Raw genomic sequence first — 60948 nt, 5'->3', positions numbered from 1 at the left:
TATTTAAAATGTCAGCGTGTTTATATAATTGCTTTTGCAGATTAACCAGTGCTGTGGTCCAACAAACATGCAAATTTAGGTAAATGAGATGGTAACGTGGGCAATAATAAATGGAAAGTTCCAAAACTCGTTCCAAATGACCACGCCTGGTTTTCCCTAAATGTACTTTCTACAGACAAAATATGAAATCGTGCAAACAAAATTAGGCGAACAATAAAAATGGAAAGCTACTGCTCTGATATTACAGCCAGCCAATGCTAAATCAAGCATTGTGGGAAAGAATTACAAAACCCTAATTTGAAAATGAGGTCTGGTCGAGGAGCTTGCAAATACAATTAAAGTCGGGTCATGTTTAATGGGCACGAAAATGAAAGCCTCCTGGTGTGGAAAGCTAGAAAAAAAACCCTCCTCTCTCTCTGTTCCCATTCAGGCATGTTCATGTTACTGCCTTAATTCCAGACAGCAGTCCTCTCCCTCCCATCCAAGGACTGCCCCACTCACAGGCTGACAAGCCTCAAGGCTCTGATGGGCCAGATTTACTTCATAGGGCACTTAAAGGATTCATCATGTCAGAGGAAAGATAAGGAGAAGTACCAGAACCACCAGCTGGTAAAACCTTAGGGCACCAGCAGGGCATCTTTTAGGCCTCTCACAGAACTAGTCATTGGTGGTGAAGTGGACTAGCTCTGTAAGTTGGAGGAAGCACCCCCCATTTATGAATTTCATTATATTTTGCAACAATTCCCACATTAGCCCAGTGAATAGCTCTATGTTCAGCACAGATAACGATGAAGTAAATTGTCTTGCTCAAGGGTCCTTGCAGGAGGACAGCCCTTAAGCTATATTAGCCAGTCCAAATGGGCTGTCACTAAGGTAAGGCAAAGTCTGCCTGAGACCTACAAAGTGAGTCAGTGAGTTTGTTGGGTTAATTGGTTTAGTAGAGCTCACTGAGCTCTGGCAATGTGATATGGATCCTGCTAGCAGCTAGTGGTCAGAAGGCCAGGATGCCTTGTCACCCAGAGAATGGTGATTAGCTCTGGGTAATGGCGCCTGCCAGCCCAATTAGCGGGATTATGTGTGACCACTACCCTGTGCCACTAATTACAACCAGGCCACGAGAGTGTGTGTGAGTGATTTAGAAAAGACAGGGGAGTGAATGTGTGTGACAGCAGAAGGTAAGAGAGCGAAGAAAAAGGAAATGTGTGCGCACGTGTGTTCCACCCGTGTGCGTGCAGGCGGCCGCCCATCTCTGCCACCGCATCCACCCTGTCATTTTCAATTACAGTGAGCCTCGGGTCTTTGCTACAGCGTCACCTAGCTCGCGAGACCTCATTTGCTCAACACCGAGCGTCAATCTCGCATTAACACGCTGATTCATGGCGAGACACGACCCACTGTCCTCAGGGTAATATTGAGCATCAGCTGAAAGGTACTGTGGGGAATAATTACTTGTGTCTGAGGAATGTAAGAACCCTTCTGTGCTTAAAATGTAGTCTTTATTTTAACATCATCAGAATTTATTACATTATTATTACAGCAGCTGTCCACATGAGCAAAATTACATCGAGGATGCTCCAAATGACCAAACTGTGCAACTCTGTGCTCATGGTGGCCTGGGGTGCAAAACATAAAAAAACAATCAAAACAAGAAAAATGGAAACAAAACAGACAACACAACAACACAACACTTTATGGAAAAGTTAATGTTCTTCAGTATGCTTGCCAAGACCTGCATGTGCAGTCATGGGACCTAGCCATGCGTAGCTTAGTTCAGTTTAGTTCCACATTAGCTACATCAATGCACCAATTGAATTAACCATCATTGCAACAGCACACAAACAAAAATCCACATTCGTGATTCAACAACTTCTAAACTGTGATCAAAAATCAGACCAAATCTGAAAACGGACAGATTAATTAAATGGAGCAAATGGGTGAATTGTGAAAGTTGTGCTGTTTTCTAAGCACAGATGCATTCAGTTCATTTCAATACAAAGCACAAAAAATAAGATATCTGTTTCTGGAGGTGGAGCTATATAACCATTAGCAGTTAGCAGGAAGTTGGGTCCAAAGAGTTATTACATTTAATTACTCTCCTCTCTGTAATTTGCACATTGAGAAACAGAACAGAAACAGATACAAAACAGTTCACACCTCTGCGTTCTCTTTGTAAATACAGACAGTACTTATGTACCAAAACCCAGCTTGTGCCGGGACTAGTGAATCAGGCCCTAACAGTCTAAAGTTTTGAAGCCCTAATTCTGAATATTTTCTCTTAAAATATTTCTGAAATGTCATGTCATGTTTTCCTGAATGTTGTTGTGTGTATCTTTTTGTTGTGCTATGCACCTCAAGGCCTTTTAACTTAAAAACATAATCACATGGAAAACAAATAAATGTAGTGCATCCCTGCTGACAAAGGCAACCGTGGCTTGGTTTATTCAAATTGAATTCACACACACACACACACACACACACACACACACACACACACACACACACACACACACACACACACACACACACACACACACACACACACACTAGAACGACATGTGGTGCCTTAGTCTGTTCAACCCTTTCACAGCTTGAAAGAGAAATTTTTTTAAAAGGTGTTTGTGTGTGTTTGCATTTGTGAGCAGTTTTTCCCTCTAAGCCAGCGGTCCCCAACCTCCGGGCCGTCCGTGAGTCATTACTGAACTTCAATAACTTAGTGAAACTTAGAGTGTGTTTAATATATAAAGTCTTACACTCCCTTGCTCCACCACCACTAAAGCAGTTCATTAGGCATAAAGAAAGCTCAGACAGGACCACTCGAGCTACAATCCGAGGAGACTTGTTTATACCCCCACAGACGGACAGCATTTGGGCAGAACGTCCTCTCTGTTAAGGGTGGCCATCTGTGGAACAGTCTTCCTCAACTTATTAGAGAATGCTCTACACTCAATTTGTTTAAGGCAAAGGTTAAAAACTGGTTATGGACAAATCAAGTGTGCGATCATGTATGAGTTGTATAGTTTTAATGTTTTATTTGGGAACAGAATGGTGTGTATGTGTAAGTTTGGTGATGGAGTTTTATTATGAATGAATGATGAATTTTTATGAATTATTATTTCTATTTTTTTATGTTTAAGGACAACAGATGGAAATTAGCCTTTGGCTATAATCTGGCATGTTTACATTTATGTAATTTTTTTTTTTTAACCTTTAAGTTCATTAACATGCACTGTCCTAAATAAATAAATAAATATTTGGTACCGGGCACGAGAGTTGAGGCTCAGGTGTGAAATGTATGGTTTTCAGGGTTTTTATCGTTTTTTATCGTTATTTTGTTATATCCTGCATCTATATCCTCTTTTCGTCTCGTGACTTTGCATCTATTTTTGATATTGCCTGTCCTACAGTCTGTAAACCACTTTGTTTGACTACTTTTCCATTTACAGTGCACTATATAGTAAATAAATAAGGCTGCAGCTGAGTTGTTTGCTTTCAAGGAAAGTTTTTATTAGATGATTAAATTGCCCCCACAAATAGAGCTGCTGCAGAGAAGGTGTGCCATTAAGCACCGTGCCCTCGTCAGCCTAGAAGGACTGCGGTGTGAATCACAGAGAGCTCCTTCTCATAAACCTGTGGCGGCGAAGCCTTGAAAGCGGGTGTATGTTCACAGTGAGTACCTAGCCAAACACATTAGTAGATGAAATTTTCCGCTCTAATTGCCGTTGCACATGTAGAGTTATTCATCTGTGTTAACGCACTCATTGAGGGATACAGGTCAGAACTTGGTGAAACAAGAAACAACACAGAGAAGATGAGAGAGGGAAGGCTAAAAAGAGGAGACAGGAAAATACGGTGCATCAGCTGATATCGGATGTAGTTTGCAGCAAGAAGCAGAAGCTACCTGACAGGCTCCCCCGCTGGGTTCACATGGACAGTGATGTGCAGATTGTTCCTGACTCGCTCCGTCAGGTAGCTGAGCAACTTTCTCCACCACATTGTTGTTTCTTGCAGACTCTGTGTAGCACTTACGTGGAGTTACATAAAGTACCAATGGATAATTACCAAAGTAATAAGTAATTTGGGCTAGTGTCAGAAGACTGAGAATGACTCTTAGAGCTCTGGTACACGAATGGCAGAGAAACCAGACAAACACAGTTGTGTGGCTTTTAAAAATACTTTAGTGATGTTAAGCCTTGTAAAATAAATTTGTAACCAACACAGTATCACAACAGGTTTTAACAGAATGTCAAGTATAATTTCCCCCAAAGTAGCAAAAAAAAAAAAAAATAGAATTAAATAAAATTGTGCACAAGTAAAAGAATTAGTCTTTTTTAAGTCCAAATGGTACCGGTGGGGCCCGTGACAAACAGGTGTATTCCAATAGAATTCGTCCGACAAGGAGTGTGTGTGTGATTGTCTGTCCTACCGTACTACTTGTACAGTAGAGGATTGTAGTCCATCAATGTGCAAATGAGTGTGCGTGTATATGTACATCGTCTCCTAGGATCTTGGGTTGGCTCGCCATCCAGTGAACACTGGAACACTCTGGGTTCTGGAATCGCTGACCTGGTCTTTGGATTCGTCCCATATAAAAACCTGACCTATAAACAATGGCCAAATATATGTCACGTGCCCTTTAAGGATAACTCTCACAAATTAAACTAAAGTAGTGTCACAGTGCAGTAACTACTATTCAGATCAGCTATCGTCAATTCAATCATCATCAGTTCAGTCATGTTGTACAACATTAAAATATCAAGTTTCAAAGGTCAAAGTATCAATATCCAAAATTTCACAGTATCAAGGTTCAATTATTTGTAACCTGCAGTAACATTAAAGATTATCTACAAGGTTGCAAACATGCAGGAATTATAGTCACCATATAATTCACTTTCATTGTAAACATTAATTACATCCATCAAAATAAACTCACTGTACATATATATCTAATCACAAATAAATAAGTATATTACCCCTTTTAAGAAATGGAATAATATGCAAATGCTTATCGGAAATTGAACAAAGTGCAAATAATCAATTTCAATAACACGTAAACACAAGGACTCAGTCCACAAATAGGAGTATTAAAATAGACGTGCTTAATCCCGCTTGTACCATAGGCCTACTAGTACAAGTGGAAATACACTAAAAATTACCTCCAAGTGTTCAATACTGAGTATTGTAAAACAACTGATTGACATCAAAATTAAACAGGAAGCAGGATAAAGTCTGCTTACAATTATCTCTCATAAAGTTATTTTTAGCTGCTTTAACCATTTACAGCTTTTCACATGTTAATGACTTAGTTAATGATCTAACTAGCAGTATGTCTGTGAAGGTTCTCAGTCATCCAGGTCATCGTAGTCAAAGGAGCTTGCAAAGAAAAGCGTCTGGACTTCTTTAAGTTGCTTGAAGACGTTTCACCTCTCATCCGAGAAGCTTCTTCAGTTCTAAGGTCAAATGGTGGAGAGTCCCAGATATAAACCTAGTGGCAGAAACTCCCCACAGAGGGACAAAAGGACCCCCTGATGATCCTCTAATCGCCTGAGCCAAGGTGGGAAACTGGGCGTGGGTCCCAATCAGCCAGAGTTTCGGGTGTGTTCATTGTGAAACCTGGCCCCACCTTATCATGCGAATTCCTGAGGTCAGATGGCCCAGGATGTGAGTGGGCGTTAAGGCGTCTGGGAAGGGATCTCAAAACTGGATTATAGATGGCAGACAGTTGGTGTGGTAAACCCCCGCCTCTGTTCAAAGATGGTCGCTCACAGTGGACATAGATGGCTTCTTTCACTCCTCTTTCAAACCATCTGTCCTCTCTGTCCAAAATGTGAACATTGGCATCCTCGAAAGAGTGTCCTTTATCCTTAAGATGCAGATGGACTGCTGAGTCTTGTCCTGTGGAGGTGGCTCTTCTGTGTTGTGCCATGCGCTTGTGAAGTGGCTGTTTGGTCTCTCCAATGTAGAGGTCTGGGCATTCCTCGCTGCACTGTACCGCATACACCACATTGTTAAGTCTGTGTTTTGGCGTTTTGTCTTTCGGGTGAACCAGTTTCTGTCTGAGCGTGTTGCTGGGTCTGAAATGCACCGGGATGTCATGCTTGGAGAAAACTCTCCTGAGTTTCTCTGATACACCGGCTACATAGGGGATGACAATGTTGTTGCGTCTGTCCTTCTTATCGTCCCTCGCTGATGTCTGGTCTTCTTTTCTGTGCCTCTTTGCTGACTTTAAGAACGCCCATTTAGGATAGCCGCACGTTTTGAGTGCTTCCTTTACATGTGTGTGTTCCTTCTTTTTTCCTTCAGGCTTAGAGGGAACATGTTCTGCCCGGTGGTGTAGGGTCCTGATTACTCCAAGTTTGTGTTCCAGAGGGTGATGGGAGTCAAAGAGGAGGTACTGGTCCGTGTGTGTGGGCTTCCAGTAAACTTCGATGTTGAGGTTGCCATGTACAGCATACACCACATTAACAACGTGGTGTATGCTGTACAGTGCAGCGAGGAATGCCCAGACCTCTACATTGGAGAGACCAAACAGCCACTTCACAAGCGCATGGCACAACACAGAAGAGACACCTCCACAGGACAAGACTCAGCAGTCCATCTGCATCTTAAGGATAAAGGACACTCTTTCGAGGATGCCAATGTTCACATTTTGGACAGAGAGGACAGATGGTTTGAAAGAGGAGTGAAAGAAGCCATCTATGTCCACTGTGAGCGACCATCTTTGAACAGAGGCAGTGGTTTACCACACCAACTGTCTGCCATCTATAATCCAGTTTTGAGATCCCTTCCCAGACGCCTTAATGCCCACTCACATCCTGGGCCATCTGACCTCAGGAATTCGCATGATAAGGTGGGGCCAGGTTTCACAATGAACACACCCGAAACTCTGGCTGATTGGGACCCACACCCAGTTTCACACCTTGGCTCAGGCGATTAGAGGATCATCAGGGGGTCCTTTTGTCCCTCTGTGGGGGGTTACTCCCACTAGGTTTATATCTGGGACTCTCCACCATTTGACCTTAGAACTGAAGAAGCTTCTCGGATGAGAGGTGAAACGTCTTCAAGCAACTTAAAGAAGTCCAGACTCTTTTCTTTGCAAGCTCCTTTGACTACGATGACCTGGATGACTGAGAACCTTCACAGACACACGTGTCTGATTAGCCACATTTAGCTTACCGCCGTCGAGTGGATGCTCAGCATTTACGTGGAGCCACAGCTCAGTAAACCTTCCGGTTTCGCTCTGCCCTTGACAACAACAAGTGCAAATACATAATTTGTGAAAAATATCAGTTTAGATCGTATTTTTTTAACTCGTTAGAGGTTAATTTCTCCAGCTTACCGATAACAGAAGTTTTAGTCCGTCTGCTCTGTTCAGCTGTAGAAGCAAGAGACTGAAAACTTGGGAGCTGGTACTAAGGAGGGACAAGAGCTGCCTAGAGCTTCACCGATTGGCTGACATGCGAGGAGTGGAGTAAAACAATAGGCTCTCATCAGAGCTCATCTACCCTCTGAGAAAACTTAACCCTTGTTTGACCAGAGCATATCATATATAATCTGCGTCCCATCTATGTTTAAATAAATATTTTGATCTCATTTCACTTTCATTAACAGGGACAGTAAGAACAGAACAATGAACATTAAATGTTTTAATTTTTCTTCTCTTTTTGTTTGAGATGATTTTAGGAACTGGGCTATATCTGACAGAGCAAAGTATGCCTAGAAAGTAAGCAGACAACAGTTATATGAATCAAAATGAATGAATCTTTCCAAAACAGTCAAGTTTCAGGCCCTCAGTCAATTAATACACTGAACTGCCCCTGGCTCCCACACACTCGCTGCACTAATGGAGCTAAAAGGAGGGAAAAAAATGCAGCATATGCCATGTATAATACTAAACAGCAAGCTGTTTTACCCAGTAATAAGTAGCTAGGTGCATTAAGATGAGTCACACCTGTCTCTATTAATTTTTAGCTCTTAGCATGCTTAATTCTTTTTCATTCATGGCCTTCTGGATAAACAGCTACATTTAAATAAAGGCTACATGAAACAAATTCAAAGTGGTTGCAGAAGACGTCCATTCGTTCAGAAAGCAGACAGTCTGAAACGAGTAACAACTAAGTTCCCGTACTGTGAATTTGTCTGGTTTCCCTCTCTGGCCGTCAACATTCATTGAAACACAAAACTGAATCCAGTAATAATCGTGCTACCAAGCGACAACCCCGCTGTTCTGAGGTTACAAGAAATCAGAATTCAGACTTGGAGAGTCACTCATGCAAAGGTCAACAGATTTAAATCAGCACTAGAATTAACTGTTCAACCTTGAAGCCCTGGATCCATAAACACTGTTCCAGGTCAGGAAAAACGAATGAAGAAATTAGTTATGTCGAAGGTTCAGGAAACAAAAAAATCTTCCTTTTGAAAAAGAAGCACAAAACTTACAGGAATTTCCCACCGAGGTTTGTTTCAAATACTTGTTCCTGTTCACCATGCGAACCTCCGACCTTCAGTACAACTCCAGGTCATGCCACCTACAGAAATAGTCTGACCATTCTGCAGCGGTTGGATGTATAAGTAATGTGCACGAGGTGGAGGAGGAGGAGTACAGAGCGCTAGTGGATGATATTGTGGAGTGCTCTGGGAGAAGCATCGGCGTCTGAATGTGAAAAAGAGCAGAGAGACGGTGATCAGCTTTAGGAGGAAGAGAGTGGCTACAGCAACCTGTTCTTTGTGTGTGCTTCTTCTCTGTCCTAACGCATCTTTTTATTTGTTTACCTTTAAATCTCAGAAAAAATAAGAAGGCTCAATGAGTGGATTTTGGAGACAAAACAACTGGATTTTACAGTTAAAGAAGGTCATACTGTTTCTCTCTCCACTACTAACTGAGAGGCTGAAGCATACCCGGGCTTTTAAAATGCCATTCACTAAAACACAGATTAACAACACTGTGATAAGCTCTGACACTAATTTGACAGAGAAACAAATGTAGTGCTAAAGAGCAGTTTCTTCCAGCTCAGAACAAAAAAGTCTGGTCTTGCATCTAAACTGGACCACTGTAAACATATACTGAAGTTAGTCAATCATAGCTTTTAAAATTCATTAAAAAAAAAAGAGAGATCACACTACTCCAGTGCTCTTTCTCTCTTGGCATTACAGAATCCAGTGTAATGTGCCACTGCTTGCTTTTAACGTCCCTATGCTCCTTTAGATCAGCCTTCCACAACCTCTGGGCCACGGACCGGTATCGGTCCATGAGTTGCTTGGCAGCGGGCCGCAAGAGTTAACGGCACGGGTGTGAAATTGATGGTTTTCAGGGTTTTATTGTTATTTTTTTAAATCGTTTTTATCGTTTACTCGGTTTCCCTGGGTCTTTTCCTGTTTGTTATGAATACGTCTTCTTTTTTTGGTACCGGTACTGGTTTCATTTTGTTGTATTTATCCGCGACACCTTAAAGGCCGGTCTGTGAAAATATTGTCGGACATAAACCGGTCCGTGGCGCAAAAAGGATTGAGGACCGCTGCTTTAGATCGTTAATGTCTGCTTCTCAGTCACTCCCGATGACCCCACAGTCAAAGCTTGTTGAAAAGGAGCTCGTCCCTTTGCTGTTTTTGCACTACAACTCTGGAATGACCTCCTGGGTGACCTCAGACAAGCTATTATTTGAAATCCGGGCTGAAGACAAACCTTTTTCTGTCAAGTTGGAAACTGCCGACTTCTGGAAGATTGATCAGTGTTGCATTGTTTAATGTAAACACTGAGAATGTGTGTGCCACCATGTTTTAAAATAATTTGTTTATTCTGTTTTATTTTAATGTAAAGAACTTTGGTTTTAAATGTGCTATAGAAATATGTCTATGCTGGGGCAGGATGTTTAAAAAGGGGTTCGAGTACCTGGGCATCCACATCGAAACAGGCTGAACCAAAACCAACACGGAGGCTGTGTTGCACAAAGAGGATGAGCCGGCTCTGTTTGCAAAGGAAGCTGGGATCCTTCAGTGTCTGCAGAAAATGATGAAGATTTGCTATCAATCAGCTGTGGCGAGTTCAGTGTACTTTCCTGTGGTCTGCTGGGGGAGCAGCATCAGAGACAGAGTGACTAAACCGATCAGGAACGCTGGCTCTGTGATTGGTTGCAAACCAGACACAGCTGTGGCAGCTGTGGTGGAGAGGAGGTCACAGAACTCACTGTTATCCATCACGGATCATGCCGACCACCTTCTGCACCGGCTGCGGAGCTCATTCGCTAACACGCCGATTCAGAAAACCTTTCATACATGCAAGAACTCTCTGCAATGAAACACATCTGCTGTCTAACTTTAACATTTTATTTCAACACAACACTCTTACAACACACACACACACAGGCTGCACTGCACTATTACACTGTTATTCTGAGCCACTGCTGCTTTTGCTATAATTAGTGAGCTATTTTTGCTTTGTTGACTTTGAAAAATGCACTTTTACTTAATATATTTTAATTAAATTCCTATTTTACTTTGATTTTTAAATTTCAAATTCATTTTTTATCTTATAGAGTGATTTTTATTGTCACATTGTATTTTATTTCATCAGTCGTTCTACTTTTTTAATGCATGTTTGTGTTTAATTTACTTTTTAAATTACTATAATATAATTTTTCCAAATCTGAGATAAATAAAGTGTATGACATTAATTATTCTCATAGTGCCGCCCTTTTTGTTTTCTCAAACAACACTATGTTTACTTGTTTTACAGGTTACCTCTCAACAGGCTAAAGTTGGCAGTGACTCAGCAGGTCTTAAATACGCTCAGTCCTTTAAATGCTAAGTACAGCTCATCATTCAGTAGCTTGTAGATTGCCCTTCTGTGACTTAATGAGTCGGACACATTGTTGTGGAGTATTTGTTCCATTCTTCTTTACAAAGTTGCTTCAGTTGATTGAGGTTTGCAGACATTAGTTTGTGACAGCTCTGGTTCATCGAAACACACTGGTTTTTTCGTTTTCAGACATTATGTTGTAGATTCTGTGAACTCTGGTGCGCTCGTGATCATTGTACTGTTGCATGACCCAGTCTGGGCAAAACTTTAGCTGTCAGACTGATGGTCTCACACTTGACTCTAGAATGCTTTCATATAGAGAGGAGGTCATGCTCGACTCAATGACTCAAGCCCACATCATCACCCCTCCATCACCAGGTTTGACAGTTGGTTTGAGGTGTTTGTGCTAATGTGCTGTGTTTGGTTTTCTGGAACTGTATTTTGGCCAAACATCTCCACTGTGGTCTTATCTCTCCAAAGGACATTGTTACAGAAAACCTTGGGATTTGTTCACTTGCAAATTTGCAAACCTAGGAGGTGCTGCCATGTTCTTTTTAGGCAAGGCAAGTTTATTTATATAGCACAATTCAATAAGAAGGTGATTCAAAGTGCTTTACAGAGACATTAAAAAACAAAAACAAATAAAAAGCATGATTTTAAAAAAAGGGAACAGCAGATAAACTCAGTAGTTAAAATGTAAGTTTTGAAGTTTAAGCTTAAAAGTGTGGATTTGGTGCTTTATTCAAATGCAGCTGAGAACAGGTGAGTCTTCTTGAGCTGATCTGAGGCTTTCTGGGAGTTTGTTCCAGATATGAGGAGCATAAAAGCTGAATGCAGCTTCTCCGTGTCTGGTTCTGACTGTGGGAACTGATAAAAAACCAGATCCAGATGACCTGAGGGATCTGGAAGGTTCATATTGGGTCAGGAGGTCACTGATGTATTTTGGTCCTAAACCATTCAGAGCTTTATAGACCAGCATCAGAACTTTAAAGTCTATCCTCTGACGGACAGGCAGCCAGTGTAAAGACCTCAGAGCTGGACTGATGTGGTCCACTTCTTTGGTCTTAGTGAGGACTCGAGCATCGAGTTCTGAATGAGCTGTAGTTGTCTGACTGATTTTTTAGGTAGACCTGTAAAGATGCTGTTACACTAATCAAGCCTACTAAAGAGAAGAAGCTTTCTGCTGGAAACGTTCCAAACAAGCCATGCTTATTCAGTCTCGCTCTAACTGCATTGCCATGAACTTTAACATTTAATATGTTAACTGAGACTTAACTGAGCACCTGGCTACTCCTTACCCTCTTGTTTCCTACTGAAGCAGTAAGAGTGCATTATGTTTTTCACATTTCTGTATATCTTAAACATAGATACGAGCTGTAAGGTTTTCTAGTTGTTTTCCATGTGGGTCTCTGAAAAAGATGAGAGAAACTAACTGTACCAAGGCAGATAAGTAGAGGTAATTAATCAAAATGTTAATGAATGCCTGAATCCAAATGTCTTTATCGTGTTTTTCACAGAAGAAATGAACAAGTCATTAACTGCAAATTGAGTCCATTGTCTTCCGAGCAGGTCTTCCAGGGATCTTTTAGATTACAGAAAAAATATATACATATTTGGGCCTTTGGGCTAGACAGCCAGCACCTTAAACATTTCCGTAGTCTCTGCTGCTGCTGTGAGGTAGGTCTCTACTGTGAATGAGATTGGAAGCCACATGCTTGTGTACAGCAGGAGTGTTTGCTGGATGACAAAAACATTAAAGGAAAACAAAAACAATGTGATTATCTCATAAAGATTAATACATGAGAAATACGTCTTTCCTCTCATTCAAAATTCCACTTTGTTGACATTAGAGGCTTGAACAGAGGTGCAGACAGGAGCTACCTTGTGCAGGGGGGCTAAATATGAACTGACAGCAAATAACTGTGACAAATGGCATCTATGTAAAGTGCTTCATTTAGTGAAGATAAGCAACATAAGGACGACAGTCTGAGACACTTAATATTTAATGTTCGGAGCGTCACGGCAACATAATTCACTGCAATTATGTGCAAAACAAACTTCCCCAGCACAGTCTGAGGCACGACAGCTTCCCTTTATAATATTTTTGAAAGTTTCACTTTAGGTTTGCATGGGGTCAGTAAAACGGCTTCGTAAAGCCGTGGTTTGTATCACCCACCTGTTGCCTACACCTAACCCAAGGTTTGATCCGATCTTGCTTAATTCGGTCCCTTTTCCTTGGTTCTTGGTCTCCTCATTGAAAATTCTCAGAGGTTGCCTGGAATAAAACCTAATTAATTTTGCAATTCGTCCATTTCGCCCTAATCAGCGGAACTGTCTGCAGTCTTCAGAATCGGTTCAGCGATTCTCTACTGTTTGAGTGAATGCCTTCAGCATTAATGGAAGGCCATTTATGTGGTAAAGAAAGAAATGCACTGTACACAAAAGCCATCAAGAGAGTGTTGATCCATGTTGTTTCTATAGTAATGCACTGGTATTGATTCGTGGTAGCATGTGGTAAAGTGGCACACTGACAGCAGTGTGCAGAGTTTGGTGCTGAGAGGCCCTCTTTCTTTCCTCTACAGGGTGGCTTTTAGCTGCACCGCATGCTGTGTGCTTTCAAAGGGGTTTCAAACTGGGCCTGATTCATAAAACTGGAAAACAGCAAATGCAGCGAAGACACATCAGAGCAGAGCACATGAGGACCTCTTCTATTGATTTTGGTAATGTACTGGATTGACTGGACTTGAATGTTCAGTGTGGAATTGATGCTGTGTCAGGGGAATCTGCTGCACCATGCATGTACCGGGGGAAAAGACAAGAAAACACAGGCCTGTGTTTCAAATACGTTCATGCGTATATGAGTGTTGAGTTATACAGCATCTTGGAGGAAAACCAAGCTCATGGGCACTAAGCCATGTGTCTCTCTCCAGCAGGTCTTTACGTGCACAAAAATCACACGTGAGTTCACTTCACCTACACGCAGAGACACAAACACACATAAACACATCCATATACACATCCTGCCGTATTCATCAATCTGTCAGTTAAGATATTACAATCGATCGACTTCAACCGCTTATTAAATCGCAGTCCATCATCCAATCCATCATCCTGTCTGTGAGGCCATCACTGCAATAAATGTACCAAATAATGTATCAACGACAAAACTACAACTACCAATGAAAACATGGATAATCCGCTGCATGCATGTACAACCATTCTCAGACCCAGCTCGTAACATACTGACAGTTGCGGAGGAGCCTTTTGTTGCTGTGTTTTAATGCAAAGTCTGTGTTATTTTCAACATGAAGGAGAACAAACGCACGAAAAGACAGGGTATCCTTCCTTCTCTTCAATCACAGCAATCCTCTGCATGTCTAAGGCCAAGAAGTGTCATGATTTATGAGATGAATCGTCATCATTTTGGCATATTCTGAACACAATTTGATGATCACTAGATCACTGTGATCTTTACTTCCCACAATACTTATTAAAAACACAACAAAACATACCTTTCAGCTTTTCATGCATTTTGAAACTGGTATTTTTGGAGCCCTGGCATGTAAATCTATCTTTGAAACACTTTCAATTTCTCTTGATTAAATGTGCTATAAGCTAAAAGTAAAAAACATGACAGTAACCATAAAACAGTATTCTAATTTATACATATTTACTAGGGGTGCAACGATACACAAAATTCACGGTTCGGTTCGATACTTTGGTGTCATGGTTCATTATTTTTTCGATACAAAAAAAATGTTCATGCCTTTTTAATTTGTCATTTATTAAAATTATAAATATATATTTTAACTCAAAATTACAGTTTTTAAATTTAATGTTGCTGAAACAACAAAATAATAAAAAAAAATCTATCTGATCGAGAAATCACTCATCTTTGGAAAAGAGAGTTATTACAGAGAAATGGCTCTTTCCAAAATAAAAGCTATACTATACACTTCTTCTGGGCTATATTCTCAGCAGCAAATTAACCCCTTAAAGCCGGTTGGAGCGGGCACGCTTTTTTAAAATCCTGGTAGCACTGCAACCACGTAAGCTAGCGCAATAATTATTTTTGCATATGAAACCGGAGGAGTTGTACTTACATCTTATTCCAGAAACACGCTTTGCCAATCCGATCAGCTGTTTGTAACACTTCCTACATCCATCAGCGCAAACTATGGCATGTCCGCCATGACCTGCTCGAAACCGGAAGTGACGTCATTTTGTGGAAATGTAGTTTTTTTACCATCAGGGCCTTATGAGCCTATACTTGTGTCTTTAAAAGTTATGTTTGACTTTATGACTTTCTGTGTCGTTTCTGGGATGCTTAGGACTCATATTGCACTGCTGAAAAAAGTTTATTTTGATGCATATTCTGTTTTTTTGCAAATTTGCACTATAATATTTATTTTCGTTTTTCCTGCAGTATATAAAAATTGGTGTATTTCAAAAATAAAACTATGAAGACACTCAAAATAAATTTCCTGTGGTGGGAAACTATTTTGTGCAACTTTTTTGTATTTACAGTTTTGAGGGACAAGCCTCCTAAATTTCTCTAACTAGAATTGGGGGAGGCTCAATTTGCCATGTTGCAACGAGCTTAGCTTCTGTCTTGCTAGCTTGCCCGGCGCTCAGTGGATCTGCGCTCGACAGTGCAGCCTAGGCGGAGTAGTCGAACGCAGATCCACTGAGCGCTCAACACAGACAGCATCGTCAGAAGAAAAGTTGATAAAAGAAATGAAAAATTTTGTATTGTTCGATACATATGCATACGGAACCGAAAGCACTGTATCGAACGGTTCAATATCGATACGAGTATTGTTGCACCCCTAATATTTACAGATCATACAATAAAGACAGGCTCATCTCAACCTTGCTTCTCTAACTTGATCCACGTTATCAAAATTCACGACCTATCATAAACCCCCTTCAGATAAATGACATATCCGGCTTTGCACGTCTACAAGACATAAGTGAATTATTCAAGTTTAGAAACCTCCCAAATCTTGAATCATGTAATCAGGAAAGTACACAGTACAATAAGGTTTACTGAGTGTGATCAGTTGTCACTGCGTGGGAATTACTTTCAGGCTATGTGTTTTACTTTGTACACCAGTCAAAAATCATCTCCACCTACGCAGGGAAACAAACCTGACAGCAGAATTTCATTTTAGCAGTCGGGGTGAAAGCGGGGCATTTTAATTAGAGAAAAGGATGTTCTTCTCTGCTGCAGCCTTGTTTCTGATTTAGGCTGATAAAGTAGGTTTATTTTTGCATTAAGATCTTGCCAAGTACAGCCTGAAGTTTATTTGCACAACATTAACACGTAGCTGGAATGATAAAAAAGAACGTATGCATATACGAGAGTAAAGCAGATCCAATCAATGGCACGCCATAAGCATAAATGAAAAGAGCCTAAGAAGATTATATCAGCTTTACGCTTCGACACAAACAACGACAAATCAGGAGGCAGTACCGCTGCCGTCCCGGTACCTACCAAAACCAAACGACTATCAACGACTTTCAAACAGTATACATTAAGAAGCTATAACAGTTTAGAAAAAAATTACCATATGAGGGACTGCAAAACTTCGTCCAGCTTGCCAAGCACCTATTCAACAATTTGTCTGGTTTCGAAACAACACAGCAAATGCTATTTGATGGGTTGAGATCCTAATGAGTGAGAAGAACACACTTGAGGATGGAAAATATTCGTGCTGCAGCTTGCAAAACAATCTGACATTTACAAAGAATGATTATCATCTAGTTAATAACAGGATGGTGCTCTCAGCCTCTGTGAAAATAACAGTCGGTGCTGTATTTAAATGCAGCTTTTATGATTTCATCGAAATGAGGACACAAATGCAGAAAACCAAAAGAGGGATGTGCAAAGGAAACAGGAAGAGCTTTAATAATGAAAGACATGCAGACATGCAAAAAGGGTAAACTCGAGGAAAAAAAAAAGAGAAAAAGAGAAATACCACGAAAGGAGAGGTACTAATATTATAAGATCAAACCAGGAATACTGAAACACAAGATAATCAAGGAAAGACAAAAACACCAGCATGAAACACGTCTGTCTGTGCACAGTGAAATGGGAATTTCACAATGAGAATCAGAATCAGGTTTCTTTATTAATCCCACGGGGGAAAGTGCTTCATTACAGAAACTCAATTAAAATATAAATATGAAAAACGCAATGCCTGTTCTTCAAAACGAGTAAAAATAAGGCGCTCCTTTCAAAGTGCGACGTCTTAAAACAAATACTCCAAAGTTAAATGATACTATGTCCAAAATCTACACGATGTAGCATGTGAAAATAGTCCACGTGTTCTGGGGAGGAATTGTGACGTATGATGGCCACGGGTAGGAATGATTTACTGCGGCGTTCTCTGGTGGAAGGAATCGTTTGCTGATCATAATCCTGTGACTGTCTAGCACGTCATGGAGAGGGTGTGAGAGTGTTGCACATGAGAGTCAAACTCCAGGCGCCATAGAAACATCCTGAACATCTTACAGCAGATATTGAGGAAAAAACACGTCTCTGACACATCCTATTACTGCCGAGTCATCAGAAAACTTCTGAAAGTAGCAGGTCTCTGTGCAATACCCAAAGATAAAGAGAGAGAGGGTGGTCCCCAGAGAGGCTCTGCTGTTGCTGACCACACTGTCTGAAGCACAGTGCTGCAGGCGCACACTGACAGTGGTCTTACAGTCGGGTAGCCAACTATCAAGGTCACTAGGGAGGCATCCACCTGCATCACTGTCAGCTCACTGAGCTGAAGTGGCCTGATGATGCTGAAGGCACTGGAGCAGTGCTCACTGGCTTGTGCGGGTGGATGCAGATGCAGCTGAGCAGTGAGAGAATGCAGTCCTCAACACTATTTGGGTTGGGGTTGCTAGGTGACCTGGAGGGTGTCTATGAGCGACTGACCATGGGAAGTAGCTTGACCAGTTTGAGTCTTTACAAGATGATTTGCGATGTCAGTGTTACAGGTTATTAAGACCGTCGGGCCACTGGGATGTGAGGCGTGGCCAGTTACACAGCACTGGGACAAAACAGGAAAACTGTTACAACACATGGAATCTTGCAAATATTGGAATCACCATTTGTATTTATCAAAAAATATCCCCCCTGCTTGGTGCCTCCAGTCCTTCTCCTACATATAACCAAGACGGCAGTTACTGCCAGTAAGAAGTGAACAGAGTGCCACTCAGTATTTGGACCACTGCATAATCCTACTGATACTGGTACTGTATTTGTCAGTGTGAACCTTTTTATGCAAACAGTAAAAGCGGTAAAAGGACACATATATGCAATTTGAGACACAGCAACAGACAAACAGGCAGTGAAATAGATGGCACAGACAGAGAAGCATTTAAGGTTTGGAAAAAGGTAAACTAAGAAATACAAACAAAACCATTGCAGCAGTAAATGTACAATTAATATGGTAAGGCCTGCGGTGAGGAATTTCAAATGTCTGCATCTCGCTCGGTTCATACTGGGCGTTCGAATACAAGGAAGTAGAGCTACAGAGAGGATAACACACATTCATTCTGAATTTTGGATACTGAGAAAAAAAGTAACCTAAAATCTAACTAGTAGGCCATTAAACAAATAAAAACACAAATTAACATTAGTACACTAATTATAGCACATAAAGTCAGTGGTGCAGTGTGTGATTATGGATAAAACCGAATAGCTATGCAATAAAACGAATTATTCAGTGAATCAGCCATAAAACTGAATACCCAATGCTGCTTGACAACACTATTATATGTAAATACTCCATTGAATCGTGCTGATTTCGCGATGCCTGCGTTATCGTACTGCTACATGATAAGGAGAAGGTTGGAGATTACAAGTAGTGATAAAAGGGGCTGCTGATAAAGTACTGATACTGAGATTTTCAGCTGACAGTATCACCAGTCTGGAGGGACAAGCGAGTGGAAGGAGCAGTGAGACAGGTGGACTGAGAGAGAGTGAGAGAATATTGTAGTCCGTAGCCTCCACACAAGGACTACACGTGGAGCTGAGCTTTAAGCAACACATGAGCTTCACCCTCTATAAAGATGGAGTAGTAATAGCAACTGAAATATATCAAATCAACTCTAAACAACTGATCCAGTTGTGCTTCAAATGGACAATGACTCAAAACATACTGCAAACGTGGGATATTCTGCTCTGTTGGGTTGACATCATCCAGCTGATCACAACCCAACAGAGCGAGCTTCAGCCTGTGACTGACTGGGTATTACAAAAACCAACCAACCAACCAACCAACCAACCAACCAACCAACCAACCAACCAACCAACCAACCAACCAAAAAAACGTCCTTACATTTCAAACAATCTAAGTTTGTGTAATTATTTTTGAGAATCTGAAAATGCAGAGACTGTGTGCAGACATGGCTGTCACTGTACTTACCTAATAAGCCCAATAAAATAATAAAGAAAATGACAAAACTCGTCATTGCTCAGACACCCAAGTGTGTATCTGGTAAACTAAATGTATCCTGTATTATTGAAATTATCAATAAATATTGTTTTAAGGGCATAAAAAGACAGACACATTGCTACTTTTTGCTTTGTTTTAGGCCCAGCATTCTGTGTTTTTGGACTTCTGAGTGTATCTCTGTTCCAGTTACTGCTGTGTTTACGATATTCCTCATTTCAGTGTACCCTGCCTCCCCGGTGTTCCCAAGTCTCCATCATTCATGTTCCCTTTGTTTAGTTCCTCCTGTTTTATTTTGGTAGTCTCCTGTCGTGTGCATTGTATTTAGTTTTGATCCATGTCTAGTTTTCCCGATTAGTCCCAGCTGTGTGTCCTTAACTCGTTGTATTTCTCTGTCATGTCCTGTTATAGCTCTGTTACTGTAGTCCTGCCCTACCTCCCTGTGTTCCCCTAGTGTTTGTATGTGTGTGGGTATTCATGGTTTTCCTTTCAAAATAAAAGAAAACTTTGCTTTATTTACTTGTGTTTTCAGAATGAAATTTTTTTTTCTCTTTCAGTTTAATACGTTATGGTAACACTTAAGAGAAGTGCTACAGCTGAATGTGACATTGCAAGCAAAGAAGGGTAATTATTCAAAGTTAATATTATGTAAAGTGTAATGCTACAAGTGTAAAGCAGTATCTTTGTAGACACAGGCAGGCTGCAGCTAAAATTATTTTGAAAAATACTATCATCAGTGGTATTTTTCTGTTAAAGTTCAGGGCTGAAAAATCAAACATGTCAGACAGAATTACTTTTAGCTCAAATTGTAAGATTACTCTAATTACTCTGACTCAATTTTTAAGGCACCTTCCTTGTTACAAATTTAATTTGATCTAACCCATCATCATTCGTGTTTGCTTGTTTTCACTATGACTGAGGTTAAAAAGGTAGATCGCCTCAGAGAAGCGGGAGGCAGTGCGATGCAGTTTTCAGTCTTCCACAGATTTCTCCTCCTTAAACCTGCAAAGCTTTGGGCTGATTGCGGCTCTGTGGATATCAGACCTTTGAATGTGGGGAGAACCTGCATCTGATCGCATTCTGCAACATGTTGTAAATTGCATATGCCTGTCAATTTGATGTACATACATACATATATATATATATGTATATGTATGTATACAAAAAGCACAAGAAAGAACATAAAGCTAAAGGAGACAAAGGGCACTAACAGAGCTGTTTCATGTTGCCTACTTCACATTTTCAAGAAGCAAGGCAACTCTATAATTATTTCCTGAATGCAATCTGGCTAAAAAGCACATTTATCTTGGTCCTTTGTGGGAGAAGAAAATGCAGGCAGGAGAGCAGAGGGGTAGTGAGAGGGAGATGAGAACAAATAAGGGCTGAAAGAGAGAGAGCGAGGGAGAGAGAGAGCTGGGGACAAGTGGCAGAGGTAAGATGGACCAGAAAAGGTTGAAAGGAGCACAACAACAGAGATGAAAGACTGCCAGAAAATTGAAAAAGACTGAAGAGAGACAAAAGGTGAGCTGGAAAGGGAGTGGGCAGTGAGTGGACAGAGGAAGGAAACTAAGAAAAGAAAAAAAACCAAATAAAACACAACAAGAAAGAAAGAAGGAAGAAAGAAACAAAGAGAGATTGCAGAGAGCAGAATGATGAGGTGGGAGAAACATTTTGCAGGCAGCCTTTCAATCATAATCTCCTGGGTGTTGGATGTGAGCAAAAGAGTGCAATTTTGCAGTGGTTATCATTATCATCACAGCTATAATCATAATCAGGGTAATTCCTGTGTGGCGAGATGGAAAGGCGGATGGCAAAGGGTGATGGAGGAGTATAAAATGTCAGACAGGAGGTACAAGGGCATTACCGAGTGTAACCATGGGGAAATGCACGAGAGAGACAGCGATACAGTAGGCGGATGAGAGCAGAAGAAGGACAGGGGTGTAGAAAACAAAGACACTGCTTAACTGAACATTAGCCTCTCCTAATTAAATCAGACAACCACAATTACCAACATTACAGACCCTGCGTACTGTGCGAGCAGTTTTCAGGACATGAAAGCGCAATGGCGATGTGATGAAAGAAAAATATAACAAGTATTTTTATCACGCTGTAGCAAAGGAAGAGAAAAAAAAATGACACTGTTGTCACTGCCCAATTTTTACTCATTTCATACAGCTGCGGCTGCCTGCTGTTTAGCTGCTGCTCCCACCGCTATCAAATGATAAAAAAATCAAAATAACAAAAATAATTGCAGCTAATCAGCGCCACGCTTTCTTTGACATATTCCTGCAACTTGGATCATGAGCTGGAACCTAATGTGGAGAGTGACAACAGAGTTTTGTAGAAAAAAAGGGTTTTATTTAAATTTTAAGTGAAAACACTGCTCAGAAAAATTAAGATAAAATAAAGGAACACTTTGGAAACATATCACATCTCAGTGGGATAAAAAAGAAATCATGCTGGATATGTACAATGATATGGACTGCGTAGTATGTTAGGAACGCCGCACTTTACTGGAAATTCATTGCATCGACTGAAAATGATTCACTCAGTAGTTTGTTTGACCCCCTGCATACTCGTATGCATGCTTGACAAATAAAAGAGCTTCTCAGGCAGCAGTTGAACTGCAGGGTCAGGCATTATATGAATAATCTTGAACAGTGAATCATTTAAAGCTACTCTGAAAGAGTCTGTTAAATATGTAATATTTATTAGACTATTAACTGTAGTAATATCGAAAATGAGCATTACATGATCCCTTTAAGTGACGCACACAAAACAAAATCTTCATGTGCTTTGTCACACGAAACCGCAGCGCACAATACAATACTTTATCAAACTGAACCGGAGAACTTTCAAGGCCATCCCTCTAAGTGCAGCGTAATGAATCACAGTATAATAATTACTGACAGTCAGAAATTATGGCTGTAGTAAAATAGGCCAAATAGGACTTAATTGGAAAAGTGGGAAATTAAAATGAGAGGCAGAGGATTGAGTGTGTGCCACCGAGAGGACAAGAGAGGATAGTCGGCAGAACCTCAATTAGGAAGGTAGTTTCATCAACTCCGGAGACTGTAACGCAACAGAGAAGTGAATACTTCACCCACCAGGGGGGCTTTAAGGATATCTGCAGGAATACATACCAAATATTAAGGTACATGCATATCTACACGGAAGGCAGATTTTAAACAGCACTGGTACACAACCTGGAAACAGTTTTAATTGCTAGATTTGTAAGACATACGAAGAAAATAAAAGTTTTTTATGAGCAAAGAAACTCTTCTAAATAAATAGTTCTTGACAAGAGACATACAGTGTAATAAGGAGCTTACTAAAGAGCATATCAAGGTAGCAGCAGAATAAACACCTTGCCTCAGTCTTACACAAACCATAGTCGCAGACCTTATGTGGCCTGAATCAAAATAGTCTTTCACCTTGACAAACGTTTGGCTCTATTCATGGCGGCTGCACCAGTAATTTCAATCCAACACTGGCTGGGAGCCAAAGTGGTCAGGTGCTGGTAGCTTAAGTTCATCCTGAAAGCACAGCCGGTGTGACCCACTTGCTGGCGCAAGGATTTTTTTCAGTTCTCTTTTCTATTTGGCTCTCTGCGATGACAATTGGTCTGGGCAGTGATGAAGACACAAAGAGAGGGAGTGAGCGAAACAGCTAGTTATAGAGCTGTTTATTATTTCACCAAGCAGCTGCTGCCAGCAGATGTTAACCCCCCTGACCACAGGGCAAGTTTTAGAAACATCCACTTGAGTAGGCTTCCAGGGATCCAGCCAGTAAGAGCTTCACAACAGGGAGCCACAGTAATGTCTCAAATTTGGGACTCGAGAAACTCTGAAGAAATGACGAGTGACACTACTGCTACTCAACCTGTTCAAAAAAATATGATGTGATGCACCAGAAAGCGGAGAACTGCATCTACTTTGGTCATAATTTGACTAGGAAACTTCTTTATTAAACATTTCATGCCCAGCAATTGTCTAAAAATAACTGCAAGTTGCATTTTAATAGCAGATGCAGCCTGGTTCTGAATCCTTCAGGGTGGAAATTGTTCAATTTGGCAGAAAGCTGCTTATGATGAGATTTATACATCACTGATTCAGCTGCAGAAACTAGTTTAACCACCATTGTTTTTATTAAGTTTTAGCATTTAGCAAAAATGTCATTTCAAGTTAAAGTTGTGCCATTCAGCTGCAAACAACCCATTTCAAAAGGTCAAAGTTTTACTTTGAAGGTGAAGTCTCAGTCCCAGTCTCAGTGTTGCAGACAAGTGGGAGTGTTCTCTACTAAGAACCTCAGGTGTCTGCTTCAATTTGTTAGAAAACAAAGCCCTTGCAAGGAGGATTTTGATGCAATAGTTTAGACCTCTTTCTTTGCTCTGCAACTTATTCGGGAATAAAGATTTTTCCCAGATGGTGACCAGCGGTTGCGAGGGGTTGTCAGCCAGTCTTTAAGCCTGTGTGACTGAGAGCTAACTTGTGCATAAAGAATATCTGACCAGTTCTGAGTGAACAGAAGAGCTAAATTGGACAGTTACCCCAAATTTATCATTTCCCTGCAACTTCAAACCACATAAACTTTTTGCAACTAAGTTTATTTGAGACAAATATTTGTTGCCAATTTTTTCCCCTACAATATTTTTGTGATCGTTGAAACTCGTTGAAATTTATGCACAGGCAAGGTGAAACAATCGGAAAAAACAAAACACTCCGTTCACAGGGAGATGATGAATATGAAATGAGAAAGAATTGGGATTTTTAAAAAGTAAACAAAAAAAACCTCATAATGATGTTAATAATCCCTGTGTGTGTGTCAGATGTCATTTTGAGATTTTTCCCACATTTGAAAAAGCAGAGATTTGATTTTGTCTTAAAATTTCCTACATTTAGCTGGCATTTTGTAGACCTTTTAAAATTTATAATAGAAAAGAATACAGATCAGAGACTTGGACAAGGTAAGTATTGCTTTTTTTATGACATCATCAAGTTGATCTGCTGTAAAGAGTGAGCAGTCATCATGCTCTAAAGATCTGAAGAGCTCTCTTAGCCCTTCAGGGAAAAAAAAAAGTCATGGATGTTTAAAAAGATTCAAATTATTAGTTAATTTTCAAAATCATTCCACTGTAAGATGAAGCATCTGCGTCAGATATAGATTTCAAATCGCTGTCAGTCTGTCAAAGACACACACACTCAAACACCTGTTGGAGTCAAAGTGCATGGAAAATCTTCACTGTCCATAAAGAATATTGAAGTGTGTCAACAAAAGTCCGACTAAATAAATAAAGAAATCCCTGCATGTGTATCTTTGTGTCTGGATGAAACATAAAATGATATAACATTAATGTAATTCACACGATCAGTGCAAAGACAGCTGTGCCCCATCAAAACTGGACTGGAGAACAACACTAAAGTGTTCCTGAAAGACATCGAACAACGTGGAACTCAGTAAGCACTGAAAACTGGAAATTGCTTATCACACCAGTACAAATGCTGTGCATGAACACCATGAGAAAGGTTTTGGCATAAGCCCTATCTCTCAGAGGTTCTGGGTGATTGAGGTGTAAGGTAATTTGAGTTTGGATAATCCCACACAGTCAGTGTGAAGTCTGGATGAGTAATTTGATGATACTGAAGTAGGTGCAATCAGCAGCGCTGGAGGGCAAGTAAATAGGCAGATTTAAAACAGGCACTAGTCTAATCCTTTGCTGTGGATAGATGAATCAAAGAGCTGTTGTCACAGTAACAATTCACATATTTGGCACAGACCGCTCGCTGCTTTTTGAGAAAAGAACCTCAAGAGTTTGTTTGCTGGAGAATGGTGGTAGAAATGTTACGGTTTCGTCATTGCCTCAGGGACGGCGAGGATTGCACTGATTCAACTATGAATTCTGCACTGCAGCAGTTTTCTTGAAGATAATATGAGGTCATCTGTTTGAAAGTTGAACCCGAAGATGACTTTTCAAGAGGATAAATACCGATCTAAGCGATTTAACAAATGCATTAGGGCATGGCTTGAATGAAGAAAGAGAGGGTTATAGAATGACCTGGTAAAAACCCAAAACTGCATTTCATTAAAATACTCTCAGGGTTTTTTGAAAAAGGCAGAATGTGAGAGAAAACCTGAGGAGATGTCAGAAAAGTCAACAATTAACACACATTTTCTGTCATGGCTGTGTTTACAAGATGACTCGGTGTTCTCCCGTAACTGACAACCGAAGGAACCGCGATTATTATAACTGGATGTACTGTGTGATAATTTGATTGACCTCAATTTATGCACTTGACAGCTGAGTTATTCAATGCTAAAATTTGCATTTACCAAACATTTCAGTATATATTTAAAAATGTTTGCAAGTAATTATATTCGTAAAATGACAAAGACACACTTTTATAAATTTAGTTAGAGAATTGGGATACCACAGATATTTGGTGTGGATCTGATACCAAATAAATACGTGGCTAATATTGCCAAAACTGATACAGGTACTATTAACTTGTGCAGGCAGTTTATGTAGGGGAGAGCAGTGGGTCATGACTCGCTGTGCTTTTTGTTTTCCACAATAATGACATAATATAAAAAAAAAAACTCTGCCTGTCTCTAAAGCACTTTGGGTTAGCTTCTATTGTCTAAATGTGCTGGTGGCTATAAATAAAATAGATGTGGCAGTCAACCTTCAGAAGGTTAAACCCCCCGAATATAACACATTTCAGTGGCTACATACTGAACTTAGAGGACAGAAACAAAGTATCGATTCTATCCTGCTTTATTTGATACCAATGCCAATGTTGATATTGATGATCTCAATATTTGTATCGATCCGCCCTCTTCTAAAATCAGTACTTGTATTTTTTGCTATCTATCTATCTATCTATCTATCTATCTATCTATCTATCTATCTATCTATCTATCTATCTATCTATCTATCTATCTATCTATCTATCTATCTATCTATCTATCTATCTATCTATCTATCTATCTATCTATCTATCTATCTATCTTCTTTTTTTTTTTACAGAGCTAACAGAAAGACAATCCAGATCATGCCATACCATAATCTTCTATTACAATAAGGATTTTGGGATTCAGAGTTCACAGACACCACACAATATTTTCATTTTCAGAGGCAAATAGAGGCTTTGGAGTATTAAAATAGGTGTGAGAGTAGTGGAAGGAGTAGATGGATGGATACAGGCAAAATGATTCAAGCCAGGTGAAATGCATCAAATTAGAGAAGATAAGGGGAGAATAAGAGAAATTGAGCTATTAAAATGGGAGCATGACTCTGAGAGGGGGAGGGGGGGGCAGAAGAAAGAGAGAGAGGGGGAGAGAGAGGAGCACTTACATAGACTAGAGAAAGGAAGATGAATAGACGTAGGGATGAACAGAAGGAAAGAGAGGGGATGGAAGACAGAAAGCTGGAAAAGGGAGAGAGAGCGAGCGATAGCGAAAGCAGGTGTAAGATTCATGGAGAGCACTTATCCCGAAATATATATGAATCTGTGGCAGGAAATGAGACAGATGCAGAGGAGAGAGGAAGAAATAATGGCAGGGAGAGAGCTGCCAGGTTAGAATGACTCTTGCTCAGAGAAGTTGCCTTGGAAAGTTTGGTGGTAATGGTGATGGATTTGGAGGAAGAAGGATGGGTGTTGGGGGCCATGGCAACGGATGCTGAAGATGGTGATGATGGTGTGTGTGTGCTGGTGGTGGTGGGGGGGATGTCTCTATCTTCCTTGGCCCTCTAATAGCCCTTCATCAGAGCCGTCCAGCACTGACAAGACTAATTGCAGCACCTTGCAGCAAGGACCATTTTTACTCTAATTGTAGTGAAGCTGAGATGGAAGTTATTCAGAAGGGTCACGTGGTTGGATGGAGGCAGATGCGCATCCAACACCTGTATTCATCCACCTTTGCATGGCTTGCATCTCGCGCTGTGCGAGAGAGGGCAGCCTGTCCAAAGGTATAATTAGCTGACAGGTGAATTATGACTGCCAGCCTGTGCTTATGTGGGTGAATGCTAACTGCACATTTGTCAATGACTGTGTGCCCTCTCTATTGGACTTATTGGAAACTTTGAGCAGTAGTACATCAGGAAATTCACACACTCGAGCTTTAAGTTGCGATTCTGCCCTGCTAGCAACACAAAAGTCAAGGGCATTGTGATTTTTAGTATTTGCAAAGCTAAGCTAAAACATTTCTCCTGGTTAACACCAAGCAACTAGTCAACCTTAGCTTAAGTAGTCCCAAGCCTAACTACAAAGAAGGGTGATACCTACAGTAAGACTGAGGAGAGAACAAGCACACTGACACAGTAAAATCAGCTTAGTCCAACTAAACCTGTGATGCTCATTTTCACCTGGAGGCTTCCTTCTATCTAAGCTGCAGGAGAGATCGCCATGTGCAAAACAAACACAAAAATTAAACTGGTTACACCCATTCATTACTCAGTGCTCCATCATCGCAGTCAGGTTCAACAGTAAAAGATGTAAATTTTTATGTTAGCAAGACAAGATATGGTCTAATTACAATCATTAAAAAAGACAATGAGACAATGATAATCAGTAAATTCTAGGTTAGGTGTCTAGTCATTGCAGGAGCACACCTGCACTCGCAGCCCCTACCTCTAACCCACAGTGTGCTAGGCAGATGAGCTCTTCCCCACTTAGTGCTGCAGCTGCAGGGCACATAGTGGTCTTTACTTTATCTGAGCCTTGAGTTTCTTCCTCATCATCAAAAGTATTTGTTTAGTTTTTACACCGACTTCGGCTCTAGAAATTTAGACAGTTTCATAATATAACCTGTTTAATTATCTTTTTTTGGGTTAATCTTTAAGTTTTATTTATGGTCAACACTGTTGTCTTGCAGCAATGCGAAGGTCATGTCTTCAAATCTGCTGGTCAGCTGGGGCTTTCCTATGTGGGGTTTGCATGTTCCCGCTCTGCCAGATGTTCTGGTGTCCTCCTCTAGTCCAGAAACACAACTGTCACGTTAATTTGAAATTGTCACTGGGTGTTTATGTGAGTATGTGGTTGTCTCTCTGTGTTAGGTAGCGTTTAGTCCCCCCGTGATGCTGAATGGTTAATTTGTTAAGAAGATGGATGGATGGATGGATGGATGGATGGATGGATGATGGATGGATGATGGATGGATGGATGGATGGATGGATGATGGATGGATGATGGATGGATGATGGATGGATGATGGATGGATGGATGGATGATGGATGGATGGATGGATGGATGGATGGATGGATGGATGGATGGATGATGGATGGATGGATGGATGGATGGATGGATGGATGGATGATGGATGGATGATGGATGGATGGATGGATGATGGATGGATGGATGGATGGATGGATGGATGGATGGATGGATGATGGATGGATGGATGGATGGATGGATGGATGGATGGATGATGGATGGATGATGGATGGATGGATGGATGATGGATGGATGGATGGATGGATGGATGGATGGATGGATGATGGATGGATGGATGGATGGATGATGGATGGATGGATGGATGATGGATGGATGGATGGATGGATGGATGGATGGATGGATGGATGGATGTTATTCCAGTGCTGAATAACCAAAGTTTGCACTTCAGGAAAAGGTCTTCGTCCATGCTGATACAGCTTACTTGGCATGTTTGTTAATATAGAGAATACAGAGGATGAAAATGAGCTTTGTCAACATTTCCTGAACATTTTGTAAGAGTGCTACCCTTTTACCTTATTCAGTTTTGGAACTATCTGACTTTGCTTAATCACCATAAATAAATTAAATGGAAAGGCACATCCTTTGAAAAGTATATTTATTGGCTGGGGACAAATGGAGGCGATGCTAACTTGGACTGCCCCCTCTGCTGTGCAGCTAGTTGCAGCAGTGTATATCTATGGGCCAGTAAAGATCTCGAAACTGTTTTAACTACAACAGCAGTTTGAAACATGGATTTTCGTTTTCAACTATCTTAGCATCCACCTGAAAATCATCAGGGTTATTTCCTCTGCCTTTGAAGAGCTCCTCTAGAGCAATATAACCATATATTGTACAACTCTTCACAAGCTGAGTGGTACTCTATACACTGAGCCAACCTGTACACCATATGAAAAAAAATCAGTGGATTTCTCCTTTAATATGTTCGAGCCATCCTTGACCATAAAAATGATTTAGCTCCATAATAAACCATAAAGACAGAGTATTATTTCAATCCTGTCTCTCTTATCAAAACACAATGGGCACCCCGAGTGCATTTCCTACCTCGTGTAAGCATCTGCAAATCCAGTTTTTATAACAACATCTTTTCTCAGCACAGAAATCCAAGACATATTTTCCATTTAAATACCAACCGCTTGCTTTGCGATGCCTCATTTAAATGAGCCTCCCACCTGTGCACCGTGCGCTCTGCACCTGGCACCGAAATATCACACAGATACACAAAGTGAATTCCAAGGTCAGGAAATTAAAACAGTGAGGGCTCTGCATGTGTTGGTTATTGCACTGGGCCCTTAGAGTCAAAACACTGGTCCTCCCGTAGACGTCCTTATTCCAAAAAGGCAGGCTCTTTCAGGAATTTAAGAATGGTGGACCCGACACACACAGACCCACACAGACACTTCATGCACACAGACCACCCTGAATCTTGATGACTGTCTGGACTGTGTGGTACTTTGCAGGACAGCCTTGACCAGCGAGATTTTACCAGCACTCAGCAGTCCAGTGAGCAGGACTGGGAACTGACCCAACAACAGGGAGGTGTCACGGGCTGGATGTGCTGCAGATATTAATGATTAGCTGCTATCATACCAGTGGGAACTCAATGTGGTTTTGACTGAAGAAACTGTTGCTCTGGGTTTTTGAAAGTGACATTTTGTACACTGTTTAGTCAAAACAGCCTCTGATAAACAGTCAGTAAAGTAACTAAAGTGACAGAACGGGAAATGGATGAAAGGTGCGAAGCGGGATGAGATGAGACAGGAAGGATAAGAGGGGAAGGGATAAAAGTGTGACAGCAGAGAGAAAGACCGAAGAGATAAGGGATGAAGGCTCCGAATGGAGACAGACAGATGAAAGGATTAGCGAGTAGCATGGATGACAGAATGAAGTAAGAGAGGTAAAGTGGAATGAGAAAATAAGGGGAGAAGTGACACGAGTATGAGGGGCAAAAGGGAAGTGAAAGGGGAGTGATGTACTTGGAAATAGAAAAAAAGGGAAAGGGTAAACTAGGGTGAAAAGGGTTACAAAAACTGAATACTCACAACTCAACACGGAGCAAACGTTTTAACAGGTAAGGACTATGAAATCAGCTTGGGGTTACTGATTAACTTGAACATTATGGACTGCATTAACTGGATGAAAACAGTTGTCAAAAGCAACTTTTTTTTATGACAAATGGTGATTTTCACATGTCTGCATGACTACAAAGCCTCCTACTTTGTATGCAATGCCAAATACATTGCACAGACACACAAATGCATATAAGCGAAACTGTAATGGGGAGGCTTGTGTCAAATCTGGCAGCAGGTGTCCACCACCTGAGGTCAGGTACACAGGGCCAGATGGTTACTTACTTTTCAGAGTAGAACCAGCCCTTTGGCAACAACTCTTCAAAAGAAAACCAGGTTTTGTTCTTTGTGACCACATAGTGCGGGAAATTAGTGTACTCCTGAAACACTTTCACTAATGTTTGATAAAAACTTTAATTTCGGTGCCAATGTTCAGTTTGTTGGACAAATAAGCAGCGGGGAAGTTGGATATTATTCTGCGTGTACTTACAACCGTGGTGAGTGAGAATTTGTCCTTTTTTAGTGGTAGATATGAGCAAACTCAGGTTGCTCTCTATGATGCCAAGTTATTAAAAGAGGGAGACAATCAACAATCTCAGAAATGTGATAAAGAACAGTAACACAATATATAAGACACATCACTACTCTTGTTTTGAGCCTTGAATTCAGCTCATTAGCTGTCTCCATCTTTGTGTTTGGAACCTGAATCAGACAAGTTAGTCTACAGTAGGGCTGCACGATATTAGGAAAACCTGCGATGTGCGATAACTGTGATCAATACTGCGATAACGATATGACTTGCGATAAAATAAATAGCAAAAAAAAAACAAAAAACAAATACATAATTTCCGTTTTACTGCACAGTTTTATTTAATGAAAGCTGCTGTATTAGCAGTGTAACAACAAAGTGCAGTCAAACATTGAAACATTGCCCCCATAAAAAAATTTCTGAGGCTTGAATTCTGAAAGACATCCTTCCCGGTCTCTATAATTAGTTTTAAATAAACATAACTTAAATTATACTGCAAATTATCTCTATGCAGTTGTTCATCATTTTACCACTCACCAAGTAGTTATGATGCAAGTCAAAACTGGAGTGGAAACTTTACTAGATTAAACTATAGGTAAGAACTTGTCTGCTGTGGGAACACACCAAAGAACAATTGTCTACCTTTGTGGTCGTACTGGCCAAGACTAATATTATCAACAATTAAGAACAATGTAGGTAGTGTGTTTTTGTAATTTTTTGAAAAAAAAAAAAGGTTTCTCTATCTTGCATTCATCCTTCCTGAGTGAATGTTTTTTATGGCAAGTTCTTGTTAAGGAAAACCAACATGTTTACTCTCCAAGGTTTTAAACATGTGCGCTGACATGTTACTATGTTTCCTGATGTACTAAAAAGTCTCTCTGAAGGTGAGCTACTTGCAGGTATGCAGAGATACTTCCTTGCAAGCTTGCTTAGCTGTGGGAATGTCATTTTGTGGAGTTTCCACCATGCCAAGGGGTCTTCCTCACTGTCTATGGCCGTGGATAGCAAGTAGCTGTTAAGCTCAGCTTCAACAGCTTGTGAGAGATGCATAAAAGAGGAGGTAGGGATTGGAGCTGCCTTGAAGAAACTGCCCAGGGACTTTTTTGCCTTCTTCAGGGGACGACTGGGTGGATCATCTGTCTGGGCCTCTGGTTCAGCGGAGCTTCTCTCCTGGAACAGAAAGCAGATTATAAGAAAAGTAAACATTTTGGACTAAATATGAATTGAAAGGTTTTATATATAAGCATGCATGAATACCTTCTGTGCCACTGCTTCCATTTCTGACATCACTCTGGTCTTGATGTCTGAGACTCGATCAGTGCTGGTGTAGCTGACTTTAAATCTGGGATCCATGAAGCACGCCATGTCCATAAGTTCCTGGGTAGCTGGATTTTCATATTTAGTAATCAGGTACTCGAGGATTTTCTTCTTAATTGATTTTGTCAAATCACTGTCTTCTTCCTTCTCTGCAAGCACCGACGTCTTCATCAGATGAAGGACTGGTTTTACATATGAAACACTAACGTAGCTCTCACCAGACAGGGCATCTGTAAAGTCTTGCAGGGGGTGTAATGCCTGGTTGACAGACTCCAGTACCTCAAGATCCTGCCAAGTAGGAATCAAGTGTCTTGATTTCTTGTCTGCTGAGATGACATCAGAAATGGCCCGCTGCTGCTCCAGGACTCTCTCAATCATCTTCTGCCTGGAACCCCACCTGGTTGGGCATTCTGTGATCAGTGTGTGCTCTGGGAGGTTGAGCTTCTGCTGTGCTTTTTTCAGAGCCATCTTTGCTTTCCAGCTGTGGCAAAAATGTCCAACTAACTTTTTGCAAAGTCCAATGGCTCGGGCAATGCGGGCATCATCTTTGATAGAATTTTCTGGAGAAATAAGAGGAAACAAAAAAACTGTCATGTTTAAAACCTTTTTTAAAAAAAAAAAAACTAATTGAAATTTATAACTAAAGTTGTCTAAAAAGGTAACATTATCCTTATCAATATCAATTTGATAATAATGTATAGCACATTTTCATTGCTAAAAAGATCTGCCTTGAATAAAACTTACCGATTGCAAGGTGCAGCCTGTGTCCAAAACACTGAAGTCTGACCCAGTTGTTTAGCTCCGTGGCTCTCACAACATTGGCACCGTTGTCTGTGGTGATGCACACTTGTCGATCTTCTTTAAGATCCCAGCTGGCTAACACCTCACGTAATACATGGGCTATATTTTCACTAGTGTGGGAGTCTGGAAAATACACAGTCTCTAGACACCGTGTTTTCAGTTCAAAGTCTTCGGTGAGGAAGTGCACTGTGAAACTCATATATGGTTCCGTTGTACGACTTGACCATAGGTCTGTAGTGCTTGCGTAGTTTTCAGCTTGGCTCAGTTCAAACGTGACGGTCCTGCGGCATGTTTCGTACATTTGTGGAATGGCGACATGTGAAAAGTAGTTTCGTGAGGGGATGCGGTATCTCTGGTCCACTTTATGTATCAGACTGGTGAAGCCCTCTCTGCTAACTGTATTTATAGGCATCATGTCTTTAGCCAAAAAATGTGTAATGGCCTCTGTTATTTCTTTGTACCGCTTCGACGTTTTCTCATAAGGAATTCCACTTGAAAAACTCTGATACAGAGACGGCTGTTGGACTGCTGCGCTCTTTGTCTTAACATTAGCAACCTTTGTTTGGCTAGCCCTATCTTTCTGGAACTCTTCAAACAGTTCTCTGTGGTTGTATTGAAGATGATGGTGGAGATTAGTCGTGTTTCCTCTGGTGGTTGCCACGAGTGTTCGGCAAGTTTTGCAGAGTACCTGTGTTTGGAGAACGTCGTCTTTATCAAATCCAAAGTACCTCCAAATAAGTGAGGTACTATTTTTTTTTTAGCCACGAGTTCAGTAGCATTCTCGTCACGCGTCTCGCCCTCAGCCTTTACAACTCTGACTCGTTGCTGCAGCGTTGTTCGCGCCCGACCTGCGTAGGAGGCGGGCCTCTAATCCATTTGATTGGTTAATGCCGTGAAGGGCTCTATTCGACTGGTCAAATGTGTAAATGGATTTCTTTGATTGGTAAATTCTTTACAGCACGTGTGTAAACATTTTAAGGTACCCAATTATCGCAGTTTACGCCGTCTTTTGCGATGGGCCCATCGCGCAGGCTGATATCGCGATGACAATAAATTTTCGATTTATCGTGCAGCCCTAGTCTACAGTCACAAACGGCTACAGAACAATTGTTAATCACCAGAAAAGTGTGTATTCCCCACCCAGTGTGAGTGATTGCCAGATGTGGGGAGCAGTCACAACATGAAATTGTTTGGAAAGAGTTATGGGGTACTGCGCTGACAACCTCTGTGGGACTGGACTGGTTGCTAGCAGATAGCTGTGTAGGCTCACACCCATCTATCAGAATCAGAATCAGAATCAGAATACTTTATTGATCCCTGGGGGAAATTATTTTTTGTTCTATGGGCTAAGTGATGGTGACACTGAGAAACGTGTAATGCAAACTGGAGATGAGGACTGTTGTTGTTTTCAGGGTAAGGCACAATGTTTACTTTGAAGGCAAACGTTGTCTAGTTCAGCGGTCCCCAACCTTTTTTGCGTCACGGACCGGTTTATGTCTGACAATATTTTCACGGATCAGCCTTTAAGGTGTCACGGATAAATACAACAAAATAAAACCAGTATTGGTACCGAAAAAAGAAGATTTATTCATAACTCATGGGAAAAGACCCAGGGAAACCAAGTTAACAATAAAAACGATAAAAAACAAACACACATAAAACCCTGAAAACCATAAATTTCACACCCAAGCCTCAACTATTGCGGCCTGGTAACAAATGACTCATGGAGTGGTACCTGTCTGTGGCCTGGGGGTTGGGGACCACTGGTCTAGTTTGTGTCACATGTTATCAAGATCCACCATCTCCTGGTGATTGGTTAGTGGATGCTTGAAAACAAGTGACCAAAGCAATGACAATCACAAGGTTTTTGGTGCAGTGCCCTCTTTGCGGTGAATTTCACCCATTAATGGCCAGCGACCTCCAGGAACCACTCTCCACTCAACTGGTTCCTGGACTACACATATTCCCCTAACCAGCAGAAGTTTTTAGGCAGTCACCAACCAGTCTCTGTCTTTTGTCTTAAAACTTGTGATATGACTTGAGTTAACATTTTCAGATCATAAATCAAGTAAACAGTATATAACTTCTTTATAGACTTCTTTAAAATCAGTCTTCTTTCTTCAATCTGAAGAGTTGAACCCTACTGACTATTATAAATTATGCAGGTTTAATAGTTCTGCATTGGCTTTTTGGAACTGAAGCCTTTGTGCATCCAAATATCTGGCTGCTACTGTATAATGTTGACTGTTGTTGTCTTTTATTGATGCTACAGCCTCCTGGTAATTCAGTACTTTAGGCTCTTTTTAAGTTCCTATTTGAACCAACTGAGTGGACACTCAAGGTTCCCAACACTTAACAGGACAGAGTACCTAAGACAGTTAACTATCGGTGTCACAGTGGTATTTCACCACAAAAATAAAACCTGCAGTAATACTGAAAAGGAAATTTTAAAGGATGTGAAAATAGAACACCAGGTAAATAAAGAAAAGTAAAACCTGGGAAGTTCAAGAGATTTTTATATGGCTTTGTTGTACAACCAAACCTCTGTAGTAGTGCAGGCTTCTACTAACCCACCGCTGGAATCAAAGACACAACGCATGGAAACAAAGAAATGCATGACAATATAGAGGGGGAAAAAACCCATCTCTTCATTCTTTGTGTATAGCAACCACAAAAAGTTTTTAACTTTTCTCCAAGTTTTTAACTACAGAAAGGAGGCGATGATTTAAGATTGACAATAATAGAAAAGGAACTAGATGAAAAATATTTGATGTTTATGTTCTTTCCAAATAAGACGCGTCAAAGGGGAGTTATTCAGCAGGACGCCAAAGATAAAGGGGTTGAGGGGGATACAGACACTGAGGTTATATGTATCACAGAGTTTAGGGATCAAATGAAAACCCTAATCTCTCTGAAGGGAAAAAAGCAAGGACAAGATTTACAAATATTGTTTATTGTTTTACTGAAAAATATCAAGAAAACATGAGCGACTCCGTTTATGACCAATCTGCAATGCTGAAAAAGAAAATCCTTCATGATCTTGGCTAACTAACTAATGCGGATAAAAGGTTAGTAGAAGGGTTAGTGTTAGGGTTACATTATAGGCAACTGTGGCAACAGTGTTACGGTGTTTACTTGCAAACTCTCGGGTGATAACGTCATGAACTGAAGGCAACATTTCAAATTGCTCCTTAATGCAAGACAAATGTTTATGTTGCTGATATGAAGAAGCGTGCACAGAGGAAAGATGAGAGCAGCTGTTGAACTGGGAAGCTGGGATCGCTTTTAGAGTAAACACAGGTGTATTACACATGTGGCTGACAAGAAGTTAATTTGCGTTTTAAACAATGAAAGCTCACTCACACGGAGAAATTATTATTGTACTGAGAAGGAGTACGTGAGTCTGCGAAGTAAGCTAAGTTTGATTTAATACACTCTCCATCATTTAATCATGCAAAACCCACAAACACGGCGGTGATTTGTTTGGCTGTCAGTTTGTTCCATTTCTAATGTGAGCCAGACTGTCAGGAGAATGGATCAAGCTCTGTTTTGGTTTTAAACCATTAATCCTGGCCTGTCTTTGTGCTTTCACCTTGATTTACAAGACAGAAACCAAACCGGCTTCAGTTTGAGCTCTTCTAGGCTCTAACCTTTAGCCGCTACGTAGAACAGAAGAGTTTCTGGTCCCTATACAAGCTCTTTGACAAACTTTCATGTTAGTCATGTGTTCATTCTATAGATTTTATCTCTGTTGATGACTGTGGGAGTTTTTTTGTCCTCGTGTAGCAGAGTTGTTATACTGCTTTACTCTTTTTTTTGTCACCTCTGCTTTCCCACGCTGTCAAACTGTCCTTATCCTCAATTCTGTCATCATCGCTCTGATCCAGTAATCTTCATTTTGCCTTCTCTGAGCCAATCAGTCTCTGTTCCACGTTCAGAACTCGTTGCTATTTTGTCATTCTGCCTGTCAGGCTGATATACAATCATCCTCTTCCCAATCTCCCCCTCATCCTAAATATTTCCATCAAAAGTCTCCAAGTAGTGGTTCCCTACGTCAACAACGTCTATAGACTCTGGAGTCATGTTCTTGCTATGCTGGTTCATCACTTTAAATTTCAAAAAAATATTTTTTACTCTCAAATTTTCACTACTTAGTAAAGTAGCACAATGATAGCTCAACACAGTTATTGTTAGCAGTTTCAAACAATGTAAAATGATATCATGTCATCGTCCCTTCGATAAACAATGACTATACCATTGTTTTGGCTAAGGATGCAAAATATGGACAGGATATGGATCAGGTGCCTTAAACCTGTTTTCTTTGCAATGGTCAGTAGGGGACTATGTTTCGCAGGAACCAATCCCAGCTGCTGAGTGGTGGGCAACAGGTAGGATACACCCTGGACAAATCACCAGTCTATCGCAGGGATAACACAGACAGACAAACTACCATTTGCACTCACCTTCACACCTATGGGCAATTTAGACTAATTTTAAACTAATTCTCTAACCCCACTAACTGCATGGCTTTAGGCTGTGGGAGGAACCGGAGAGAATCCATGGATGGTGGATTCAAACCCCAGACATTCTTGCTATGAGTCAACGTTGCTAACGACTACATCGGTGTGGTCCAGTTGTATGAAAGTGTATAGGAAAACAGACTTTGACTCCTTTGCTCTATATGGCTTATAGTGATGAGTATAGGGCCTCACCATAGAGGCAAAAGTATGTTAAGATTTGCTTTACTGTGTGGTCAGCAAGTTCCATGACAATCCATCAGGCTCTCAGTCAACTTTTCCATGACATCTGAATTCAAACAGCTAAAATAGTGAAAACGAACATGCTCAGTTTGAAGCTTAACAACAGGATGTCAGTAACCAAGGGGCTACATTATGTCTAGTTTTATATAGATAATCATTAATGACTTTTTTACTTAGCCAAGCCTTCCAGTAAGCCATGTAGGAACATTTAATGGTCCAGTTCTTTGCATTTAGCTTGCGCCAATGCTGTTTAGCCTACTCTACATTTTATGCTTAATATATTGGCTTTAGCACATTATACAGAACATTGATATTGGTAGGATATCCTCCACAATACAACTGCAAACACTCAAGAAAGCTGTTGTGGTTTCAGAGCTGTAGTACTCACTCTCATTCTTCTCCTCACCGGGCCTCACCACCAGCATTGTGGACGTTGTGGAAGTATTTCTTCAAATATGTAGTAGAATTCCTCAGCAGCTGACAGGCACGAAATACTGCAAATTCTTCCACAAAATAAATATTCTCGCTGACCTCAACATGCTCAGTGATGCAACCATAGGATTGCATATATTCCACTCATGCTGCAGTCTCTGGGGTTTGAAAATGAAGCTGTTGCAGAAATGCAAAAAACTGCAGTTCTAATGTCCGGTTAAGACTTGTTCCAAAACGGTGGCACAATGGTGGAGAAATTAGGACTATCACACCACACCCGAAGAAGCTTCCTGGTTTGTTTGTTTGTCTTGCACATGTTAAACTGGGGAGCTAAAGTGCATTAGAAAGCAACAATGCAAAACATTGTTTTGGCTTCTATGGACAGATTCCTCCTTCATAGCAAATGAACAGTGGGTAACTTTTTTTCATGACTCACCCATTTGGATCTCGTAATTCTTAAATTTAAGGACATACCCGGATTCCTCTTTGCCTTCACCTTTCTCTCACCTTTACTAATTCGATTCTCTGAACTTGACTTCCTCACAATGTTTGTGCTGCTGCTGCTTTTTACAGAACACGTTACCCAGCCTGCCCCAAGGCCTTTGCTTAAGATTCTAATATTACATCATCTCAGCAGATATTAATATTCTGAGTCAAAAATCCAACAAGGCAGGAGCCAAAATGCAAATTTGAGGGTTCAAAATGTATATTCCAGAAACCAATGAGTGATGGCACAGTGACTATGTCCATCTTTATATAGATTCTGTGTTTCGACTGCGCTGCTATTTGCTAAGGAGTCGGAGGGAGATTGAATCATTGAGAATTGGTGATTGTATAATTCTGTCACAATGAAAGTGACAGAGAAAAGCAGTATAATATTTACCAGTAATTGAATGATTATTTGAAAAAGCAACTGACCTGATAAAACACGTTACATCACAGTTAGAGCACTTGTTAGACTTTAGCACGTTACTTTGTAAATCTATGTTTTGTCCAATTGCACTAGAATGCAACAAAGAATATCAGGTAAATATAGACAAAAGCCTTCCTCAGCTTAACATTTTGAGCACTATTTACAGTATTTATCTGGACTTTTCTATAATATAGCATGTGACTTTACCAACCGAACCGGACCGAACCATCACTCTCTAATGTCTTAGATACTATAAACCTTTTTGTGCATGTTATATCAGATCGCTATTATTAGATAATTATTACTTTGTTAGTCCTCCCCCACCAGCCTTCCCACTTTGCTCCACTGAGGAGGCAGAAGTAAGACGAGTCACAGTAACTTCAAATTGTCTGTGACAAACAGGGACGAGACAGACAGACGCCGAGATGAGGAAATGAGAACACGCGTTTGACAAGTAAAACTGTCACAAGCCTTCTGGGATTGAGCCTTTTGGCAAATAAAGGTGTGGGAGGGTGTAAACAAGTGTAGCTGAACGGAGAAGCAGTTAAGCACTCAAACAGGCATATTTTAATCACACACGTCGAACATACATTTCATTCATTCCTATACACTCATCCGTCTAGTGTTGCACCTGTGTGCATGTTCACATAAGGAAAGACAACAAAACAGATGGTATACAAAGACTAGTACTCCACAAACCCTAGCAGAGTCAAAAGTGAATAAAAGAACGGGGAAGAAGATACTGAGGAAAAATGGAGGCAAATGAAAGGCGTGCCCATGAATACAAGCGCGCACACACAAGCTCATGAATACACAGAAGTGCCAACAGGTGACAGTGTGATTGATTTATAGATAGATTGGTGGCTGTGTCCCAGCTGTTAGAGACATCTCATCCCGGTGGATGGACTGCAATGCACAAACACAGCTGGGAACAGGCGGAGGCAAACAGGTGATCGGGGCAAAACCCCCCCAAAAAACAGCACAGAAATAAATATCAAGTCACTGTGATAAGAGATGGAAGCCAGGAAAGGGAATGAATTTGAAGGAAGAGGAATCGACTGAGCAATTAGAGGTGGGGGAATGGAACAGAGGGAAGCAAGGAAGAAATAAGTGGCATAAAGGGGATGAATACGATGACTCGATGAGTTAAAAATCGATGGCTTTGTGTATCTCTGTGCAGAGTAGCTATTGTGTGGTTTCACTTGCTTGAGAGTGATGATTAACAAGTATGTGTGTGTTTGCACACGTGACTAAATGAGAGTGGAAGGCCCACATTTGACTGCTCTGTGCAGACTCATATAGACTCAAGTACTGCATGTGCTGTAGCAGGTAACCTGTTTGATCTTTCTGCAGGCCAAGGTCATAGTGGTGTTATGTAGCAGTCTGCGACCCAGCATTTTGAGTTTATTTTGTGTCTGCTTCCTTATGATGTATTAGAGTAATGGTAAGTTCTACTGTTATAAATAGTATGTCTTAGGTCTGTTTATTTACATTTTCATCCATGCTCCCTTGTTTTGTGTCGTTTTCCGTTCCTGTGTAAGTCTCTCTTCCTCTATGTATGATTTTTAGTTATGTCTGTGCCTCGTTCCCCTCATCTCTTTCCATGTTCCTCTCCTTGTGTATCATTCCGTCTCCCCAGTCTGTTATGATTCCCGTTTTATTTTGGCAGCCTCGTATTTTCATGTTCAGTGTGTTTAGTTTTGCTTCCCTTGTGGCATTATGTTCATTTGTGTCAGCTGTGTTCCTCGTGTGTTTCCACTTCTCTGATTAGGGACCTCATCAGTGTGAGGTCGTCATGTTTCCAGGTTTTTTCATGTTCAAGGTTTTGTTCTTTGTCGCTTGTGTTTAGCATTTCATTTTTTCCACTTTAGTTTCCTTTTGTTTTGTACCTTTTCCCAGCCACAAATAAACAGCTCGTCTTTTGTTAAATTATAATTTCGTTCCAAGTGTCTGCATTTGGGTCCTCCTCCTTCCTCCACACGGTCTGCCAGTGCAAACCGTGACACATATGTAGTTACCTAATTTGGGCCAAGCCACACATTGGGTATGATTTTAATAGAAAAGCAAAGAAACACAAAAAGAAACCAAAACTAAAACTCAAAACTGGATAAGTGGAAGGAAATGGATGGATAGAAGCAAGTCCATTGTTTAACCGTTCTGTATAATTAATAAGACATTTAAAATTCACTGAAGTGATCCATATTCATAGGACACTACTGAACATACACTCTAAAAAATATTTTGTTGCCTCAACTTAAAAAAGTAAGGTAACAATTTCCACTCAGCTTTTTAAGTTACAAATTTTGCATATTATTAAGTAAATTCAGCAAGTAATTTTTAGGTTTGGCTAACTCAACTTGTTTAACAAACCAACATGATTTACCTTGACCTCCACAAGCATAATTAAGTTTATTCAACCTAATATTAATTTAAAATTTCTGGTAAAATTAAGTTGAGAAATTACATTAGTTGAGTTACACCAACGAACTTTTTTACATATATCCTACTCACAATTATCCATGCCAATTAGTTTAGGTTTCTATAGTAGCTTTTCTAAAAATCACACAAAGCCATTTCACTTATTCCAATTGATTATTTTATTACAAAACATTTTCAAAGTAATACACTTCTGTGTCAATACAACATAAATGAAACATTACAGCAGCCCTTTAATTATAAATGACTAAAAAAAAAAAAGTACTTCATGTACATTAACATTAACATAAATTGGTATCAACTTGTTCAACTTGTCGCAGAATCAAGGAAATGACAAAAGATTTTAATGTTCAACAACAGAACAATCCAAAGCTAAGATTATATGTATTACAAACTTTTCTCAAAACTACACTCATCTGGGACTGCATACAAAAACGTAAGAGGCACATCGGAATACTACAGTCCAATTCACATTCGTTTCATGACAGAAGTTTGCACTTAACAGACATTACCCGTGGACTGGTTTAAGCCCATCAAGTTCCAGAAATACCTCTAGAGTGTTCTTTACTTGTTTTGGGTAGCTCAGATTGAGAGTGTATATAAGCCCCATCATTAAGGCACACACTCTGGGCACATCAAGGTCTTCCAGGACTGCTGTTCCTTCAATCACAATTTTAGCGACAGCTTTGAGAGACACTGCTGCACGTCTGGTGACTACAATCTTTACCACTTCTTCTGGGAACTGTTGTTCACCATCCTGGCAAGTAGGTAGTTTAAATGGAAACATGTCAGCATTTTATGTGCCATTTAAAAATAAAACACAAAAGAATGCGAGATTCACCTACCAGCTGTTCTCTGAAGAGATCCTCTTCCTTCTCTTTCAGATACACCTTCAGGCAACGGATTGCGACCTCTCTCTTCATTTCCACCGAACTCTGGAGAATAAAAAAAGCAAAACAAAACTTAAACTTACAGTTTATTAGGTGAAAAGTCAAAACTATTACATTTATGTGACTTGCATTGTGCCAAATATTGATTTTAAATATGTTTTTAAAAGAAATAAAGATTTAATCTTTGTAACTTCAATTTAATAATAATAATAATGGATACTTTATTGATCCCCATGGGGAAATTACTTGTTTTTCTCTGCATTTGACCCATTCACTCAGTGAAGCAGTGGGCAGCCCACTAAGCAGGCGCCCGGGGAGCAGTGTGTAGGGACGGTACCTTGCTCAGGGGTACCTCAGGGTAGCCGTTAAGTGGATTTGAACCGCCGACCTTCCGATCATGGGGGGACCACTTTACCTACTGAGCTATCCCTGCCCCAATTTAAACTGTTACACACTGGCCTGCTTTAAATGCCCACTTTGCTAGCAATAGGATAAAGTGACTAAAAGTAAATGTAACCTAAATTTCATCAACAGCACAATTGTGCTTTTGATGAATAGGACCTGAATCAGAGAATGACATGAACTATAACTGTAACTGTAACAACTAATTCATCAATACACCTGCGAGGTACATTATATATACTTTCCAGTTTTAGTAGTAGGTGGGCTAAATGTTTCTCAATTAAATTAGGCAATTCCCCAATTTCTTCATCCTCTTCATTTGCTACATCTTCACACAATGGATTTTCATTATGTTCCTCAAGAGGATCATCTCCTGCATTCAAACGACTGACACACCTCTGTATCAGCTCAGGCTTGAAGTCATCCAATGAGTGAGGAGTGTGTTTTCGGTTCCTATGAGAAGCATATGTTCAAATGAGCAGTTACAATCCCAGTACAGGCAAGGCATAAACAGTCCACCATGGCTATGTTTAAGCCTGTAATGCTTTAAGAGCTCATTCCTTCTTGATGTTTCAAACTTGCAAATTTTGCAAGTCCAATGCATTTTGAAATTTACTGCAACCTTTTGTAATGCAAAGAATTATTGAAGCTTTTGAGTTAACAAGCTATTTTAAGTATAAAACCTTCTCTAAAACACTACAATGCAACACTGAAAAAGATTAATCATAAAGACTGAACAAAATTGAATTTTAAAATTGACATCTACAGACTGCAGTTTAAACTTGTAATAAGGTGTCAAATCCAAATGTGCAAGAGAAATTTCTTTTAAACCATTTAAATACCACTGTGGACATGCCACAATCCCACACTTTACATTATGCTTACAATTACAGAAAGCAAATGCAAGTCGTATGCACACACACACACACACACACACACACACACACACACACACACACACACACACACACACACACACACACACACACACAATAAATATTGTTTTTTGGGTTTTTTTTGCTAGGTCAACCAACTTTAATCTCAGGCAGAATTCCCAGTCGAGCTTAGAACATCAACACAATTGATAGAAATACTTTTAGTCAGGGATAAATTCACCACATTTTACTCTGTCAGTAATTAGTTACCTCACCCGAGACCATCTTGTGGAAACACGAATTTACTCTGACACCATGATAAAAATGCAGGCAGCTACTGACCGGTTAATTTGAACATATACGGGTTCAAATTGAACATGCTCTGCTGTCGACATAGTCTATCAGCTAACCAAATGTACCCTGACAAGTGACATGTTTTAATTGTATCTGTACTCTTTTATTTGTGAGGAACGTTTGCTAGCTAAAAGAAACGGCTAGCTAAACTTAAAAAAACAACAACAACTATACTCTGCTAAATTACGATTAAAACCATCAAATTTCAGTTTTTTTTTAAATATGACATTTTAGAGTGTACAAATATAACTTGTAATTCATCTATTTAGAATTCAGTACTTACTTAACTCACCGAACACAGTCGAGGGCAAACACACCTCTTCTCCCACGAAGCCACAAGAATCCAGAAACTGTTGCGCACGATACGAACATATGCTACGGGGTTGCCCTTGTCTGTCTGAATGGTCTCAATTCAAACAGGAAGGATGTTGAAACTCATTTTTACATGTTACACAAACTTAATATTTTCTGTTGTTGATTGATGACAAAAGTATTTTATTCAATATACTCAAACATTTAAGTTAAGGAGCTGTTTTTTAATTTTTGTGTTGCACTGACTTCTAACATTGATTATTCAACTCACTAAAACGTGTACATGTAGGCAACTTACTTTTTTTAGCAGAAAAATGATTTTTGTTAAGTTCTACCGACAAACACAACGAATATTTTTTAGAGTGTAGCTACTCATGGTTGACTGGCACGAGTATATGTGAATGAATGTTTGTAATTAGCAGGAATTTAAAACAAAGCTGATGAAAACAGTGGAAAAATGAAGGAATAGAAAAGGGGACTCACATTTAAAGCATTCTGGATTACCCAGTTGTTTGTAGCTGTGAATCTATTAAAATTTAAACAGAAGTGGGGGTTTGGCACAGATCCATGCTCTTAGGTGGACGGAAGCTTATTATTCAGCAGGTATTGATCTATGCGAGACTTAGTGTGTGTCTGTGTGTGTGTGGTGCCGCTGTGGGCACAAGGCTACAGGAGCAAAAGAAGGAAAGGGAGCAAACACGGTGAAAACGTATACCTCAGAGTGAGAAAACACCATCAACAGCAGCCAGATCCAAAGTATGGGCTATGGCAACCAATCTGATAGCAGCTCAAAGAGTCAAGCTGAAACAAGAGGGAACAGAGAGATTAGAGCAGCTGTCCCAAAGGTGGAGCAGACAGGATGAATGCCCGATAAAAACAACAGAAAACACAAAAAACACAAAAAAGAACATGAAACACGGGCAAAGTACACAAACAAAAAGCAGGTTTAGGTACTTATGAGTGCGTCTGATTATGGGTAGGTGTGGGAGTGAATATTTGGCCATGGCAAAATATGCGTTCGTGAGTAGCGTCCCAGTAGGATGGCACAATGTGCCAGCCCCGCGCTGGCTGAGGAATCTGGGCAAAGGCCCGAAGAGGAAACTTAGGATGGCAGGGACTTAATGAAAAAGAAATGAGAGGGAGAGGGAAATGTTCAGGTGTATACAAAAGGAGTGTGTGGGTGATGGGGAATGAGAGCAGAGGGGAGAAAATTGAAGAGGAGTGGAGGGATGTTGCGGGGGTTGCATTTGGCCTTCTTCTGTGTGTCCTGATATCTCCAGTGAGCAGCAATGGACCTCAACAGACCAGAGACAGAAGGGGAGGATGGGAAGGAAACGCAGGAGGTAGAGGATGAAAAATTTCTTGAGCTAGCTAGCTAGCTGGCTGTCAGGCACACCAGCGTATGACTCACAAACCTCCTGCAACTCTCCTCCACTCTGTCCAGTAGGGAGGGATGAGTTTAGGTAGGAAGAGAGGCTGTTAAGAAAGAAAGGAGTCAAGAGAAAGCAACAGGGTTTCCAGGTAATGATGTGTGAGGGCTAAACAGAGACACGGTTTTAGAGAGAAAAAGAGCAGGAGGGGGCAGATAGCTCTGATGGGCAGCAGGACACATCTGTCACACACACACTCTCTCTCTACCTGTTTGTGTGACGGCGTGCATGTGTGTGCTCTTTCAAAGTACTGCAGCAGATACTCCATTTTCAATTTCAGCCAACATGCCATTTCTGTCTCAATCTATCCGTCTGTCTCTCTCCGTCGTTCCATAAATCTCTCAATTTTTTTCAGAGGAGCTGTGGATCTTCTGTCAGTCTGCGTTCCTCACAGCACCGCTCGCTCACAAATAAACCCCTGTGACCAAATCCCTATTTGAACCCTGTTCTCCTGTCTAACTCACTGCAGCTCTGACCTCTTTCTTCCCCGCAGTGGGTCAAGATGTGAACTTATTCTTTTTGAATGCGGCTCTCCTCAACAGGCAGAAAGAGCGCTATCTCCCATGGCAACATTAAAGTGCAGCTCCATTTCTCGAGCACTGGGATGCACAGGACAAGTTTAAGAAGTACTGTGTGTACTGCAGAGCAATGTCAGCAGCTTTTGCTTTTATTTGTAAAAGTGGAGCAGTAGAACTTGCTCCTAGTTTTGTTTTGTTTTTTTCTGTGGTGAGTATTAAAGCAGTCTTTTGCAGAGGTTATACACTATCCTGTGGCATTAAAATACTTTTACCTTAACAAATTTTAAATATGCATGGTGGTGTGGGTTCTCTCTGTGTTCCTCCCACAGTCCAGAAACATGCAATAGGTTAAATGCTGAATCTAAATTGATGTGAATATGTTAGCCGTTAGCTCTGTTTTTCTGCAACTTGTCTGTTAGACTTTTGGAAATAAATTATCCAAGATACACAGGTCTTTACTCCACACTCGTCTAGTGGAATGACATGTCTTAATGTGAGCTATCAGATGAGGAGGTTTTACCCATAAATTTTCCATTAACCAACTTTTTAAATCATACCATTAAAAAGTATTTTCTCAGAACAAAGACTGTTCCGTCTAACCAAGTGAAGAACACTCTTGAGGAGGTAGATGTGTCACTGGCAAAGTCTATAATCAAGAGATGCCGAGAGTTAACAACAAGGTGCAAACCGCTGGTTACACTCAAGAACAGGAACAAAACATCTAAACAGCCTGCACAGTTCTGAAAACAAAACAAAAAGCACCTCAAAAATACTTTGGACTGATGAAAACATGATGAACTTGTACCAGAATGATAGGAGGATTCAAAGCATACAGCTTTATCTGTCAAACATAATGGAGAAAGTGTTATTGCACGACTGCCACCAGCGGGCCACTAGAAGCCGATAAAACAGCAGGAGGGTTTCTGAGTGTACAGGGCTACTCTGCACAGATTCAGATCAGACAGATCTTCAGTGCAAATGGATAATGACCCAAAGCATACTGGAAAAGTAACACATGATTTACAAGAGTACATCAGAGTTTCCTTCAGTCTGATTTTCAGTTACTGAAGACGACCTGGAGGCAGAAAGACCCACAACAAGCAACAGCTGAAGTTGACCGCAGAAACCACCTGGCCGAGCAGCTCAAGGGAAGAAAAACATTTCTCACTGGTTCTAAATTTTAGGCTGAAACTGACTGCAAAGGATTTATCCGAGCATTATACATAATCCTTGTATTTAAAATTATGTTGGTTTGTCAGATTAATCATAAAAATGCTGACTACATACTGTATAACCAGAATGTTGAAGATTGTAGACACTCATCTGGTTCTGCATCCCAGTCCATCACGATTCCCAGAATATTGCCTTAAACGAAATTAACTTTGAACTTAAGCACACCACTTTATGCATGTTTGATTAAATTCTGACCAGAGCTAAAAATGAGCTAAATGTGGCCCAAACAATTATTGTAATGCTTTTATTAAACCACCTGATTTAAGCCAAAAGTGTTTAAAAAATATTTGAGCTTTTTACTGGAATTTTTGTCTTCTTTACACAGTTTTTGTATATGCCCATTTATAGAAGACATAACACATTAAACATAACACAGGGATAAAACAATACTTCTTTCACAGCAATGTGGTTCACAAAGAGCCTTTAGCCTGACGTTGGCATGTTCAGAATTGGGCGTAGTGTGATCTCAAAAAATCTTTGGAAACTGGACAGGTGGAGAATAAACAAAGAAGTGCCAGGCCTTAAAAACACTATTTATGGGAGATAAACAATATCTGAGAGTCCTGTGCACAAGCAATAGAAAAATTAATCTAGCCAAAACCAGATACAGGACCTGAGGGTGACACCTGGGCCTTCAGTTAATCCATCTACTGTTCACTGTAGCCTCATCAGAAACGGCCTAACAGACACGTGGCTATCCAAAAGCCAATCTTAAAGAAGGGTAACAGGGGGGAAATGTTTTTACCTAATACACTGTACATACACAGTACTGTATTTGCATGTTTGCATATTTTCCAATTTCCAATTTTCCCAGCAAACTATAACGCTGGGAGTGGCTCCTGTTTTGCACAGTATTGTAGATCCAAATATTTATGGACCTAAGTGTATCATTACTTCAGGCAACCAGGCCCAGCTTAGCAGCAATTACAGCAGATCAGCTGATCTAAGTGCCAGCCAAATCCCTGTTTTATATATATAATTATGCATGGTAATTGTAGGAAGATCCAAGAACAGAGCTATAAAAACACATACAGTGGGGCAAAAAAGTATTTAGTCAGCCACCGATTGTGCAAGTTCCCCCACCTAAAATGATGACAGAGGTCAGTAATTTGCACCAGAGGTACACTTCAACTGTGAGAGACAGAATGTGAAAAAAAAATCCATGAATCCTCGGCGACAGCCCCAAAACATCACTGCTCTCGAGAAGATCTGCATGGAGGAATGGGCCAAAATACCAGCTACTGTGTGTGCAAACCTGGTAAAGACCTATAGTAAACGTTTGACCTCTGTTATTGCCAACAAAGGTTATGTTACAAAGTATTGAGTTGTATTTTTGTTATTGACCAAATACTTATTTTCCACCCTGATTTACGAATAAATTCTTTACAAATCCTACCATGTGAATTCATGGATTTTTTTTTCACATTCTGTCTCTCACAGTTGAAGTGTACCTCTGGTGCAAATTACTGACCTCTGTCATCATTTTAAGTGGGGGAACTTGCACAATCGGTGGCTGACTAAATACTTTTTTGCCCCACTGTACAAAGTACTGCAAATGGAAATAATCCTGAATAAGATACATTTTCACTTGGTATTATTTGACGCTTACATTTCTGTTTAAGAAGAATCGAACCGTTTGTGAATATTTACACAGACGATGCTATCTATCAGTAAACATTTTACTCTGTCTATTGACCACTCGCACACGCCATGACCACTTCATTACATTTTTATTGAAAAATGTTAGCAAACAGTTTCCTGTTAACACATCCAGCAGATTTAGTTGTATTTTGGCGGCCACCCTGCTGGGGGAAATATTTAGCTCTTTATCTGCTAATTGCTCCACTATATTCACCAGCTAGATGCTAATTACGTCTCTCTGCACGGCTGTTAGATAGCGTATAGTGGGTTTCTCCGAGCTTATTCTGCTGAAAGCAGCTGACTGCTGCAGCTATTTTGATTGCATCAGATTCATGAAGGCGGGCAGGTATTATTAATTTGTGCTTTGGTTGTAACTGTGGTCATAATTCCTTGCAGCTGATATAAGCACCTGCTTATTTAATTTCCTACAACTAAATGTTCAGTAAGGGCTACCACTGTACCACAGCTGTTTCACACAGCACGGACTGACTGAAAATCCTGTTATCTCTGAGGCTGCTCAGCACACGTAGAGGCATCTAAGAAAGCGTAAAAATGAACGCCATCTTTTCGTATGTGCAGCAGTGTTTGTGTGTGTGTGGAATGGTAAACTTTCACAGTGTAAAAACCATACTGCAGTTATGGTATTGTGCCTTGGATCAAATCAATCCATTTTCACAGAAGCTTTACCAGCACAGTCTAGAAACCTGACAAGGAAACGCTACTGAACCAGTGTGCCTGTGTCCTGCCTGAATAGAGGATAATAATAATGACAACAATAGCCTCATGGGTCTGCTGCCAAAAACAAACTGCTATCCAAGTGCGCACAGGGAAAAACAAAGACATTTAGGAACAGTGGATGGTAATTTTAGCTGCGCTGATTACACAATGAAAGAATCTGGAGAATGTGTGCAACAACAGCTGGGTAAATATGTGTGCGCGCGTAAAGTGTCTGCCACAAATTATTTTTAATTTTATTTTCTTTACGCTCATTTTCACGCCTTCCTATTCATGCTTCTAGTAACATTTTCCTACGGCTTTGTTTGTTTAGGTAACTGTGCAGCATGATTCTGCATCTGTGCCTCTGCGTGCTGAGACAATCTGTGCAGCTGTCCAAACCCCACTGTCATGGATTTAAAAGGAAATATTCAATTACAAAAATCTCAGAAAATGTCACATGACAAAATCTGCTCATGGTGAAAAAGTGTCACGGAGAGGCAGAGGATTAATACAAAATAGAGTCCTTTAACAGGTGACGTGGAATCTGTGACTTTAGCTGCATGATACAAATGCTGATTGGTGGTGGAGTCTATCAAACAAATTTTTTCCTTTTCTTTTTTTGACAGCCACCAAGGTTTGCATGACAAAAAAAAGTATTATAATTATAATTCCACAGTAGCTTTTCAATGAACATCTGTTCCTTTTTATGAGAGGATATCAGGGGGAGTGCGTCTTCTACTTCAAGCGATGAAAAAGAAAAGAAAATGAGGGCAGAGGCACGACGTGCAAAAACAAAGCGGTGCAAACCGAGAGAAGGGGGAAAGTCGAAAAGTGTAGATACATTCCCACAAATGTTTGTTGCGGTGCGATTGCGCCATTGATGACTAGTGTATCTGTTACAGTTACAATAATATAAAAAAAATGTTTTTGGGGTTTTCTTTGCCTCCTTCTTCGTCTGAGGAGCATTTGCTCTGCTTTGTCTGCGAGTTGCACTGAGTTGGACTCATTAGTGACGAAAACACGAATTCAGTGAGGAAAAAAAAAGGTTCAATAGAATCAAGGGCAGCAAGATAGGGAAAAAACATTAATGGCTTAGTTAGATTTATAATGAGACATTGTCATTTCTCAGATCACTGATTAATTGTTTTGCAATCTGCTACAAAAGTTCAAATGAGAAAAAGACATTTCTGGAACAGATGCTTTATGTTATTGACAGGTTGCCTTCTGTTCTTGTTATTTTATGTCTCAAGTTATTAGTGTAGATAATATTTGAAGCGAGGGCATCACGTGATACCTACAGTTGGCAAAAGCACCAGAAGCGAGCGTAAATTCATTTATTATGCATCATGTTTGCAGCTCTAACTACTGATATCCCCAAAATGTGTTTAAGGGAGACAATCCTTGACAAGTCTTGCCGTGACATTAGATCTTCTTTTAACAAGCATGTTTGTCATGTTTCCAGAGGTAAAGAAAATGACCTGCCTAAGGATGCAATTCCTCTAAAACTGTGTATCAGTGTGCGTGCAGGTGTACGGCTGTGTGGGTGCACGCGTGCACACATGCACATGTGGGTGGGACAGGTTCGGGAATAGAAGGAATCTAAGCAGAGACAGAGACAAGAGAGAGGAAGAGAGGGAGACAGATAATGAGAACCAGGGGGAGGTGATGCTGGCATGGGGAGAGGAAGATAGAGACCAGAAATAGACATGCAAAGAGCAAGGTGTTGAGTCAGAAAATGAAAGAAGAGATGGCAGGCATGGGAGGAGGAGGTGGGGGGTGGGTGTGGGGGGGTGCGGGGGGGAGGTGGAAGTGGGGAGAAAGTGAGGGGAGGGGTGAAAATGCGCAAAGAAAAGGGACAGACAAAGAAGCGAGGAGAGAAAATGTGAAGTGAACAATCTGGAGTGGAAAGAAAACGAGAGAGAAAATAAGGCAAAAAGAAAAAAAAAACACAACATGTTGAGGAAGCAAGGAAGAGTTATTAAGAGCAAGATGTAGTGAGTAAAATACAGAGACAGAGAAAGACACAAATAGACATGTGAGGTTGAGTCACACTGGGACGCTAGAAAAAGCTGAAAGCATACAGAACCACAGCAGGAACCACGGGGAGCATCATGCATATGTGATACAGCCATGCACTTCTCAAGTGTGGAATGACAAACCAAGGGCAAAGAGTACTTATGAAAGGCTCAAAGATAAAAGGAAGGAATAAGAAGGGACGGAGGTGGGGGTTAAGAAGGTGAAACGCAATATGCTTAGAGAAATGAGCACTTGGTTTTGCATGCGTGCTAGATGTATACAAAAAAACCACGAGGGTGCGCCTGAAAAAGGAGGTTATCTCTCTCCCTTTCTATCCATCTACCCTCTTTCTGAACCCCATTTCCTATTTATAACGTATGACATATGGAGATGGTGCGAGAGTGACACAATTACAAAGAAAGAGAGGAGGAAGAGGAGGAGGAGGAGACAGCGATCGTGGCCGTGGAGGGATAAAGAGAGTTAGACCATAGTGTATGTGCTCACTTAGAATCAGTACCAGCAGCCAGCTGGGGTGACATCAAACAGTGCGGTTCAGTGTGACGCACCATCACAAACATATTGTCACTAGAAAGCATCAGTGAGCAACAACAATTAGCGCTGTCGTCCCTGCTTTGCTTCTGACGGTGTTGATTCTTTCCACAGCAGTGTGCATTTTATCCGAGATACATTTAAAACATGGCAGCAGCACAGTTGCATGCATCTGTGTGTGACCTGATCACTGTTAGTGCAAACAGACAAAACATCACAATAAAATTAAATTCAATTCAATATAAAGATATATATATATATATAATATACAGTCACCTTTATATTGTAAGGTAAAGACAATCATACAGAGAAACTGCAACAATCAGACAATTCCCTATGAGCGAGCACTTGGTGACAGTGGGAAGGAAAAGCGTCCTTTTCAACAAGAAGAAACCCCCAGCAGAACCATGTTTAGGGTGTGGTAGCAATTTGCTGCTACCGGTTGGCGGTGATAAAGCTAAATCACAAGCAGTATATACGTGAGGTGAAAAAGAGACATAATGGGGCAGAAAGAGACAAAAGATGTAAGTAGTACAGGCAGAAAGAACAGCACTGGTGATGTATTTCACTGGATTTAAAATAAAACAATGGCTATATGACTATGAAGGGCCCTGAGCCTATTAGGGCTGAATAACTGCAAATTCAATTATACAATTGAAAAAGCACTACTGGCAGCTCTGTGTCTCCCAAGCGGCACAGACTGCAAAACTGGATTTCCACCACAGAAGAGTTGGACACAGCACTGCTGGGGAAGTTAACTGGGCACCGTCCATTTATAATGCTACATAGTGTGTGTTAAAGTCAGACTTCAAACACACTGCTGCAGGCACGGGGAGAGAGGGAAATGATTTAGCCTAGCAAAATTAATGAACTTGAGCAGGCAGACATCATCTAGGCAGCTTAAGGTAAACTGTGGTTATCATATTTGTCTGCTTCCTATTTTCTATTCTGTTTTATGTCATGTGAATTCTTCCAGGGTGTCTTTATGTGATTAAATAAAGGTTAACTGTAACAATAAGCTAATACTGATCAACTAGCTTAATAGTTGTAGCTTGTGTTTAAAACAAGAAGCCAGTTGATTCAGTGTTTCTTTTTTATATATATGTAGCATTTTAGGCTTTATTGATAGGAAAAGAGTTGACAGGAAGATAGCAAGGACGAATGACACACGGGAAAAGGTCCAGGGCAGAACGAAACCTAGGTCCCTCTCAGCCAAGAGAGCTATAGCGGCACCTGAATGCAGCTTTTTGTGAGAAACTTAATTAAAAGTTAAAAGAAAACCCCTTTTTTTTGTAGCAACATAGTCAAAGGCCAAATGTAATTGATTCAACAGTATGGATGATACTGATTTTGGACAAATTTTCCCCTAAAAAAACAAGTGATTTTTGCATTTATTTCCCTCAATACCGTCTTTTGTTTTTACCAGTTTCAGTACACTGCTACAATCAGAAGGTGGCAGCAACGCACCTAGACACTGTTTGGCAGCCACCATTAAACCAGAGATATAGAAGAACATGCTGCTAGCTAATGGGTGTGAGAGGTGGTGAGAATAGATGTTACTGTACAAACAAAACAAACACACAAAGCCAAGCGTAGATCATCAAATAATACACGGCTCTGTTTCGGGACATCGCCATAGTTTCACGCTCATGTGTGGAAGCATGAAATTGGGAGACCAGAAACAACACCCAGCAGCACAAAATAGAGCAGGCATCATTGACTGCAGCACTGGATGCGTCACGAAGTGAGAACATGGGCTGGAGGTGGGTTCCAAAGCGGCTTTCAGAGGCAGCAGCAGCTGGAGGCAGGTTAACATGATCTAAACAGCATTTCAAGCTGCATTTGAACTTCCAGCCTTAGTAATAGCAAAGGGGATTTGTCCATCTCCTGTTCCTCTGCATCTAAAAATGATATTCCCCAGAAAATAGCTTGATGCACCAGGAACGTGCTATTTAACAGTAATCAGAGAGGCGCTAACTCTCTGCCCGTCCCACAGGAACGGTGTAACATAAAACTGTTAAAGTTTTGTGTGTTTACTTTCTTTCTTTAAAAAGGAATAAAAGCCCTCCACCTCTTCCTGACTGTAGCAACACTTTTATCTCAAGTTCAGTCACTTATTGCCCGTCAAGGTGGGCCAATTATTCTCCTCTTTCTCTCACTTACACTTTCTTAGATTCAGAGTCAAAAAGATGAGTGGTATCGGTGCTTTTATCCTCCTGACTTCACTCACCAGATCTATTCAAAACACAAACACTTAGGCACAGAAGGTGGTAGTAAGAAAAGAAGCTCTTGAAACTGATTAGCGAGGGGAGGGCCCGCTGCAAATGATGAGATACACTCAATTAAACAGGATCGGGTTCTACTGCGCCCAGGGGAGCCATGCTAAGCCGGTAGGAAGAGAAACCCATGAGGAAGAAAAGATTTGTGGCATCGGTAGGACATGCCCGTGTGTGCGTGAGTGATAGAGAGTGTCATAAAGTTGACAGATACATCTGGATGTTTGGCAGCCTGTGTTGTGTACACGTATGTGCGTTTTGTATGAGCTGCAGCCCCGCCCACCCCAAGAGACAGCGGACGCGATCATATGTTGATGATGCATCCTGATAGGTGTGATAAATGCTCCAACACGTCTGTGTCAAAGCGAAGGGTGATAATGTGTAATTTCTTGGAAGGGCCCCTCAGGGATGGCTGTTGTGATATTCATAGTAAATGAGAAATGGATGGACAGCGTAAGAGGGAAAGAAAGAGAGGGAGGATCATGGGGGAACTGGGAATACCGGCAGATAAAAACAAATAGAGACTATTAGTCAAATAGACGGACACTTGCGCTGAGCTGATGAGGCCAGTCTGCTCAGCTCGGTGAATACACATCATTTACACATATCATGTAACCATGTCACCTACACGATGTCGTTTTAACCTTTTTCCATGTAGCGTATATTTTATTTTTTCCATTTTTAATGCTTTACAAAACAAGCATATTATTAAAGAGTAAAAACATTGTTTGACTCTGGTTTGGCTGTATTCTGCTGAAAGAGCTGAAGCGAGCTTTTAGAAGAGGTAGATGAGATAATACAGTACAATGCAACTGACAGGTGATGATGATATGGCAAAAGGTGATAGTAAAGGTATTACTGTGCTTATGTGTGCAAATGATATTCGATTTTTGGTTGAAAACAAATAAATAAACCAACAAATGTGCGTCTTTACTGTGAAAGGGTTTAGCTTATTGGTTTAGCTCATGGCTTGCCTTTTCTGGATGAGTCACAGCTTCTAACATAGGAGGTCATGTGATCACTAGCTATTCACTGTAGGTGGGCAATGCATCACTAAAAAGAATTAAGTCCAAATACTGTCAAACATTATTGGATCAGGTATTGTGGGGATAAAAGAAGCATAATCCAATCTTATTGGTCACCCTGTGTTATGAGGTAAATGCTTTATATAAACTTATTATATATAAATGTTGCCAAACACAGAGACGTGGTATTCGCAGTAAAGATGGTGCTTGGCAAACCATTTTTACGTAGCTTAGCTATTTAAAGAAAGAGGAAAAGATGTATTAGTGTGGTCTCACTGGAGGCAGATACTGGTTGTGATCAGTATCATCACAGTGTGTTTTATCTTTGTTAACCCCAATAACAAAAGTAAAACAAAGAAAATGAAAGACACCAGGAATACAGTGTATGAGGTCAAGAATTAAACCAGAACTAAAGTGAATGTTTAATATTTATTTGGGGATAGGCAGTGAATGGATGGACATGATATCCTTGTGGGTCTAAAAGTGAAGCCAGCATTTATAGCATTTACAGCTCACTGAATTTTACATACCTAATGGGTCTTTAACCAAATTGTTCTCAAGGTCAAGATCTTGGTCATAGTCCTGGATATTGCTGCTCCCGAGTCTCCTTGACTTGTGACAACAAGTGAGAACAAAACTCTTTCTGTGCTCCTTCTGTGCTAGCACCCACCTGTGGAGTGTTACATCTAGGTTATTACTAGGTTATTGGTATTCTGGTCACACGGGGGTGAAATCTGTGGTCCTGTAGACTCTATGGGGAAGCAATCCCCTACTCTGATCTCTGTCAACACAAACTGAATAAAACATTAACTCATTTTTGTAAATTTTGCTGATTCCAAGCGTTACAAGGAGAAACATCCAAAATGCTGCGGTGAGAGTCCTGACAGGGACTGGAGAGAGAGAAACTATATTTCTCCCATTTTGGCTTCTCTTAATTGGCTCCCTGTTAAATCTAGAATCAAATTTAAAGTTTTTCTCCTCACATATAAGGTCTTGACTAATCACCCCCCATATCTTAAAGGTGTCATAGTACCATAGTCCCTGAGAGAGCAGTTTGCTCTTAGACGGCAGGTTTGCTTGGTTCCTGGGATATTTAGAAGTAAAATGGGAGGCAGAGCCTTCAGCTCTTCTGTGGACCCAGCTCCCAATTTGGATTTGGGAGACAGACACCCTTTCTACTTTCAAGATTAGGCTTAAAGCGTTTCTTTTTAATAAAGCATATAGGTAAGGCTGGATCAGGTGACCCCGAATCCTCTCGTAGTTACGCTGCCATAGACCTAGTCTATTGCAGTCTCTTTGCATTTCTGCTGTTCTATTAGTGCTGGATTTGCTGCTATGCTAAAATAAGTCATTAGGTCTTTATTTGATGACATAATGAGTTTGCCCTCTAGCGGTAAAAATAAAAACAAGAGCTTTAATAACAGATTTTTCAGTTTGACATTCAGTTTGGTAAAAGCTTCTTCATTCAGCGCAGTCCATCTGATGGAAATTCACCTGATTGGCATTTCATATTTTCTGGCCTTTTAAAAAACTTTCATAAAAGCCACTTGACAACTGACTGAAAGCACAGAAGCAGCGCGGGAGAGAGAATGGCAGAGTAGCGTAAGTGGAACACATCAGGTAAATAGACCTGGTTTTCATACATATTTTTCCAAAAGGATCAAAAGGTGGCGATTTTATTCTCTTGCCCTGGGAGCCAGTCTGTTTAAAATCTATTACAGCTTGCGTTCTGTGGAGACCCACCAGCAATGGACCCACAACCTATTTCTGGTTCCAGCCTGAGTGGAATAAAGAGGTCAGCTCCCAGTGAAGCCGACAAGATAGGTCACACATTGTCTCTTCCAGCAAGTTGTTGTTTCAGCCCTCCAAAGGTAGAAATCTTGCCTTTTAAATTGTTTTTTCACCGCCTTTTTTTGGTGATGATTTTGAGAACTATTCAGGCACTTCATACTGAGTGACTTGGTCAACTGAAAACAGCTGTCTTCACAGCCTTTAATATAAAAGATATTTCAAGCGCACTTGCTCTCTATCGAGATAACTTGAGTGAGGCTGCATGGACAGGAGATTTGCTTTAACAGAAGATAAATACATCAATTAGACAAATGATTAAGGGGAATGAAAAGGCTCTTTTTTACTTCACCTTCTGCTTTGATTTAAGAAATGAGAATTTAATCTTCAGGCAAGAAAACCAGAAAAAAGGGGGTAGAATAGAAAACTGAAGAGTTAAAAGGTAAAATGTAAAAAAAGTCATACGGATGCTGTCAGGGGCACAAAAGCAACTGCAGAGACAGACAGACGATTCCTTGACAGTGAGCCAGAGAAACTGACAGGAGTTGAACCGCGCAGCAGGAGGGGATCAGCCACTCATGGAGCCTCCACACAGAGAGAGGAAAGACATCTCCTGTAGTATACTCTGATCGAGGTGGCAATGAGTAACCAGCGGAGCCTGTCAGAGCAGATGGCTGAGAATCCATTAGCTAATAGCAGAGGAGCCTCCCAGCCAAACTAATGACGCCCTCATTACTACACTGCACGCGCTCCCCGCCCAGCCAATGGACTCTGGCTGGGCCTTTGTCTGAACTGAGGTGCACAAACACAGACAGGCAACTGCACGCACACAACCATGCATCTGCAATACGTGCCTGCACGGTCACTTACAAAATCATCAATGTAATGAAGGGATCACCTAACAAGACAAAAATGCATGCATTGTTAACACACCCCATCCATCCCTTGCACACATACTGCTACTTCAGAATACACCACATGCATTTCACAGCATGGATAAACGAGAGAAAAGCCAAGATGAAAAATGTAGTATCACCACCGCATAAATAATTCACTGTGTGTGTGCTCTGCATGTGTTAATACAGAGCTATACATCTATTTGTTATCACCTGTGTGTGTGTTTTTTTTTAAAGGCTCAGGCGTTTAATGCTAATGGGAATGCAGACATGAGTACGCGACTTTTTCCCCAACAACCAGACAGCCACGGAAACGGGGGCAGTTAGAAAGTAAGCAGATGCAGTGACAGAGGTGGTGTCTGAAATCTGTCTAACTCTATTGAGCATTCCGGTTTCAGCAGCGGGAGGAGGTATTTATATGTATTTTACTGGTGCAATGAATTTTAAGGAGAGCTGACAGCTCTTAGGACCATCTCAGGGGGGCAAACAAGCTGCAGCTGAACTGTTGTTGCATGCAGACGCTGAAGATTTACCTTTTTGTTTAGCATTTTGCAGTCAAAGAGGGAAGTAAAGAACCCTTTCCTTCCAGGAATGCTTGCCTCACTTGCTGATCTGGATCAATTTACCTTACCACGGTTGATAATAATTGTTTCCACAGCAGTGAACAAGGCCTGGTGATCCCATCGAATAGTGTCAGGTCAGCAGAGGTCAGCAAAGCAATGTTTAATAAGCCATTAGCGGCTTCTGAGCACAGAAACTAGGGCAGAGTCAGACATAATTTCATTCCCTGTTGTTTGAACAGAACCTGGTTCATCTGTAAGAACAGTAGAGTGCGGCTAGCTCGAGTTTAAAGGTGCTTGTTCACCTGTGTTTGTATTTAGAGGTGCAGACAGACAGGGAGATGACAGCACAGCTTGGGTTCAGCAGCTAATGCGGTTACAGCAACTGCCTGCTTTCCCCATACAAGATAGACCCTGCAGCCATCAAGCTGAACCCGCAGAGAAAGAGTTGACAGCTGCTTGCATGACTAATAATGCTTTGCAATGCAGGCTAATAGGCTTTTAAACAATTGCAGCATTTTGGCATAGAAAACAAAAGAACAAAAATGGAGAAATATGCCAACCAGTCTCTGCTATTAGTGAACAACAGCTCCACATTGTCCCCAAAAAACCCAGAGAATTTTTTTATGATCAGGTACAAAATGAGCAGATCTTTTCAAGTTTGCTTTTTCAAGTTTCATCTCCCCTTTGATACATTTTTGATCACAGCCAGATTCCCCCGCGGGCCGTTAGGCACACATTTTCCTGGTGTCAAGCAAGTGTGCACAATTGTATACATGTCAATGCAAGTGTGTGTCTTTATACGTATGTGTGTGTGAAGGCAGTTCTGCTGTAGAGTCTGACAGGAGAATAAAATTTCAGGTCCTCAAACGGACATTTGATGCGTTCGACTGGTGCCTTTTGTCTCGGAGACCGTTCTTTGGTCTGTGAGATAATGATGGGGTTAGAGGGAAAATCCGGACAACAGATGATCAACAGCTGAAATTAGTTTTTGTTTCATTTGGATATTTAATGGATATGTGTTTTAACTGACACGCTACTAAATCAACCCTTCCACGCAGCACGGGCTGGATTTTGTGGATGAGGAAGTATGAAGTTCTAGGGCTGCGCTCCAAGCCATCTGGTCCTTGTGTAACTGGAAGGAAAGCTGTGTCCTCAGCAGTAGGTCGAGTACATTCTCAGTGGCAACAGGGCTCTGCCAAGGCCGTCTTGTCACCAGTTCTGTTTGTGATTTTAATGCATGGCAGAGGAGCGTAGCATGTCCAGTTTGTGACCTCGGCGCTGCATTACTGCAGCTTAATCACGATATAGTCTGAATTTGTAAGGCTTTTTAAATCAGGGTTGGGAATATGAAGCAGCAGATACATAGTGGATTGTGGTTGGTTGGTTACCACGGGGGTGGGGGGTTTGCATCGGACAAGAAAAAGTACCTTGGGGATTTTTTCACAAGTGAGAATGAGCTGCAGCATGAGGTCACTCTTTTGCAGGAATATTCAGCTAAAGGCGGAGCTGAGGCTGAATAGGGAAACTCTCAGTTTACCCGTGGTACTGTCACCTCTGGCAGCGCAGTTTGGGTGGCGACCAAAAGAGAAGATCATGGATGAAAGCATCTCTAATTTGTTTCTGTTACAGAATTTCTGGGCATATCCTTTGGAACAATTAATGTCGGCTCTACTTTCAAACTTTGCAGTGAGGTGTGATGTATGAGGCAAGAACAGGATGGCTTTTAAA

At 40.7% G+C, this 60948-nt stretch overlaps 1 protein-coding gene and 1 long non-coding RNA gene across 2 annotated transcripts; both read right to left on the bottom strand.

Annotated features, from left to right (window-relative positions):
• Positions 1–2456: 2456 nt before the first annotated feature.
• Positions 2457–7367, bottom strand: LOC308406481. The gene is made up of 3 exons (XR_013973547.1): positions 7337–7367; positions 7174–7242; positions 2457–4598 (listed from the first exon to the last, which is right to left on the bottom strand). It is a non-coding gene; the product is annotated as an uncharacterized lncRNA (long non-coding RNA).
• A 24413-nt stretch (positions 7368–31780) lies between these two features.
• LOC308404685 (E3 SUMO-protein ligase ZBED1-like) lies at positions 31781–34268 on the bottom strand. Its single transcript, XM_080894838.1, has 3 exons — positions 33138–34268; positions 32334–32953; positions 31781–32246 (listed from the first exon to the last, which is right to left on the bottom strand). Exons 1-3 carry the CDS (start codon positions 33607–33609, stop codon positions 31851–31853), a joined length of 1488 nt encoding a protein of 495 aa, XP_080750964.1. The 5' UTR covers positions 33610–34268; the 3' UTR covers positions 31781–31850.
• Positions 34269–60948: the final 26680 nt, after the last annotated feature.

Source organism: Rhamphochromis sp. 'chilingali' (assembly GCF_963969265.1).
Source record: "Rhamphochromis sp. 'chilingali' genome assembly, chromosome: 1".
Classification (NCBI taxonomy): Eukaryota; Metazoa; Chordata; class Actinopteri; order Cichliformes; family Cichlidae; genus Rhamphochromis; species Rhamphochromis sp. 'chilingali'.
This window is presented reverse-complemented; position numbering and strand designations above follow the sequence as displayed.

What these genes read in the sequence shown, in the direction of transcription:
- LOC308404685 (XM_080894838.1), bottom strand. Translation starts at nt 33,609, where the DNA reads ATGATGCCTATAAATACAGTTAGCAGAGAGGGCTTCACCAGTCTGATA. An exon ending in CAGGCTGCACCTTGCAATCG is followed by an intron (nt 32,954 to 33,137) that starts GTAAGTTTTATT and finishes TTATTTCTCCAG; the next exon opens with AAAATTCTATCAAAGATGAT. An exon ending in TGGAAGCAGTGGCACAGAAG is followed by an intron (nt 32,247 to 32,333) that starts GTATTCATGCAT and finishes TTTCTGTTCCAG; the next exon opens with GAGAGAAGCTCCGCTGAACC.